At 38.6% G+C, this 59,183-nt stretch overlaps 3 protein-coding genes across 5 annotated transcripts; 1 reads left to right on the forward strand and 2 right to left on the reverse strand.

Moving 5' to 3' along the window:
- Nucleotides 1–4,697: 4,697 nt before the first annotated feature.
- Nucleotides 4,698–40,262, reverse strand: LOC122667765 (exocyst complex component SEC5A-like). The gene is made up of 21 exons (XM_043864177.1): nucleotides 39,697–40,262; nucleotides 37,389–37,540; nucleotides 33,302–33,396; nucleotides 30,799–30,993; nucleotides 30,461–30,588; nucleotides 30,200–30,358; nucleotides 29,746–29,850; nucleotides 29,077–29,151; nucleotides 28,771–28,908; nucleotides 28,465–28,653; nucleotides 27,323–27,466; nucleotides 25,864–25,990; nucleotides 25,571–25,781; nucleotides 19,141–19,259; nucleotides 18,810–19,044; nucleotides 17,707–17,800; nucleotides 11,518–11,595; nucleotides 11,339–11,395; nucleotides 6,217–6,366; nucleotides 5,308–5,523; nucleotides 4,698–5,094 (listed from the first exon to the last, which is right to left on the reverse strand). Exons 1-21 carry the CDS (start codon nucleotides 40,111–40,113, stop codon nucleotides 4,879–4,881), a joined length of 3,300 nt encoding a protein of 1,099 aa, XP_043720112.1. The 5' UTR covers nucleotides 40,114–40,262; the 3' UTR covers nucleotides 4,698–4,878.
- Nucleotides 40,263–43,528: 3,266 nt separating this feature from the next.
- Nucleotides 43,529–53,016, forward strand: LOC122670018 (protein WHAT'S THIS FACTOR 1 homolog, chloroplastic). Of its 2 annotated transcripts, XM_043866955.1 has the most exons (3): nucleotides 43,529–45,156; nucleotides 52,333–52,767; nucleotides 52,939–53,016. In XM_043866955.1, exon 1 carries the CDS (start codon nucleotides 43,566–43,568, stop codon nucleotides 44,826–44,828), a length of 1,263 nt encoding a protein of 420 aa, XP_043722890.1. In that variant the 5' UTR covers nucleotides 43,529–43,565; the 3' UTR covers nucleotides 44,829–45,156; nucleotides 52,333–52,767; nucleotides 52,939–53,016. The 2 variants fall into 2 exon arrangements, with proteins under 2 accessions (XP_043722890.1, XP_043722889.1); XM_043866954.1 differs by lacking the exon at nucleotides 52,939–53,016 and having other exon boundaries at nucleotides 52,333–52,926.
- A 2,248-nt stretch (nucleotides 53,017–55,264) lies between these two features.
- Nucleotides 55,265–58,939, reverse strand: LOC122667991 (fructose-1,6-bisphosphatase, cytosolic-like). 2 transcript variants are annotated; one of them, XM_043864503.1, is made up of 11 exons: nucleotides 58,707–58,938; nucleotides 58,224–58,271; nucleotides 58,042–58,116; nucleotides 57,893–57,954; nucleotides 57,729–57,795; nucleotides 57,490–57,603; nucleotides 57,164–57,250; nucleotides 56,773–56,909; nucleotides 56,025–56,111; nucleotides 55,847–55,922; nucleotides 55,265–55,448 (listed from the first exon to the last, which is right to left on the reverse strand). In XM_043864503.1, exons 1-11 carry the CDS (start codon nucleotides 58,863–58,865, stop codon nucleotides 55,335–55,337), a joined length of 1,026 nt encoding a protein of 341 aa, XP_043720438.1. In that variant the 5' UTR covers nucleotides 58,866–58,938; the 3' UTR covers nucleotides 55,265–55,334. The 2 variants fall into 2 exon arrangements, with proteins under 2 accessions (XP_043720438.1, XP_043720437.1); XM_043864502.1 differs by having other exon boundaries at nucleotides 57,893–58,116; nucleotides 58,707–58,939.
- Between the last annotated feature and the right edge of the window lie 244 nt (nucleotides 58,940–59,183).

The raw sequence follows: 59,183 nt of genomic DNA on the forward strand, positions 1-59,183 counted from the left end.
AGAAGCGAACCAGCGGTTTCAACCCTCGCCGTTCATTCCTCCTCGACTTCCTTTCTGCTCTCGCTTTCTCTGCCGCTCTTCTTCTCTCCATTAACCTCGCCCTTCCTCGTCTGCCCTCAATCCGTCTACTCCTGGCCCGGTCATTCCCTCTGAAGCTCTCCTTTTCCACTGCCTCTCGCCCTCCTCCGCCGGTTCTTTGGTCAATAGGGTCGAAACAGAAATCTGAGAGAAGGGTCGATTCGGATTGTGCGGTTCAGGTATACAGTATAGGAGATGTCTATGAGGGTGAATTTCATAAGGGTAAGTGCTCTGGCAGTGATGTTTATGCAGGAACCAAAACCCTACTACATCCAAGACTCAAGGATGCCTGCAACTCATCTTCCGGAATCGATCTGAGGAAGATGAGTTAGTAGGTTTTTTTTATTCTTGTAATGGCAATTTTGTCAATTCATCCCATATTTTAACGATGTTAGTCATAAACTAACAGAATTTTTGTGAACCTTAAGAGATACGCAGAATTTTCCAAAATTGGGGGTGTGATTATATTTTCATCATACCTCATGGTGGTACGGGAAATTTCCCTTTGTTTCTGTACTTTTTCTTTACAAGTAAGAGTAAGTAAGAGAAAATAGTTTAATGGTTTTCATTAATTTTTAAATATTAGCTTGATTATCTAATTCGACATTACCTAAGTTGCACACATTTATCAAATTCACACCTTAAATAATCATGGTATTATACGCATACCCGAACGTTTAGATGAAAAATACTTTCGTCCCCGCATTTTCCCATATTTTTATAAAAAAACATGTTTTTTAAACGGTCGAGTATTATACTCGTATAATTCGGGTATTATACTTTTTAAGTTTTTAACCCTAAAAAAAAAAAAAAAAACAAAGAAACGATTTGCAATTCACTTTCCCTTTCGCCATAGTCCATTCTGCGATTTGCGTCGAGCCCTAGAAGGCAGCAGCTGCCCCCCCCCCCAATCTCCAATCATCTTCCCCATCTCCATTCAACAGCCACCGGCGATCGTCAAAGCTTCGACGACGACGGCAACGGTGACGACAACGATGATGCTTCTCCTTTGTGGTTAGTATCCCTTTCTTTCTTTTTTCTTCCACTGTTGTTCTTCCTCACCATCTCCGTTCAACATCCATCATCATCTTATTCTTCCTCCCACCCTGGGTAAGTTTGATAGTAGATGTCAAGTAAAACCTACAAACCCATATACTGAAATAGCTGAAATGTTCTTCCTCCCAAACTGGATCGAATCTATTGCAGTTTTTCTTTACCCAATGGCTAATATATACTCTGTTTGTTTGTAATAGCCCTTTACTGCAGTTTTTCTTTACCTAATGGTTAATATATGCTCTGTTTGTTTGTATATATGAGACTGTTGAAATATATTTCACTAAATCAAGTGTGAAGACCTAACCGATTTCTCTTCCTTTTTGTTTCTAAACAAATCTAAGTAGAATTTATGCAATATACAATGATTGACCTCCTTCCTGTAGGAAGAAAAAGAAAAAGGGAATGAGAGGGTTAGCAAATACAAACGTAATAGACTATTTTATTGATATTTTATGGTTTAGAGACTATTTTATTGATATTTTGGTATGTTAAATGATAATCTTAGAGATGTAATATAGGATATTATATTATTGTGTTTATTTTAGTTCATAAAATCATGATATTATTTTGTTTATTAGGTGGTGAATGCATGTTATATAATGAATATATGCCCGTTTTTTTTAAAGTATTATTGCCATCTTTGTCGTATTATATCCGTATTAAACACGTATCGTATTATTATTGTATACGTTTTATGAAGCTGGATTTTTGAAAAGTATTATTATCATCTAGTCCATTTAATTGCCGTACGTATCCGTTTCCGTTCAATTGCCGTTCCCAAACTTACTAACTAAGGGCATGCCGCAGTTGAATTAATTAAGCTTAGCTTGTCTCTGTTAAAATATTAATCATCTTTTTTCTTGTGTGCAGTAACAAGATTTTGAAGAAGCAATGGATCTGTTAAAACAACAATTGTTATCCATATCAAGTAGAGAATACAAATCTTGAACATCATCATGTGGAATATTATAGAGAATTATGTGATTGTCTCAATGGTTGGCATGTAATTTGATCTTTGTTTCTTTTTTATTTTAAACGATATAATTCTCTTTTTACTAGTTATTTTCCTTGTTTATAACTTCCTTTTGGAGAAAGTTTCCTTCACCCACAGTGAAAGAAGAAACACCCACTTCGACCCCTATCCGACCACCCTACCCAAGGTGGTTTCCACCCTTGCTTGTGTCTGGTTATGGTTGGGATGGAGTTAGGCGGTCATGAAGTTGGAGAAGAGCCGGATGCAGCAAACCTGTAGCTGGGGTCCACCCGTTTAGAAAATTCACATGAGAAAAAAAACATGTCAAGTAGATTTTGGTCCTTTTTGACATTGTAGTTCATCAACCTAGCTCACTTCCCTTTCTTTTGGAAATCACCACCCTCTATATAGTTTTTTTGGCTGCCAGCACGGGTAGCAGCAAAAATTTTTCCTCCCTACAGAAGTCAATAGATTAGTTTTCTATAAAGACAACCTCTTCTCCACTCTATTTACTATAGAACTCAAACCTGCACCTTTAGAATGAGGATGAAACAAATTAGTACCCAAGTAAATCGCATCTTAACTTATTTCCTTTATTTCCAATAGATTGGACAGATGTCTTCTGTCTTCTATTGGGACATTATTACTAAAAAATACACCATACTTGTTAAAATTATTTTTGTCCTAACAGTTTTTAAAAATAGATCAAGGATGGATCTTTAGACCGAATATCATTAACAATAGCTAACCAAAAAAAAAAAAAAAATCATCTGCAAATAATAAGTAGAATATCTCAGGAGACCTATAGCTTGAAATTCAGCCCGAATCACATCACTTATGTATGTGGATCTACTCATCTAAAATATTTCATTAATTATATTCAAACTTTGTATTTATATAAAGGGAAAGGGTTCTTTGAGCAAGCAACATAGGAGAGCGCACCAATGAAGTACAATGATTTGATATTATACATAGGAGGGAAACATGACATTTTATGTAAAGAGAGAGATAGACACAGGGTTCTAGTGTACCTTGCCTCCGGGCGGCTCGGAGAATTTTTTCCCTTATGTAAATATCCTAGATTCTGCTTTCCATCATCTGATTTGCTTGGATTAACAAGTCAACTCCCCCAACTGTTGGTAATGCACCAGTTGACCTTTATTTATTTATTTTTTGGTGTGTGGACAAAGTATTCCTATAAGTCTGGTGGAAACTCATTCCAACACCCTTATTATTTTTTCTCCCTCATGAACAAGATGATTTGGAACTCTTAACTGTTGGATAGATGAGGAACTTTTTAGATAATTCATATGTCAATTTGGTGGTCCATCTAAACTAAAAACACACTTTCTTAGATTTTGGCGTCCTCTAATAATGCAATGACCAATCCTTCAAACAAAAACAGTTGCAGGCCAGCACCTACTTCAGAAATGAAAATGATGTGTCCCCTTAGTGGACTAAGCTAGCTTACCTACCTAAAGTCAACTGCTAGAGCAATTGGTTGCAAGCTCTTAGACGGTCTCAGGTTCAAGCCTCTTGTCTTTACCTTCCAACCTATGTCCCGGATGGGAGGCTCGAAACCAAGAGCTTCCTGAAAGCTAGTGCTCTATTGCGCAAGACTCCAACCAACTGCGCTAGCAATTGTCCTCTCTCATTAATATAAATGTTGATTGTAGACAATCTCCTGTGAAATCAACTGTTCAGCTTTCTTTCGAAAATTATATCTTATGCCCATAATACCATAAAATTTCCATCAACTCCTACTGGATTTGAGCATTGCACCTAGATGCAACCATTTGTATTGATTTTATTTTTTTCATGTGTTTGAATTCCGACAACCAGGGTTCATGGAATCAGGATCCGTCGAAACAGTCAATTCAGATTGGATTGGCTGAATCAGTGGATTTGATTTGGAATCACGATTGCAGTTAATCTGGAGCAAAATTTGTTTAGCTTTTCGGCCACTTTTAAGGTTTTCTTTTTCATCTGATTCAGATCAAAATCAAGTGCAACCAGTTTCGCCACTGATCCGGGTTACTCAGCCTTGCCTACAACAGGTTTGTGAAAGCTTTACTCCAGGCTCACAGTGTAAAACCCAGTTTAACGTTTTGTAATGCTGACGCCAAACACCTCACCATGAGGTATCACCTGCCTCGCAGCAGAGGTGAAACAAGCTGACGTACAACAGTTCATTGAATCAGCAGCCAAGTTCAAGGAAGAACTCTGGCTAAGTTATGCTTCAAGTACATAAAAAATCCGTCCTTTTGGCCATAAACGCCCCATAATCTTCAAGAGTATCCAAGAAAAGGTTTCTTGAATCAGTCCCACCAGCAAGTATCTACTGATCCCTCAGACCCTAAAATAGCTACAATATCCCTCCAACAACTGCTTTTGGAACCATCAGAGAACATTGATGCATGAGATCTTTTCTATTATACGCTGATGCATGAGATCTTTAGAGGGCGAGGGACCTTCAGAGGAGAGGTTGATAATATGTACTAGACTACTAGTGTCTCACTAAAGACATACCAGGTTCTTGATCACTGTGCTGCTTAAAACATTAGTCAGAAAATGAGCGAGACCAACCATCAAATAAGAGCTGATATATTGAGAAACAACATCGTCGAATAATGCTCTTCTAAGCATCAGCAATACAGCCCCACTGGGAACAACCAGGGCACCAAAAGAATGGACACAGAAAAATTAAAAATAAATTATTACAACATAAATTACATTGGCATAATGAGGAAAAAGGACTTGAGAATTGACCATCATCTACGTCGATGCCGGGAGTAACCTGGGGATTCAACAGGTTGTGCTTTGAAACTTCTTGGTGAATCCACTGATCCCCTAAAGGAAGCATAAGCAGCTTTAGCTGGTTCTGGAACTGAGTCCAATGGAATTGACTCCGCAAAGCATGCTGTGTTGATGCGAGTCCTCTCAAGCTCTGCTTGAAGCAGCTCAGAGCTATACTGCTGGGCGAGAGCCTGTGGCGAACATGAAACACGTTATTGTACTGCACAACCAGCCCAATTCAATGGTCTATATATGGATAGATTTATAACAACCATAAGAGTAATATCTAGAGAACTCAGAAGGATCAGAGAGTCCGAGATCATCTGCCCCGGGCACTTGCAAATCCACTGTGTATTGATGTCTCCAGAATCCACAAGGGAGTACAAAAGGGTGAAAGTTCTTACTATTAGATCATCTGGTGACACAGTCATTCCTTGCTGTCTTTCATCCACAAGTGCGTCTTCACTCCCACGAGTTGGCCTGCGATGATGCCCTGGATTCTCAGAAGACTCTGTCACACACTCAGAGGCCTTTTCCAACAAAACTCCTTGTAGAGATTTAAGAGACTCACTTGCTTCAGGCGTAAAATATGGATTCAATATGGTTTCAAAATATTCAAGCTGCATACATTAAAAAAGTAATAATTCTCAGCATCTCAATCATTATTTACTGAAAACTAAGGTCAAGAGGGAGTAACTCTCTCAAGTATCCTGTCTTGATTCTTGCTTTCAAGAATTTTTGGCAAGAAAATTAATAGGAGATTTCAAACTTCATGTTTACACAGGGATTATATCAACTATAAACATCAAAACAATGTCAATCTCATTATATTTTACAACACATTTGAACAACTTTCCTTTTTTTTTTTTGGGGGGGGGGGGGGGGACAAAATTGGTTAGGGGATTCTGAATATTCTCAGGTCAACCTGAAAACAGACTTGCTACACATTTATTATTTTCGTAACTAGAAGTAATATTGCAGAAGTCACGAAAATATCAAAATGTTGCAAAAAGAGGGCGTTTTTCAACCTTCAGTGGTTATTTCCTTTCTTTTGTTTTTTGTGGTTGCATTCCGGTGTTTTACTCATGAGCAAGTGCAGAAAATGCTTTAGTGAGTATAAAGGAATATCAAGTATAACATGAAGTATATTAATCTCTAGCAACAGTTAAAAAAATATGGATGCAGTAGAAACAGATCATATTCTGAATGATCAGCAGTTGATTTCTCTCTCGCGCGTTCTCCTTTTTCCTTTTCTTTTCTTTTTAATATTTTGTGTGGAAAATGGACTCATGTTCATGCTGAAATTCATTCACCTCAAGCATGAGCTGACAGAAACCATTCGTATCTAACGACTTGAGATCTTTGGTTTTGTTTTCATGGAAAAGGCTGAGGAAAGTATCAATCAGGCCCTCCACAAGAATACCCAGTGTCTTATCCAACAGGGGCTTAGCACCAGCAAAAACCTGCAATGAAGAGATCATTCCATTGTCAGGACCAAATGTGGAAATAGCTTGACCATGACCATGTGTCTGTGCATATTAACAAAGAGGGAGAGAGTGAGAGACGGCAATTTCATGTTCTATCCCAAATATGCTGAAACATGGGAAAAAGAAAATAAAAAGGTATTACAGCTTATGCAGGACAGTCCTCCAAGGTGCCAGTTGCCAAATAGAGATCTTTGGGACTCTTATCACTCTATCGAGAAAAGGGGGGGCAAAAATACATCACTCCAAGTGTTATATAATTTAGAATCTTTATCTCAATTGTCACTATTAAATATTAATTATAAGAGCTGCAGTGGCTGGGCTTAAGCTATGGGTGTTTGCTTGTAATATAGTTTTATTACTTAGGCCCATTAGTTGGTCCTTAAGTCAAAACTCATAAGCCATTTGAGATTTACTATTAGATTAGTAATCATTACTGGCCATGCTGCTTCGTGCAATTGTAAGAAGCTTGGACTGCCAGTGTGAAAACACAGTTCAAGTCTGAAGACGGCCACATTGAGCAAAACAGAGCCTAAAGTTAGGACCAACTATAGTGGACCCTATGGACACAGGACTTGCACCAGGTATATGGGCCCTCTAATTAGATTAGGAAATTTTTTGTCAAAATGGGTTTTCAAGTGACTCAATTACATAACAAATATGCAATACACAACAAATAGTAGAAAGACAGCAGAATACACACACTCAGCTTAATTTAAAAATTGAAACCCATGCTGTCCTGCTACAGTACTTTGGGGCAATTTTATTGATTTTTTTTCCTGAAATCCTTTCAATCTTCTATAATTACTGTTTTCAAGAGGGCCTACAGTTACGAATTATTAGTTATTAGCTGAAATTTGGTTCGAATCTGAGGCCTACATAATAATCTATGATTTTTTTATTGATTTCTGATCTGTTGAAAAACAGCTCAGAATAAGATTATATATATGATCAGTTGGAAATGGGATTAGGTGCTTTTATCTGTTCGGATAAACAGGTCTTCTCAGACCAGTGGCTGCATCAAACGCACCATGCACCAACCTAAGTTTCACTGTCCATGCAAATATGTAATTCTACAAAAACAAAAAAGATATTTGGCCTTAGTTGTGGCCCATTTCCTTAAAGAAAACTTCCAGACTTAAGAAGCAGCTTAAAGAAACTATAGTCATAATTCTAAATCTCGATGAAATTTCACCAAAATCTCGCTTTTTCTCTAATTTCGAACCTACCGTAACGAAATGGTAGGCGAATCACAGGTCATGCATTGTTTCAGTCGGTGTTTTGTTAGTTTCAGAGAAATTTGGGTATGTTAAGCGTCGTTACTGATCACTAAAATATACCCTTTCGATCTTCTCGAGGGATGAATGGCTAGGGGAACAGGCAATGAATGACCTTCTAGAAAGGCTTTCTCTTCTGCAAAAGAAGAATGATAGGAGGGTTCATCTTGATTGCATTAATGCTCCTAATTCTTTCCATGAATGTGTGTGATGCAGGTTCACATAGAAATTGGCTTATTTCTTTAGAAATAGGCCTAGGGTTGGATTATATACATGTTGGGCCTTTGTTCCCAAGGGTTTTCTATGTATTAGGCCACTTCAATGAGCCTAAACTAGGGGTACATAAGTTGCATACGGGATTAACCCAATAATTAGATTATTTTTATGGTTTTTTAATTGAACCGGTTCAAATTGATTACATCCAATTGGTTCAATTTAAGTGATCATGTGACAACTTAAGTGGTCATGTGATGTAAGTTGGGCTGGATTAGGACTCTATAAGTCCAGCCATGTTTTGAGTCTATTTCTTTTAGTATTTTAGTTTCCTAGTTAGTTAAAGTTACCTAATAGGTTAAAGATTGGGTTAGGCCTTTCTTTTTTAGTGTAGGAGTCTAATTTTGAGTCTTTTATATAAGGTTGTAAAGGGGCCAAGTATTGAATACGAATTTGATTAATAAAAACTCAGCTTTATGCTTTGCTGCCTTTGCTGCTGCTGCCATTGCTCCCTTTGTGTGAGTGTTGCCTTGTGGATCTCAAGGTGCTAGGGTGAGTGGACTCTCACGACTCCTTGCGTCTGTCCAGTACCGGGAGGTTCTTCTTCTTCTTCATTCAAGCTTCTTCAAGCTGCTGCTGCTGCTGCTGCCTCTGAAGGAGATCAAACCAGTAAGTAATTTTAGTTTCTTGCATATATCCTTCCCCTCTTCATCCTCTAACCTAATCCATCCTTTCCCCATCGACCCAATCAGATCACTACAGCCAGCCTTCCATCCCCTCCATTGAACCTGCAACTATTCCTTCGAATTTTAGCTTGATCCCCAAGCTCACCTTCCAACCATCAGATCTGTGCCAAACTTCAAGCAAACATCCCTCCTTCTCCCTCCTACACTCGATCCAAATTTGAGTCCCATACCATCTAAACCCTAGTTTTCAGCCTAGATCCTTAAACCTAAAACCCGAAACCCTAACCCTAATTCTGCAAAATTTTCAAACTTAACCAAATGCAATTATTTTTATCCCATAATAATCCCCTAGACCTGCATATTAAAGCCATATAAGACCCATTCCCAATTTCCCATCCTAAACCCTAGAATTAACCTAAAACCTAGTGCTGTCCATTCGAACCAGCAACCCCTTTTGCTATTGATCCTGTTATCTGGCTCCTAGTAGCTCTCCTACCTATCTAGGACTACATTAGTGTGGAGTATTGCTTTAGAAGCCTAGCGGAAGCCAAGGTTCGGATCAAGGTGATAGATTATGTCGATGATTGTGACAAAGGAGAAGAAGATTTGGAAGAGGTTTTCAGTGATGAAGGTGAAAAAGTAATGGATGAGGATGGTAGTTTTGAAGATGAAGTTGTAGAGGTTGTCAGCGATGAAGAAGAGCTAGAAGAAGAAGCTGCAGATCTAGAAGAAGATACCAGTCGTTCGAATAGTGTTCTAGCGAGCTTGGGGCCTGCTAGTTCAGGTAAGGACGTCAAAGCAGTGGTTGAAGGCGTTGTCAGTGATGTAGCAATGGTTGAAGGAGTTGTTAGTGATGAAGTTGAAGAGGCTAGATCTACGTTGGGAGTGTCTCCCAACGTTGAGGCATTTCCTCCTGTGTCTGTGTGGAATGGAGTCGAAGGAGTTGTTGAAGGTGGCATTAGTGGGGCGCTCCTTGAAGCAGGCTCATTGCTTGGACATGGTGTCTCTAGCTTGGTGCAGGATGTTCCCAGGTCGGGTAGCCCGTGTGAGAGCTCAGGGGGACATTGGGCGTCCCTTTTCTTGTCTCTTTTGTCTTGCCAGGACAGTTTCAAGTTACACTACGTAGCTCCTCCATCTATTAATGGAAAACCGGTGACCGCTGCCCAGAAAATGTGTTGCAAGCGGAGGTGGTTAAGTGGAGTAATACGCTTGTAGGGTACTTTCTGGGTTGTCATCTGCCGTTTCTCTTGGTGCGTGATAGTCAGTTGGAACAGTGGAAGATCTCTGGGGAGCCGTGGATACACCCTTCCTGACAATGGCCACTTCATATTCCATCTTTAAATCGGAAGAGGATGGGTTGCGGATTCTTGAAGGTGGTCTTTGGTTCGTTCAGAGGAAGTCCATTATCCTCCAGCCATGGTCCCCCCCTAGTTTCATTCAAGCATATTTCAGTCAAATCCATCCCTGTTTGGGTTAATTTACCAAAACTCCCCTTCCACGTCTGGACTGAAGATGCTCTGAGTGCTATAGGGAGTACTATTGGAGTTCCATCATTCTCGGACAAATGGAACAGGTCTCAAGAGCGTCTATCTTTTGCTCGTTTATGCATTGAAATCTCGGCTATTACGGAGCTTTTGAACTCCCATCACTGTATTGGCCGAGGGCGGTCAGTCCTTTTCTCAAGAGATCATTTATGACTGGAGACTCCATCGTTGTTCCACTTGTTGTGTCTTTGGCCATACTCATCAGCAGCGTTCGAAGGCTAAAGCTCCGATGGCTTCTCTTTCTATTCCTTCAGGAGTTCTACTCCCTTCTCGGGCTCTCAGTTTGTTCCGGCCAATCTGGCTAAGACCTGTAGAAGAAGAAAGGATAAAAGGTCTCAGTAGAATACTGTGGTTGACCCCTCGATTGTTGTCGTCAATGTCGCCAGAAATAATGTTGCGCCTCCTGCCTCTGACGCTGGTCAGTCAAAGGAGCAGCATGTCTTTGTTGAGGTGGTACCAGAGCCTGGCCATCCATCTCTTCCTACGTCTGCTGCTCCTTCACATTGTGATCACACGACTTTCAGCTCTCCCAAGGAGGCGGGCACTCAGGCCCCTGCTCTCCTTCAATCAATAGGTTTGCCTCATTGGATTTGTCGAAGGAAGCGAGCCTCATGGCCTATCAATCTCTTGTTCAGCCAGGTGCCCTTGAAAAGCAACCTCTTCACCTTGTGACTGACTATTCTCTGTCAAGCAACGAGAAGATTTTGCCTCTAAGCATGGATATCAGAGGTCATGCCCTCTACCAATGGCATTTCAGGCCTTTTTACTCCTGGGTAGTGCACTTCTGTTGTATTTGGATCTGATTGCCATGTTGTGGTTTGGCTTTTCCATATTTTTTAGTTTGTTGTGGTGTCTAGGGCCTTATAATTGGGCTTCAGCTTGTTTGTTCTCCTCCCCCCCCCCCTCTTTTTTTTCTTCTTTCCTTTGGTATTGAATCTTTTACTCATTCCAAAAAAAAAAGTTTGACTAAAGTTCAGAGCCTAATATGGCCATTTGCCCACCGAAACAGCTAACTGAAACAGTCTGACAAAAATAGACTGTTTTGGCAGTATATCACTCATTCCGGTCCGACTGAAATGGCCTACCAAAATGAGTTTTCGAACTATGACTAGTCACAGCTTCATTTTCTAGTATTCATATAGACAGTGAATATACAATGCTTGTATATGAAGGGAATACAAGTGAACTGCTGGATTGGCTTCCAATTTCCAAAAAAATGTGCACAAAATACCTCTGCATGCACAGCTACCAGAGTGTGAAGTAACTCCACAGCTGCATCTCGCACACCCTGCAAATGTAGAGCAACTCGTGAGCATTTTATAGATCGAAATAAATTTGGTATACCAGAACTATCTGAATGAAAGGAAAAGAAAAAGGATCCAACTAATATGACTTCTGCTAACTCTTTACTTTGACAGCAGGTGCCCCTCCCCATTGCACTCCAGCATCCAATAAATAATTTATTGCAGCCGTCCTAATCAAATTTGCCTGGTAACAGAGCACAGCAAAACTGACATAAAAACCACAAAAAAAGCCATTTAACCAATGTAAGATACACAGTTATGAAGTATTTAACTTTGAGTTTCTGATTTGTTAGAACATTGTATAACAATCCAAAGTATATAAAAGATAACTTGAAGCATGAATACTGTCAAAGTGTGTACCGCAGGGTTATAGTTAACTCTGTTTTAGTTGTGTTGGGTGTTGATCACGATAGGGGGAAGTGTCCCTATTGTGGCAGTTTGGATCTCTTCTTTCGTTCTCTCTCTCTCTCTCTCACTTCCTCTTCTCTTCTTCAACCTTGGTGAGGACTTTTTTTTTTTTTTGGTTTCTCTCCTGTTACAAATACTATGTCCAATATGTTCCACAACTTAAGCCATGAATCCAACCAACCTCCCACAAACCCCAGAGGGGGGGGGGGCCTTGAATTAGGAAAGGCAAAATCATTATGCTAATGGATGGAATACAAACAAGCTTTTTGACAAGATCTATAATCAGTGGAGTTATGGTTTTTGAACTGATAGGTTCCTAAATGAGTTTTTAGAACAAAATTCTGTTGCACAGAAACACCTTTAACTTAAAATTTGTGGGACATTTTGGTCCCCTTCAAATGGGAAGTGTCAGAAAACTTTGAAATGTGTGGATTTTAGAAAGAGTATAATCTGAATTTCATAACTTAATGAAACACTAAAAGAGATAAAACTGCACACTCGAGACTAAAATTCTTGCAGAATGCAACCATGCAATAGGTAGGCTGTTTAGCGGACAGCAATAACTTCTTGAAAGGCAAAGTAATGTAATACAAGAGAAACAAACCTACACAACAAAACCAAGGACCACAAAAAACACAACACAAAATGGGGATTGCTTGAACCAACAGATTTATGAGCTGAAACCCATCATTAGAATTAGTATTGCATAGTTGACTATAAGAATATAAGTTGTGTTCAAGTGGCAGCTCTATTCGAGGTCATACTTGATATAAGGCCTAAGCTATACATTTCATTCCTCACCACTTCTCCTAAGGTGAGGAACCCAATCATGTCACCCAAAAAAAAAACTTGGCTATACCATACAGATCTGCAAAAAGAATACACAATGTACCCTCTAGGACATTAATTGTGCAAAATTGTAAACTCCCATCTATTCCTACGGTCAGTATAAGAAATGCTCCCAAAAAGCATTATGCATAAACCCAGAAAAACAAATAAGTTTTCATCAGATGACCACCAACCCCATAAGCTGCTTTGCTGTAGCTTCCTAAGATGTGTTTATCATGCTCTCCCTATATACACCAACATATGACGCCAGATAATAGGCACCAAAGAATTATTCTCTTCAGCCACAAGCCAATGATTTACATCCCAAAATCAACTCCTTCAATTTGCTTGGCCAAATATGGAAAGAGTTAAGGAATTAAGACAGTACCTAACGTGCAGATGTGCTGTGTAAATGTAGCTGATTGCCAACTCAGCATCCCTAGAAGTAAGACGCATACATTTGGAATATGATCAAAAAGTTTTTTTTTTCTTTGACAACTAACAAAATTTACTGAGAAAGTGGAGAAGAAAAACAAAGCTAGAATACAACAGCATCAACCAAAGCTGGTTAGAAACCCTCAAAGAGGGACTGCACAATAGGAAGGGAGGCCTAAATACAGTGTCCTTAGAAACCCCCAGTTCATTAATATAAAGAGCTCAAGCCTTCCTTATCAGATGCATGTATCCCCATGAACCATCAACCACTGAACAAAGCCAACCAATCATCTATTTGGAGTCATCTTAGATGATCATCTCGTCCTCTCTGACAAGCAATCTGGATACCTTGAATGGCTGTTTTAATTCAGAAGTAATTAAATCACAAGGTCCAAATGGACCTGAAAAAGCTATAAGAACTGAACTGTCATGATCTCTAAAACTACTCCAATTCCAGTCGAACCCGGATTACCCATTGAGCTATCATCCGTGTTCAACTTGATTACATTCAGGGGAGGGGGATGCCACATATGTTGAATACAATCCTGCTATGCAGCAGATGAAGCAACTAGCTCCCAGTTTCTTAAGAAGTCATTAACTGAGTCTGAGATAACAAGGATCAACACCTTCTTGATCAGGTGCTCCATTGTTGAGTGTCTATCCAAAATACAATCCCTAAGAACAAAGAGATTTTACTAGGAAGATAACTGTTCCATTTTATTCTGTCCTAATCACTTAATTGATTCGACCTGACTAAACTAAGCCTTATCTCAACTAAATGGGATCGGCCATATGAATCCTGTTTCACAGTTTATAACTATATTCAGAGCCATAAATGTCCAGGATTCATGCTAGAAGGTTTGGTTAAGGTTTTTATATTGCCAGTTGTCAACCTGATGCACCAACTCTTCTCCATTACTGGGGCTTGGGACTAGCAGCACAAACTACAGCGGCAGAGTTTTATCCTAATCATTTCTGTCACTGAAAAAGTAGTAGTACATGAATTTACATAAGAAACCATTCTTACCAGCTGCCACGGCCTCTTATGCCTTCCACCCAGGTCAATAACTACTCTCTTAAGAGTAACCAAGAATTCAACAAACTACTGAATTTCCCAACCTCCAACGGAACATCTCAAGGTTGGAGTCTATGTAGCAGTCCTCAAGATCAATAAATAAATACAGCACTGAAGATCCTCTGGCAAGCACTTATATGCAATAGGATAGGATAACAAGCTCCCATAATATAAAATTTGTTTTTTAATCACTCGCTCACAGACAGATAGGCCGCTGAAAAGAAGCACGCTCCACCCCTTCCATGGCCCTTTCTCATAGGATCAGTTCACCAGATATGCGGTTTCTGATACGTCTTCTCTATAAGCTTTAATCTTCCTCCCCAAACATCCAAAACAGCTAAGTGGAGCTTTACTTGAGTTTTTTTTCCAACTTCTCAAACTACTGCCAGATATGGGTAACCAATCTCATACTCCATTCGAATTTTTTAAATGAAAAATTAACTAGCATGCATGATAAATGATAATGTGTAGTTATTCACATGGCTCTTTGATGCAGAAGCCAAGTTGTTTGGCAAGAAATACTTTAAGAAATCACATGGGAAAAGGACTGGTTCACTTCACCAATTGGTGGACCAACCCCATGGGCCATAGGGTCAACCAACTTTAAATTGGGCCAGCCCAACTGGGCTGGGAGTTGCTGGGTCTCTCAAACCCAGAATCGTGGGGGGTAAACTTGTGAAGTTTTTGATAAAAAAAATTGTAATTCAAGTGAGGATCGATTGTCACTTATAGTGGTCCCCACTTGAGGAGTGAAGTATTTATTTTATTTCTAAGTTAGTCGGCCAGTAATTAGAGTAGTTTAATTTTTTAGAATGAGTTAATAAGTCAAGTTTCTACTTTTGTTTTACTTGAGGAGCAAGTCTTTGCCCTCTACTTATTGTATAGGCTATCCAAGCCTCTCCCACGATTTTCCAGTTGAATGAAATTAGTATTGCTTTGCTGCAACTATGAATTTTCTATCAGGTTTGTGTGAAAACTAGAAGGGCTGAAGGAGCCTGGCTTTGAGAGCCTAATCCACCTATCCCTTCAACCTTCTAATTTCTATTTCCCTATCTTCTCTCTCTCTCTCCATCCATCCCTGCCCCTGCTGTGATTTGTGACTGCTCAACCATTGATGAAGACCACTCAAGTGCCTCTACTGCTGCTCCAGTGCTGCTGCTGCTGTTGCTGATCAATCAAGGATGCTCCACCTCCTGCAGATTCCAGTTCTGCTACAATTTGACTGCAAACTTCAAGGCCCCATAACTCCATATTCCCTCCTCAGTTTCTACAGAGATTGGAGCAACAAAGTCCCCACACCAGGCTGTACACTTGATCCTGGTTTGGTGACCAGACTCCCACTGCTTTGCAAGATCCAGCCAAACCTTCTATATTGGTGACACCCCTGCAACTCCCAATTCTGCCATCAGAATTGTACGAAATTTTCAGCAAAGGATCACCTCCATAGGACCTCTACTCGATCCAAGTATTGGACCAAGTTACTGACTGGTTTGGTTTCTACAGCTAAGTCTCCTACTTTCTAATTTGGTGATTTTTCTGTTTGATTGTTTCTAGCCATCCCAATTGGCACCAATTTTGGGAGTGACCTGTGCTGGTTCAGACTTGAACTCGACCTTGATATTGGCCCATTCTGCTGGCTGAAACCTGAGTTCCAGCACCACCCTATATTTCTGAACCTGTGTGGTTATCATCCTATACTTGGGTCGTTCATTGGTTTTTGTGGGTTTATTTTGGGACTAAATCTAACCTAGCTTTAGTCTTACATTACTCTTCCCTTCCAAACCTTCCAACAATTTGATAACCACTGCTGCATCAAGCTCCTAATTAATCAGGGGCATCCAAGGAGCAATGAAAGTTGATTTTCTACCCTAGTTTCTAAATCTCGGTTTCGAGGCCGGTTTCGACCCTGACCGAAACCGAGATTTCCCACGTTTCAACCAAAACCTGGTATTTTCTGGGCCAAACTTGAAATGTCATGGGCTGGTCCAAACTGATCAAAACTGAGCTGGTCCAAACTGGTCGAAACTTAGTACGAAACAGTTTTGACCGAGATTAAGAACCAGCTTGAAGCTTGAGTTGTATCTAGAATAGAAAGGGGGATTAAAGATTAGCCCACCTTTTAACTCCCAGAGCTTTTGAACTCTATTTATCGGAATGTATAACTCACTCGATCCATAACCACAGAACAAAATCCATTAGGAGTGAGCAAAGTAACCCGGTTATAAGGTTTTCGCATCATCACACCCCAACCATCGGATCCAACTCTCAACTGTAGGTGACCCCAGACTGTTTTATTCCAACATTACCCAAGTGTCAAACCTATTGGGTTTTTCAATTTCACCTCTTCTAGTTTTCCTTCTTCAAGTAGGAAAAGGTATGTACATAAAGACCATATTAATCACCCCATGACTTTTCATATTATCAAAATCCCCATTTAAATATCTTCCTTTTTCATGCTGTTTAAACAATTTACAGACCATGATAATCATCCCACTGCTGTAGTGTAGGTCAAATCATCAAAATAGCAGATCAAATATCTTGTTTGCCTAGACGTTTCTGCACTTCTTGTATCTGCTATACTACTGACTTTCCCTCAGCACGCCATAACTCCAATTCCTATCAAATATAAAACTAAAACCTCCAATTTGTACACCACTTTATAGAATCTAGTGACATGTTCAATCTCCTGTCACCTTCATGTGATAACTGCCTGTACAGTTCATCTACGGTAACTGATGGAAGTAGTACAATTCCCCTCTCCACTAATGGAGTTGGGAGTCTAACTCCCACATGTGATAACTGCCTGTACAGTTCATCTACGGTAACTGATGGAAGTAGTACAATTACCCTCTCCACTAATGGAGTTGGGAGTCTAACTCGCACTGCTAATAACCAAGTGAACAATGCTTTCCAATTCCAACTCAACAGTAAACCCAAACCCTTTATTCAAGTAATTTAGTGCAACAATTAACCATGGGATTATGGGATTCTGCTAATCCACAGCATTTCACCAACATGTCGTGCATCTTAGTTATGAGGCACTCATCATGCAAGGTAGAACTACTAAGATTCACTCCCTGATGAGTGATAAGGTCCTTGTGGTCCAAAACATAATTATGTCAAAAATGAGGTCGAACTAATACGTATACAAACCTACACAGAATAAACAGAGGGCTCAAAAATCTAAGACATAATAAAGCAAAGATCATGTCGGGCAAACGTGGGTAGATTGGGCCTGGAATTAGTCGTACACCTACATAAGAATCCCCATTTTAGTTTTAAGTCAGCCAAACACGGATACTAAGAGAAATTGCTGCTGCTTTAGCAACTACAACACTTACACTAAAGTAGATGAGACTAACAAGTTGCCTGAATACTGGACTTGATTTGCATCCATTAATAAGGTAAAGCTACTCTATGCCTCTGTTGAAATTTCAAATCCTTTATAGTTCACCAATAAACATTAAGGACCTACTTCTTAAATGATTCCCACATTGGTAAGTTAAAAAAAGTCAATGAACATTCTAAAGGCATTTTAAGGATTTATACCTTTGCAAAAGTATACTGTGCCAAGACTTTCTCTTCAAGTGCAGAGAAAGACATTACCAAATCACGTACATCACTGTCCCCCTCATCTTTATCCCTGCAGCATTGGATCCCAAGTATAACATAATCAGCATAATCTGCCAACAGGAAAGTCATTAAACTTACAATTTCTTTTTTTTTTTTTTTGGGTGAATAAATATTCATTACAAACAGGGGGGAAAGGGACTAGAGTGGGAAGCATCCAACCAGTAAGATAAGAGTATGAATTAAAAGTGAAAACTGTTACTGGGACCGAAACTATTTTTAGTTGTTGAGGCCCTAGAAATTCTGAAAGCCTTCATTCTGCCAGATATAAAATTTTATTTTCTGCTCCACCAATGCTTCACTATTTTTTTGTTTCTGCTGTACAACAAATGACCCTAAGGGACAAGTGAGATCTGGTGCAGGACTGCAGGTTGAAGTCTAAACGAGGGCAAAACAGGAAACTGCATGGATTGAGTTATGAAAACAAAAAAGAAACAAAGATGCACATTTGAACAATGATATGATCTTGGAGAGAGAAAAAAAAAAGATGGAACATGAAACAAGAACCATGAATCCAAACTAGCCTTAGAGGTTTCTCATAAAGACTGAGAGTAGTGTTTGAAGAAAGCAGGCCCAGAAAATAACAAAGTGAAAAACTATTATATGGTTCTTAGAAAGTTGTTGGCCAATTCATCCTTTCAGATGCAAATATTTGATCAACTAGGCTAATGATAGTCTTGCTTTGTTTTCTTTGCCTTTGGCTGGTACTTTTAGAAGGGGCCAGGAGGAAGGATGGAGCTGGATGAGGGTTCACTAGTTTTTGGTGGTGGTTGTTTTGGGAATGGTTCTAAGGTTCTCTAGCTCTTGTTGGGGTGGAAGAGGGAGTTGTTTCCTTTGAGGCCTCCCTCGTGGTGTTGTGTTGTGTTCTTCATTATTCTCTTTTCCATTGTTATTCTTTATTTTCCCTCTTTATAAAACTTCAGTTCTTCTATCCAGGAAAAGAGGGGGGGGGGAACAAGGGTAATAATTGACATTCAGCATCTTTTTACTTAAACGGGAAAAAGGACGAAAGAGTCAATTACCTAGGCTGCAGCCAGATATATTTGTACTTCTTGTACAACTCATGTGAAAGCTCATCTTTACAATATCCAATATTACTTAACACTATCAACAGCTTTTGATGAGGATCACAAACAACATTGCCAGGGTGAAGACCACGAGCTTTTGCTTGAGGTTGTAAATATCCATTTTCTACATTTGAAGTTTCTTGATTCAATTTATTCTGAGAAACTTCAACTCCAATATTTTCCAGATGAGCTGACAGATGTGAATATGACAATATTCATGTTTTAGTACTGGATAATTCAGGTCAAAATAAAAAATCAATTTATCATAGTGACTGATCCATTATACCTGCAAAATCTACAAAACAGTTCAGAAATGCAAGCCTCACAGATTCTTGAATTTCTTGAAGTAGGAGAAAAATGTTATCTGATTTCTTCGTAGCCTCGCTCCATAGACTCTGAATCATCCTGGAATGCACGAAGAAGAACACTAATGAAATGGTGGGGAAATGTAACTTAAAGAATAGCAGAATAGTCCTTCAACTGCATAAAAATCCAGAATGATCCAAAATTTGCAGACTCCAGAAAGCCATGCTTCTTTGATTTTCATCAAAGATGGAAACAAATTCAGCAGGCAAAACAAAAAACCTTAACCCAAGAGGGATACTGATAAATCAAGTGCATGTAGACATTATGATTAAATCATGATGAATACAGACTGGATGGCATAACGATGTAGTCACCAATGAAAGAACTAAAAACCAAAACAATCAAGTGAATCAAATCATAAAGCCAATAAGAAACTACACTATTAAATGCAGTCTTTTACTGAATCAGCACTCAGTACTTACACCATTAACCTCAAACCCCCCCCCCCCAAAAAAAAAAGATATCACTAACGTGTCTGGCTTAAATAGTTGGACGGTTTGATACGTGCCTAGTCAACCAGCTCATTTTGGTTATTAGGTTAAAAAAAATTGTCCTAGAAGAATTTATGAAGCCGTGCATGGAACAAGTCAACAAGGGCAGGGTCAATCGGTCCTTCATAGTTGACAAAGGAGCTGGACTTGACCAGTGGTTAAAATGCCAATTTCAAAAGCCAACACATGGCCAACCACCTGAAAGAGACAGAAAAGTTCCATTAATTGTTTAGTTGAATTGGCTCGATTTGTTTCTTATATTTTGAATCACATTACTGTATATTTCCAAGTACCCTGAAAGAAAATAAGAAAGAACAAAACATATTTCTTCCACAACTTCAAATGATGTTAATGAGAATTTAGGCTACAACAAAAGGGGCACACTCCGTCACAAGACAAAAGTAATGGCATGTTCCTAAGGATGCATAGTATAGAATACTAGACCCTTTTCCTGGATAAAAGAAAGGAAAGGATTATTAGTACCACAATACTAGACCCAGTATAACTTTAGCAGAATGTACTCTGAGTAATCCTTGTAAAAGTCATTATGTGATTTTACAATTATATCTCAAGAAAACGATATAACATGGATTACAAACAAATATTACTATATCAAAAAGAATTGAAGGGCTATCTGTTATACTTGTACATGGTATACTGAATCAGTGTAGACTCGGTGATGTAAACCCTAAGTCCCTAACCCTGATAAATAGTAGGCAAATTGATTGCTAGGAATTGTGCTGTGTCATGGACCAAATCTGAAGCAGTGATTTGAGGACAGTTTGTAGATTTTTCCTCCTCCTAATAATATTGTTAATTCATTAACACAAGAAAAAAATGAAAGAATGGGTAGATAGGGTGACTGTTTTGAAAAAGACCCCAGAAGGGGAGGGAGCCACCTCACTATACTCTGAAGTTAATTCGAGAGAGAATTTCCATGTCACAAATACGTGGAATGAGAAACCAAAGACTCTCAGTTTCCAACCTAAGTATCCAAAGCTATTAACCAAAAAACATCAGGTCCCATTCATTCACTCTCTCAATCTCACCAAATCCCACTCGATTTAACAGAGCTCATTCCATTTCTTTCACTCACTCCTAGAGAGGTTGAGAGAGATATAGAAGAGGAGGGGCCGGGGGAGAGTAAATCTGTAGGCTACTTAAGTTTTTTTTGCAATTATATCACAAATACTAAAAGAGATGTTTTATATAGAAATATATGAGAGCATGATTTAATAGGAGTAACTGTACCAAGGAAATCAAACTTCCATTCCAAGCATGAAATTACCATGTCTACAAGTGAAAACGAATAAAGGACGTAAAAAAATTTTCTTAATTGACCAGTTGAGGGAAATGCCTTGGGACTGATGAGGTCAAAGAATACATATCATGATATTGTCCACTCTGGGCTGCCCATCGAAGCTAGCTTAATGCCGCCCTCATGGTTTTAAAAGGCCTCATGAGGGAGTGAGGACTCCAATCCTTATAAGGACAACGGTCTTCCCTTCACTCACCAAAGTGGGACTATCTTTAGTCGCCCCTGAGGCTAGTTTTTTCCCACAACAAAGTTCCCTTAGTGAAGGGGAAGAGCGAGTTGCTAGTTTTAACAGCTCGAGCACAGGGGTTCCCACAGACAGCACTAATGATGAGGTCAGGGAATACGTCTCTTGATATTGTCCGCTCTAGGCTGCCCGCTGAAGCTAGCTAAATGTTGCCCCCACGGTTTTAAAAGGCCTCATGAGAAAGTGAGAACTCCAATCCTTATAAGGACCACGGTCTTCCCTTCACTCACCGATGTGGGACTATCTTTAATCGTCCCTGAAGCTAGTTTTTACCCACAACAGGGACCAAAGGTCAGCCATCTAGAGGACCATCACATTCGTTTGGACTCCATGGAATCAAAAGATCCTGAAAAGAAGGCAATGAAATAGGGGCTACCATGTGGTGCAAGGGCATTTTGGGATCCTGAAAAAAAGGCAATGAAATAAGAGCTACCATGTGGTGAAAGTGCTATTTCTTTGGGGGTGGTTGGGGGAGAGGGGGGGGGGGGGAAAGGGTCCTCTGGATGGCTGATCAGAGGGTCCTCCTAGCATTGCTAAACTCAACTCAACTAACCATTTCCCAACTAAATGGGGTCAGCTACATGAATTCTTTTCCAACATTCCAATCTACCTAAGGTCAATTTAATTGTCAAGACTAATCTATTCATATATTTTCTGAGACTACTTTTGAAGTCACCTTCAGTCTACCCCTGGGTCTTTTAATCCATCTAAGATGTATCATCTCAGTCCTTACTTCTACACTCAAAGCCCCGATAGAGATAAGTTGAGGGATGATCATTTGCTCATCAATTAAATGCATTCAAAATATTAAAGTATTAAACACAAAGAAGAGAGCAAGGAAAAGGCAACACCTAAACAAAGGTCTCCTACAATCCCAGGACAATACAATAATACATTTACCCTGCCGCCACCCCCACCCCCCTTTTCTCAAAATTTCAAAAACTACCAAGATACAAAAACACCACCACCACCTAAACTTAGACTTGGCCGCCTCCATGTTATTTTTTATTTCCCCTCTTTTGTAACATTATTTAGTATGCTACAATATATATATATATTTTTTTTGGTGCAGAAACCCCTCAAGAGGGGGATGAAGATTCCATACGAGCTGGTAAAAGAAGCTTTACAATATCCAAAAGGATATTGTAAATCAACAATATGTACCTTATATCATCAGAACTCAACATTAAGCCACATGAAGTCATAAAAAATCAATATTAAGCAACATTAAGTCATATGAATTAATCAAAAATCAATATTAAGCCACATAAAGTCATCAAAATCAACATAGAACTAGAAGACAATAGAACTAAAGAAGCAAGCTATTGAAGGTTTGAAACAATCAAAACATACATTTGGTTTATAGTGTTCTTAGAAAATATGATCTTATCAATAAGTAATTAAGCCGCTCTCGATTTAGAGAAATGTTCTTGTTCTCTAAGAAGTTTGACTGATCAAATGATTTTATTTTTACATGAGACTTTTGGTATTAGGTAGAACACAAAACCAGCTTTCAAACAAATCCAAGATTGCTTAAATCTGATTTATATTGAAGGAGTTATGTTCCGGACAAACCTTATTTGGTGTGCGTGAATGTTGACAAAATAGCTCTGAATGAAAATCTTTTTTAAATATCAAAACAAACGAATATTTTACCGCACTTTGAGTTTTTAGCAATGTTTTACCATATTAAGATTTATGGAATTTTTAGATTTAAGAAAAAAATCCAGCATTAGAAAGTTGAAAATTCCACCTACCACTAAAATCTAGTTTTTGTTCTTGAACTAGGGGTTGACTTTTTATCTTTTTGGAATTTGATTTTTTAACTACTTTTATTGGATTCAAATAGGGGGTATTTGCTTACTTATGAATAATATCCTACGTAAATAAAATACAAATATGTATTTCATTTACTTAAATGATATTTGGCATATATACGTGCCAGAACCTGGTCCGATACCAATTAAACCTTATTTTGTGTGCGCGAATGCTGTCAAAATCGCTCTGAATGAAAATATTATTTTAAGGGTAAATTACACGTCACCCCCTGGTTTTCAAACGAAACTCAGATCACCCCCTGGTTTTTGAAAAAACTCAAATCTCCCCCTCTACAGTAACAGTGTTAGTCTGATGTTAGTTATTAGTGTGAAAGGACTATTTTACCCTTGTACTAAAACATTAGAATTAAATTTACAATACTACCCTTCCTTCATCTTCAACATTGGTCAAGGATAGTTTAAGGATTTAAATTTATTTAGCTAGTTGACATCATCACTTAACAGCATAAAACTAACGGTAGGGACTAATTTGTCATATTGGGGTCTAAACCAGGGGTGATTTGAGTTTTTTCAAAAACCAAGGGGTGATCTATGTTTCATTTGAAAACCAGGGGGTGACGTGTAATTTACCCTTATTTTAAATATCAAAGCAAACGAATATTTTACTGCACTTGGGTTTTTAGCAATGTTTAACCATATTAAGATTTACGGAATTTTTAGATTTGAGAAAGAAAAAAAAAAACCCAACATTAGAAAGTTGAAAATTCCACCTACCATCAAAAAACCAGTTTTTGTTCTTGAACTGGGGGGGGGGGGGGTTTGAATTTTTAACTCTTTAATTGGATTCTTTTTTCTTTTTTTTTGGTAAGCTATTTAATTGGATTCAAATAGGCGGTATTTGCTTATTTGAATAATATCTTAAGTAAATGAAATACAAATATGTATTTCATTTACTTAAATGATATTTGGCATAAATAGGTGCCAGAATCTGGTCCGATACCAATTAAACCAGTGCAAGGCACCCTGCACAGTCGCCTAGGCCCCTAGAGATCCGCCTAGACACCTAGGCGAGCGACGCCTTGGCAGCGACTTGACAACTATGAGACCTCTAATAGGAAACTCATGCTCCTAAACAAGTCCAAAAGACCAACTCACAATAATTGGGGTCACTACATCTCTTCCCACTCGACACAAGAAAATTTATTCTGAATGCAAAACCTCCAATTTTTATTGAATAGAGCAGCCAACCATTCAATAAACACGAATTTCTTTGCCTCCAAAAGGCTTAGCTCAATGAACATCAACGAAGACGAATAGATGCAGTGCTGATTACACTTCATGACAACTCATCAACCTCACATCAGTCTACCCACTCGCAACTTCACATTGAGCCTCCTGAAACCAGTTCATATCCGGATCCTGAATAACAGGCTCCCTCATCTGGCCACTAACAAGTGCAATGGAGCCACACATATCCCAGATTTCTGAGCATATCAAATCTGACCCCAGTAAATACCATTAACCACTGCCCTATTATAAAAACCATTAGATTTGTTCACTTGTATGACTGATCTCCCATAATCTTTCTCTGCATTTAAATCCTCTCCTATCCAAGGAATTATCCTGAAGTTCAAAATTTGATCTTAAAACAAACTGGCAGAAGGTTGGCCCATCCACTGATACTTCAGACCAATCTCCACTTATCAAGCCAATCTTACACCAGGATTGTTGGCTAGAGGATTTAACCGGATGCCACTCACTATCAGAATTCAGAAGCATACAACTGGAGCTTCCTTGTGACTGCAACCACTAATGGGACCCTAATCAGACAGACTTTGGTCTCCGTTCATCTCATCCACATGACGACAGACCAGAACTAATGGTATTCTTGCACGATGGCCACATCTTTGCCTTCAATGGGAATTCTTACAGAAAAAACCTCCAACCAGCCAGCACAGGTGTTTAAGAATCACCAGATACAAAACTCCAAACCAGGAGAGGAACTTGTTCAGCCCTCCAAGCAAGAAATTTGCATGAACAATTATAAAATCCCCAACAACATTGTCTTATGACTTTCAGCATTATTTTGCACCAGTATGGAGCTGCACCCCCAACCACCAACATACGCTTACACCTTTAGGTCTTCAAATGACTCCTGCAAGAGGGTCCAGTTCCAATCAACCTTTTTTTTATATACGAGAGTCAGTTCCAATTCCCCACTACTTAGAACGAGCTCAGGCTAGGATGGAACAAACTTTTGAATGACTTAATGGAGAAATGCCTCCCGTTATGGAACACCTTACCAATGCATATCAATCGGAAGGTTGTAAGCCTAGAGGACATGCACAATATGATTCCTGAGTAGACCTAAGAAGGAAGTATCAATGCCTGAAGCTTTTCACAGTAAAATCCAACACAGGAAGCTGTAATTGCTAACAGAAAATCCCCATCCCAATAATTCCAATCGCCAATGATTCAATAAAAAAAATTCCATAGAATAATATGCATAGAAGACTCACGAACTGATCTGATCCATTGCTGAACCCATCATTGTGCGGAAAGCTAGGGGCAGGAAAGATATTGTGTATGGGGATTTGTTTCTTTCAAGGATGGACACAGGGATCCATGAATCATCTTTTGCTATTTCTTCAGTTGTTGCCCGCATCCACGAGCATAGCCTGAGAATGTAGATCTTCATGATTTCCGCATGAAGCATTTGCAAACTTGCAACTGCCATTATCAAAGAATAATGCATTTAGAATTGAAAAGCTGAGAAGACATCAGACAACAAATATGAAGTGTTACTAAGTACCAACACTAGGAGGAGCTGACTCTTTTCCTTCAATAGCTTGGCATGCTTTAGATATTTCCTTTATGGCATCACTCATGTAAGGGCATAGAATATTCGATTCTTCAAGGTCATGAAAAGTGCCATGGACCTGCAACAGCAGCATCAGCACAGTGTAGTTATTTCAGTTCATCACCACAGTTTATTCATTTAATTCACTAAATAAAAAAATAAATTCACTTTAAATAAAACCCATCTATACAACCTAGTAACTGAATAAAAGATACAGTGACAGTATAATTAAAACAGATGCATAAAATAATGTTGGAGTACACAGCCAACACAGAACACAAGCTTCGGCAGTAGATTGAAGGGAGAGAATTAAATACCAAAGAGGGTTGGCAATCAGTCAGTTCAGGCCTGATAGAAAAACGTGCAACATGAACGTTGGCCCAGATTCTAAACAGTTGGCAAACAGCCAAACCAAAACCTTGGGAAGTGAGCAAGCTGTGACTGAATTGATAAATGTCCATCCAAGGCCTAAACTAGAATGGGATTCGCCAACCCAAAAAGCAATTTACAAGTAATTTTTTTTTTAAGAAAAAATATTCTGCTACCCCTAGTTGTACAGCATCAAGACTCTCAAATGAGCAGAAAACCATCAACATTTCTGTACCAGAAGATACGCTAGTATCATATGCACGGGGTTAAGATCATTAAACTATTTCCACATTTCTCAAACTATTACAAGACTAGGAAACTGATATGGCCAAGATTATCCATCCAAGAAGACAACACCATGTTTTACTGTAATATTGTCTATGTCAGCAGTTTGATGTTACCGAGTTAATGAAACTTCTAATACTAACAAAGTTTAACACAGATGATCTCTTTCTTTTTAGCCTATTCATAATCAGTCACTCTGTTCCAGGTTTCTTCTACCTTTGCCTTGAAAAATGATAAACCACTAAGTGATGCACCTAACTATGGCTACAACAAATTACACTATAAGATGGGAGTTAAAATCAAACCAAGAAGAATCCATATTAAGACTTGTTATGGACTTATGGGAACTTTAAAGAAATGCTCGAGGAACACCCCCCCTCTCTTAATTTCTTGTTCTTCCAATGAAAGTATTCTAAGAAGTAATCAAAGAAACAGTGGAACAGAATGAAAACCAAGTTAGACTGAGAAACATTATAATCACATAAAACTAGAAGGAAAGCAAAATTAGGAGCAGCATAGGCGGCTGAAGGCAATTCAGAATTTTAAAAAGCATTGGAGAAGTCACATCTCTTTGTAGAGGCTAAACAAAACACCTTTGATATAGTTGGCTATCAAGCCAACAAGTCAACAACAATCAAGTAACTCAAGGATAACCACGTTGAAGGTATTGAAGTTAGTACCAAAGGGAATCACAGACTCATTAAATGGTCAAGCCATCACTCCCAGGCATATAATCAACAGAAGAGTGCATAAGTACCTTGACTTCAAAGGCTGATATTGTACCCTGTATCATTCCAGCAACTTCATCCAGAGAATGACTTGAGTACTTCACATCACCAACTTTATCATCAGCCTTATTGATGGAAGCTTTGACATTCAATTCAGCAGAAGCTTGGGATGACTGTATCAAAGGATCACATGGATTTCAGAATAGAATTCATCAACACAAATAAAAGGGCAAGATTTCAAAACACCTAACGTAGTTCAACAAAAGAGAGATTTTAGAATGAAGCTCATTTCCTTCTTAATAAATGACAAAGAAAGATTTTAACTAGTCCCAACCAAACAAGAAACAAAAGAAGAAACAACCAAATCTTAGTTCTGTGAGGGGGGGGGAAAGAAAATGAAAATACAAAATAGAGCAATAAAATATAATGATATTATGTCTGCCATATCTATTGATAGCCATACAGCGCAACAAACAGGGGCGACAAGTATATTCAGCTAACCAAATCTTTGAGAGTTTGAGACCAAAGGGTATTCTTTATATTTGTGTTAGAAAAACCATAAGCCCACATGAACAAACCAGGCCTGATGGTAAATATCATCCAGGGCAAGAAAAACAGGGGCCTTGTTTTACAACCACAAGTGTTGCTTAGTTCAATAATTGTACACAAACAATGTAGAAGGCCAGTTCACAGATTCTCAACGAGTTCCTTGACCCTACATAACATCTGTTAACATAAAGGAGCTCAATAATCATCCTCTGTTGAGTCAAATGACCCATTTGCAGGTAAAGAAACAGATAAGACATATGGAACTATAGTACCACTTCTGTCATTTAGGAAAGAAAGTGCACAATCCCATATATCTACTAACTGTCAGATTACTCGGACTGTTTATGGTAAGTCCTAGAAAGGTATGAGCCAAGTCTACAATAACAATAGTGTTCCAATGTTTTGGTATTAACAGTTGCGTCTCCAAGCTGCAATATGAGAACAAGTCACAAAGTGTTCATAAAAACTATGCACATGCAATCCATGTATCCATACACTCAATTGAACATCCTGTAAGCAACTCCATGACCCTATAAAAGTTGTCAGTACCGAAAACAGCAGCACAGATACAGTAATTTCAAGGATGTTGAGAGGCTCCGATGAAAAAAGACAGTCAAGATACCTTCGCAAACTTCCCACTGAACACAGAAAGTGCTACTTTCCAAAAGGCAGGTATATGATGGATAAGCACAGCAGTTAACCTGCGGATATATCTTCCCCTTAGGGCATCCACTTCTTCACTATTAAGGTCGACCACTTCTGAATCTACTGGCACATGAGCCTCTCCAAGGAGGGAGAGGTCAACATCCGACTGATGACAATAGAAGATAAAAGGAATTATATGCACTTTCTAATAATTTTCACGCAAGTTTCGAAAATCCTTTAATTTTGTTTTATAAAATAAGATCCATCTTGATGAAATGCATACAGAGTTGTTTGAATCTTGCTGGATTTGCCTCCACCTTGCATCAGAGAGTTGTCTCTCACGGATCTCATTATGCAAAGCTTCCATCCTGGCTTCATGATCCAAGGTGCATCTTTCAAGCAACCCTCGAATCCTGCGATTCTGCCAAAGAACAAACCAAACTAAATAAGAATTTGATGGCAGTGATAATAATGATGATTAAGGCAACACGAATAAGATGCAATATGAAAATGGATGATTTTTTTAAAAAACATTTCACTAGGATGATATTGTTACAAATCTTGCTACACTGTAAAGAGCATATCTAACCTGAATATTTAAATAATGCCATACAGGGTCTGACTCAGGTTCCAGTTCCAACAACAGTCTCACAGTGTTTTCAAGCTGGGAGAAGCACAGAATGTAAGTTAGTTGTGTGGGAAGACAAAGCATGATTAGCGGCAGCCTCTAGTATATCCAGAAGATTTCCACAGCAATAAGCATGCAATGTTAGAAATCAAGTATAAAATTAGTGGATAAACTACAAAGAGATAAGAAAAGACTAAATCATGCAGAACTCATGCTTTCCCATAAAGATGGCCTGTTGGAGGAAAGATTTACAACCCAATGCATACTTATAATATTATATGGCTCAATGTACACTAAACATGCAATATTCCCAGCCCTTTTCCTGTTCCCATTTTATTTTTCATCAACAAAATATACCCGTGAGAGCCAGCAAGCTCAAATACCCATGATAAAAATGGTGTCCATAAATACAACACATCAACGGAAAGCTATCTCCTAGTGTTTTTTTTTTTTTTTTTGGTGGGGGGGGAGGGGGGGTTGGGTTGGGGTGGGGGTGGTAGATTACACCCTAGTCTTTAGGATGAAGATCAAACTTAGTTATTCATGGTCCATGTGAAATGGTTATTCAACTCAAGTCCATAACCACTAGAGACTCGTGATAAATATGGACTCAGTGAAGAGTGAACATACATCTGCTAGGTCAATTTGTGGATCTTCCATGGATTTGTAAAGCATGCCTTTGAACTCATGCATCACTTTTTCCACCTCCTCAAGAACACGTTTTAGTATACCCACCTGAAAGTAAATAATAATTACTGTGAATAGATCGAACAGTGAGATGGACGGATACAAGCAACAGCATAAATAATAATTAAGAAAGGCATAGAATAGAAATCCACAACAAAATAACTGAGTCTTTTACATTAAGTTTTTAGATTTAAAAAATATCTTTGCTCCTACAACAAGTGTTTTTCCAACGGCTTTCAACTGCAAATATATGTTTATGTAAAATTTCAGCTGTGTTTTCATTCGAAAATTGTGTTGTTCTCAGATTTAAATTTTGAAAAAGAAAATTGGGGGGGGGGGGGGGGGATCAGACATCCAAGACCAAAAAGGTAAAATAAGAACAAAGCAATTCATGTACATGGGAAGGCAGAACAATAGACTTTGCTTTCCGATATTCTCTGACTGCCAAGTCATATTCACCCTTACTGATGCTCCCACGAATAGCACTTGGCAAATTGAATAGAGTTCGGAACCTCTGCAGCATTCCTTGGACAGACCTGATCTTCTCAGCTTGAACCTACATTTATTTCAGTAAGAAGAAAATGAAGTGAGGCTTATCTACCCAAATGGTGCCAAACAGGTTCATACTTGCAAACTAAGACAATAGGATTTCTCCCACCTGTCTCTCAAATAGAGGCTCAAAAGCACGATTTGCTACTGAACTAACTCCTTGTATACAATTAAATAAATGAGCAGTTCCTGCTCCTTCAGGGTCTTCTTCTATTCGCTTCAATTTTGATTCAATATCTGCCCAAGAATTAAGACTTTCACAACAAAGGGAAACTAAAGGCACTGAATTGACTAAAACAAAATGCAGAACAAGGAGGCAGAACTAGCAACACTCAAATGGAAAAAAGAACAAAAGCAATTGGATGACAACAAGAGGACACTCAACCAGTTTGGTATAAAAAAGAGATTGACATCGAGAAATCCAAGTACGAAGCAGTAGTAGCATACCATCAATTGTGGTCTTGCAAGAGACGAAACAGTCAAAATTTTCTTTAACTAATTGTTTTCGCTGTTGAGTACGTCCTATAAGATCACTTTTTAGCGCCAGAAAACCAGCCTCCAAGTCTGTTCCATTTGTATCTTGATGCACCCGGGATAGAAAAAGTTTTGCATCAAACTTCTCAGAGAAATACATCAATTTTTCTGCCAAATATGGATTGACGGCAAAACCATTACAGCCTTGAAAATGGTACTCAGAAATAAACATAACCAAGGTTCCTCCAAACATAATTAATAGAATATTGTAGGATAACCAGTGACGATACAGTGACAGCCTATGCAGTATACACATGTCAAAATATTATGAACCAATGTGCCACATTTCTAGAAGAAATATTCTTGAGAAAGGAATTTGAGAACAGAAGAAGTAATCCAGAAACAAAAACCGGAGACTAACAATACCTGTGATAAGAAGAGAGTGCGGATCAACTAAGAAATAAAGTATTCATTAGAAAATGATAGAGATATAATTTATTAGCCATCAAGTATTTTACTTGACCTATTCACTGTCGTAAAATTACACATCCATTCTCTCCCAATAAATCCATAACAGTGAGCACTGACAAAAATTTCCCAAGGATCAATGACCTAATTTAACCTCAAAGCAAGGTATGATAAATTTACAACCAAACTAAAAGCATTTCCAAATGATTCTAAACGATAATAAATCTCATAAAAATAGGAACCCACCACCAACAACTCTATGGGAATTTGCACGGAGATACTCCTATCACTTTATACCACCAAATTTTGAGTCAAAAGGTGAACAAAATGTAGTGCCTAATTGCATAAGCAGTAGACCATTCAGAACAATTACATCATAACTTTAACAACTCTCAACATTAATTCCACACAATATATTAGTCATTTTCAAACTAACTTTGGAACACATCCTTGAATTCCTTTCTCTCCATCGCTCATTTCATTTTTTTTAAAGGATTCACTATATCACCATATAATAGAGAGGCTCCTCCTACCTTCACAAATTCTTTACTTTCTTCCCTTTCATACTATTCCATATTTCTGTAACTTTTTCCTTGTCACTAATTATGGGTTTTTTTCCCTTTTCTTTTTTTTTTTTTTTTTTTTTGGGGGGGGGGTTGGAAGAGGGGCAGTGAGGCCATGATGGAAAAATTCATTCACGTATAATGGCCTTGACAACGGCAAGTTGAATTGTCCAATGAAATAAGGCCAAATATCTTTCACCACTGAACAGTATACAAATAGGTATCTGGCTTTTTCCACATCTTTTGCATACATATTTTTCCAAAAGGGAAACCCCTACTCTATAGATTATAGCTACAAACACATTTTGCCATCTCATAGGGGCTTCTGCAGAAAGACATAGATCTACTATTGGATGTAACTGCAGATATATTGGTAAGTTAAGCATGTTGCATACTTTCTGATTATTGGACTTGCAATTTTAAGGAGTGTGAAGATTTTGGCCGAGTGAAATTATTTAATCATTGGTGGTACTCTTAGATTCTCCGTGTATATAGTTTTTTTAAGCAACAAAAGAAAGTGTATTAGAAGCATCAACAAAAAGAGAGAGGCCAGAAGAGAGACCCAAAGAACCTTAAAAAGAGAAGCCCAAACGCTACAAATGAAGCTCCTAACCCCTTAAACCTCCAGGAAAATATTCAACCTAGCTATAGTCAGGAACATCACACCATTAAATAAGTCAGAAAGTGTATTAGAAGCATCAACAAAAAGAGAGAGGCCAAAAGAAAGACCCAAAGAACCTTACAAAGAGAAGCCCAAATGCTACAAATGAAGCTCCTAACCCCTTAAACCTCCAGGAAAATATTCAACCTAGCTATAGTCAGGAACAGCACACCATTAAATAAGTCAGAAAGTGTACTAGAAGCATCAACAAAAAGAGAAAGGCCAAAAGAAAGACCCAAAGAACCTTAAAAAGAGAAGCCCAAACGCTACAAATGAAGCTCCTAACCCCTAAAACCTCCAGGAAAATATTCAACCTACCTATAGTCAGGAACAACACACCATTAAATAAGTCCCTTAAACTTCTCTCTCTCTAATGTATACAATAACACTCCCCAGCACGTGCAGGCCAAGATCCCATGGTCCTTGCACGTGGAGCTCACGCAGCATCAAGGGAGAATAAATATCAGGAAACTCTTCCAATGCACTTGTCAGGAGTCAAACACTTGACTTCCCTATTCTGGTACCATGTTCGCTACCGTTTCACCTAAAAGCTTGAACTGTTAGGGAACGGCAGCGTCAATGTATACAATAACAATTATATCCCATAAGCATTAGTAATCATGTGAATAAAAAAATGATCAAAGTGACAGAGGATGTTCCTATTAAAAATAAAAAAACAGAACAATTATACAAAAAAAAAGTCCCAAAAAGAGAACAATAAATAAATATACCAAAAAAAAAAAACAAGTTGCTTTTATACATCAAATCCAATTGAAAACAGTACCACGAGTGCTAGCATCGAAATGATCCTTGTCAAGTTTTGCTGGGGAATTTTCTGAAGTCTCAGTGATTAACCTCAATGACTTGTTATCTATTACCCTGCCAATAACAAAGAAAATCAATTGAACATTAAAGGAAACAAATGTTAAGATGAAAGCTAAGCCACTTAAGCCATTATTTGCAACCACACAAGCACTTCCAAATTTCCAGTAGCTTAGTTTATAGGTTTTCTGAAATGAGATATTTATCCCTCATATTGCATAAAAGAAGGAAACCCAAAAAATAAGTCAACTTACATAACAAGGAGTTGTATCCAGCTAACCAAGATGGTTTGATGTTGCAGAATAACTATTCTAATGAACTGAATGAGAAAAGATTAATTAAAACAACTAAGTAGCCAAAGAAGTATGACGAACGTAAAACTGCAATTTATTTTCCTTTACCCGAAATGGAGGACATAGACTCATCGACAACAAGTACCTTATCTCGGCCAGAGCAAGAAGAATAGGTACGGAAGACCTCTGAGTTACTAGTCATGTGGTCGGTAGCACCAGAGTCAATTAACCATAAAGGACTGGTAAAAGAGGCATGAAAATTACCTGACTGGGCAAGGTTGAAGACAGAAGAAGATGAAGAGCTAGTGGTAAGTTGTGTCACCAATTTTTGGATGGCAGCCATCTGATCCGGAGATAAGGGTGCTGCAGTAGAAGTAGCAGGGCTAGTATCGGTTGCGTCAGAGAGATGAGCCTGGGAACGAGTGCCACCCTGTTAGGGAGTGCACCCACCTTTGGGACGCCCATGGAGCTTCCAACAAGTTTCCCATGTGTGACGATGGCAACCAAAGTAATCACACTTCACGGGTGGGTTCCCGTGCAAAAGTAGGAGCCATGAAGAGATCTGCAGAAACTGATGCAGGTGGTGTAGTGAGCGAGGTAGACCGGACGGGAATAGCAAAAGGCATCATAACAATCCGTCGATGTTCTTCAGATTGAACCAGATTATATGCCTGAAGGATTGTAGGGAATGTATCACGCCCCAGTATTTGGATCCTAACTTGGTCATACTCTAGGTTCAGGCCTTTCAGAAAATCATACACATGTTCCATCTCCCTCTCCTTTTTAAAGGTACCAGCATCATCAGGATGAACCATAGGAACGGGATGATAGAAGTCTAATTGCTGCCAAAGAGTGGTCAGGACAGAGTAGTAGGCTGTGAGAGACAGCTCCTTTTGAGTAGTGTTACAAACTTGACGTCATATCTCATAAATTTGGGCATAATTCCCTGCCTGTGAGTAGGTCTGACAAACTGCATCCCATAGTTCCTTGGTAGAATTAAAGAAAACAAAGTTGGGGCTAATAGAGGGCTCCATCGAATTAAAGAGGAAGAACATAACCAGCGCATCATTAAACAGCCATGTAGAAGCGGCAATACGATCGGCTGGCTTGGGAATGTCTCCTGTAATCAAGCCAGAGTAGTTGTGACCCCGAAGTGTGAGATGGCATGCCCGGGACCAGGTGAGGTAGTTTTGACCATTAAGTTTGATGGGATCAGGTTGGAGAGCGTGATGCCCAATGCTACTTGATCGACCAAGTGGGTGCCCCTCAGTTGTGCTAGAGGAGGGCGCACCAATGGAGGTAGTACTCGTATTGTCGTCGCCCATGATAACCAAAGAGAAGGAGGATCAAGGTCAACAAACAGTGCGAGTATTCTTCAACACTCAAAAATAAAGGGAGCGTCACCACCGGCTGCAAAGTGGCCAGCGGGGAGGCGCGGCAACCATATGGGTTGCGGCAAAGAAGCAACACCGGCGGTAGGAGAAGCAAGCAGGAGATGGCGCAGCGACCCAGCGAGTCGCGGCGGCACCGACAAGAGAGGCTGGCAAAAGAGGCACGGCGACCTAGAGGTCGTGGCAATGGCGCGCAATGGTAATTCCGATGACGAGAGAAGCCGGCAGAGGAGGCACGGTGACCTAGAGGTCACGGCAGTGGCTAAAGGGCATGCGGCAACCTTGGGTCGCATTAACAAGGTAGCGGCAACAATAGAGCCAACGGGAAAAGGCTGGCGGACACGTCGGCAGTGGCAACGGTGATAGGAAGGCGTAGTGAGGAGGCGCAAGATAGAGAAAACTCAAGTTTGCATGGTGCAATGGTAGTCTACCATGCTAGACGAGGAGGCTACGGCCTCCAACGGGCGGCGGCGGTGATGGAGGACAATGTGAAAACCAAAAAAGATTTCCTAGGGTTTTGGGCTCTGATACCAAGTTCAGAATCAGAGTTGGGAGAATGATGTGACTTGTCATTAACGACAGAGTTCCTCTTTATTACAATAGAGTTACAACCCAAAGGGGTAAAAAGGTAAATAAAATGAAACCCTAATTAAACCTAATGTAAGATGCTAAAATACTAATCCCACGGTTCTCAACATACGCTTATAACTCAAGCTATATCCAAGATCTGAGAAGATTTTGCAGAAATAGATAATCAAACTGTCAAACTGATCAATAATAATACTCTAACAGAATATAGATTAGTTGGCCAGATTTAAAGATTTAACTTCAGAATCAGTGATCAACTAGTCAGTTTATCGAATTGATATAACCACAATTAGAAAAAAAAAACTATGAGAAAAACAGTAGATACTAAGAGAGAAAAAGGGAGAGAAAAATAGGGAAAATGGAATTATGGGGAAGGGAGAGAGGAGAGAAAGAAGAGGGAGATGCCACTCAATTTTTAAACTGAAAATCCAGATTCCATTCCATCACAAATCATGGAGGGAATGGGTTGGTTTCATTGCTATTTATAAAAATAGAAATAAAATCTCGTAATTTGATTCCACTAATGACTCTTAATCTTCCCATACTAACTTAAACACTTAAAAGGACTCTACTCAATTAAATTAACTTGACTACTTAATATTACATCATTACATGGGACTAACACAATCTTATTCATATACTTAATCTTATGTGCCCCCCTTAAATCCCAACTTCTAGTCTTATAAAAAAGGCCCATTACATTTTAAAGAAAAAAGCTCAACATGACAAGCCCAAGGTCCATAGAACCCAACCATGGGCCAAAATAAAGCATTCAAAGGCCCAATTGGACACCCTTAACTGCATCAATTCCACCCTTTGACCTCCTCCACTTTCCTTTAAACCCTTTTCTGTCCAGAGCATAATCGAGAAAATCCCAAAGAACATATTTATAGACTTTCTTCATAATTCATATTGCAATTAAAGATGGTAACTCTGTTTACTCTATTGGGCTCATCCCGCATTTGTATATGTTAATTGCTGAGTGGCCAAAACCCGGAACAAGAGTTTCATTCGAGCTTCAAGAAGGATTGTGGAAGGAATAACAATAAGCTATTCAGGAAGGCATGGGAGACCTAAATTATAGTTTAAATTAGTGATTACAAAACAAAAATATTCCTACGTCAGTTCATATTGAAAGGTAACAGAAATCTGAATTTCAAAATATAAGCACAAGATTCCAACAAGTGACAAGTACCAAATTGTACACTGGTTTCTTAAGAAACATTCAACATTTATAAGGTAGATCCCTCAATCGAAATGAGAACTTCATAGGTTAAAAATTCAAACTTTGTCAAAATTATTAACAACAATTCAGTTTTTTCTTTTAAAATTACCCAACAAATATAATTAATTTTAAACAATATAGCAAAAAGGAGAATAACTGTCGAGTTGTATTATTGTCAACAAACACCATTTAGGGCACATGTTGGTAACATATAGCAAACCTTGTCACTCATATGAAGTGCAAGACCTAAGTATCCAGGGATTTGAGCCTCAAAGGCTGCAATTCGAGACCTCCCACAGATCTCACACGCCATTGACAAAACTTATTCAAAATGTCATGAGGAAACTAACTGCTCTTCAAATACTAATCAATAAGTTTGTAACAAAAAGTCAGAAACTGAATGTTTTAAGGCTTTCACTAAGTTCAAGCTAGTCAGAAGGGGTATCAGTCAAAAGTTTGATCTAGTTAAATTGTTCAGTTGGTTTTGCTACAAATCAGATATCATATTAAGGAGCATACAACATAAGACTGAAATTAGCAAGAGAAGTTTACCCCAGCCCTAGTGGATCTACACATTCCATCCCTCGGGGGAAGGAATGTAAATTGTTAAGCCCCTTTCGACCCAATACTGAAACCTTCCGATCCAAATTTTGAGCTACAGGTACTGTCCTTGTTTCCCGCATTTCACGAACTCTACGAACAAGCTGTCAAAAAAGACAAAGTGAATCAACAATCAATTTTTAAGAAAATGGAAATGGAGAGTTATGTGCGAGTCTCTCTCTCTCTGCACATCTTCTATTATGTATCCCCGATTCATGCAGCCTCAATGATTGTCAATTCTAGTATTGAGCAAAAGGTTATACCTATACATTCTAAATCAAATTATTTGAATTCTTGTAAATATTCACATATTCTTCCTACATTAACTGGGTTCATGAAGTAAGATCAAGGAATGGTAAGAGCTGCAAGCCTGCAAGGCACACCAATGTCTCATGATTACCTTTTCCAGGGATAACCATTTACCTCTATAACTCTTTTATTTTCTTTTCAAAATTAGAAATAAAAATAATCTTAAAAAAAAAAAGAGAGAGAGAATACTCCAAGGCCTAACAACAGCACCGATACAGCAACCCACCAAGGAAACACAATCTCAACTACATCACAACCGAAAGACAACCAACAACATTCCCCTTTACAACTATTGACCTCTACAATGCAGGACCCAGAAAGATTACATGTTCACACTATACCAACTTAACTTCATATTAGAATCATCGCACACACCCCCCCCCCCCCCACACACACACAATTGATATACAGAACCAATGTCAATCAAGAGAGAGTGAAACATGCAGATCACTGCCAAGGTCTGATCAGATTGATTACCCAATGAATGCAAAATGGTGAAGGGGTCAAGAAGATACTTCATAAATAAAGAACAACAAAATTATCGCTATGGCTATATGCAAACATCCTTTTTCCTCCACCTTTCCCTCCCTTTATTTCATCATTAGTGCAGTTATTGCACCTAACATTAGCCATTTTATAATTATAAACAGCAGCAGAAAACCGTTTGATAGAAGACCATCCAAAGGTGTACATTTTAAACGGAAACGTTTCAGTATGCTCAACATCTTAATGATGATTCCCTTTGCAACTAGTAAGATTAAGAGATGAATAGCAGAAGTCGACGAAGAAATTACTCTTTTGGGTTCTGGTAGTAACTCAAGACCAATATAGTCACATTCAGGTGCTTTCTTTTTTCTTTTTTAATGTCATTGTGCCTACTTTTTTCTCTTTAACAAATAGCCTCTACCATTTCTGGTTGGCCATTTGCCTCCCCCCCCCCCCCCTCCTCCTTTTTCATCTAAGACTCTCTCTCCCCTTTGGGTTTGGCTGGAGCCAAATCTTCTAATATGACTAGCATCTGTTTTGAACACTAGTGCCTCAGGATGTGTTAGCACTTATAATACAAACCTGTTAATAGAGGTTGCCTGTAAAACTAATTAAAATGGAGCCAATCGGGTTACCCATATCCAAAAGAGCATCCTAGTGCACAAGGTTCCCGCTACTACAAGGTCTGAGAGGGGCAAATGTACACAACCTTAACCCCGCTTCACAGAGAGGCTGTTTCCATGATTCGAACCAGCAACCTGATGGTTGCAATAGCACAACTTGATCGGGTTAGTATAATAAGAATTTATTTTGGTAGTTCAGTCTCTCCTCAGTCTGTCTCTCCACCTCAAATGCTTTGTTACTCGGGGTTGTTTCTCTTCTGTTGCTGGTGGGGTTTTTTTTTTTTTTTTTTTTTTTTTCTAACCCTATTTTTCCCTTTTCTTCCTTCTTCTGACAAGTGGTGCCCGTGCGATGACATTGTAAGTATCTGTCTCAACTAGGGTTTTAGTTACAAAATTCTCACCATCATTCGTATACCTTATTTCTGATGATGTGTTGCGTATCCTTAATGTGTCCTTTAAGACACAACCCTATGATACTGCCTTCTAGTATGAGGACATGGAGAAATCAACCATTTTTCATTGGTAATCACAATTGCCACAAGCTCCCAGATAGGCATTCAATTCAAACAGTATTATGATTATGGTGTCAAAATAATGATAAAGCTACCAAGATTCTCTTTTGTTTATCGGACCACCTAAATTATAAAATGAACTCTCTAGTCCGAGAAATTTTGACATTGAGAACGACAAAGGTCAAAGTGAGGCAATATAATTTAACCTGCAATGCATGTGCAGCAATTCGTCTGCCTCGGTGCAAGCAACAACCAATAAAGTTTCTTCCTTTTATAAAGTCTTCAGACCCTTTCGACTGAAAAAAATCTGAGATGAACATCAACACATACCTCGGCCTCGTCGACTTGCTTCCAGGAATATGGTTCGTCACCATCCCAGGCCTGATCACCCGCAACATCTCTCCCTCTTCCAGCAGCACGACTCTTGGCAGCGGAACCACGATCCTTGGAATAATCCTCGTCGCCGGACGAGATACTGAGCATCTCGACCTCCGAATCATCGTCATAGTCGACACCTCGACGAGATTTCTGCGCCTTACCAGGATTGGAGCTAGGGTTTTTGGGCGCAGCGCCCCTGCTCTGATCCTTGGCATAATGAGGAGGCGGAACTGGCTGAACGAGATTAACAACTGGCTTTGAAACCTTGGAAGCTTGGGGTTTCTGGTAATTGGTGTCTCTCGCCGCTTGCTCTTGCAAGGCGATCTGTAGGAGCTCGTCTTCATCAATATCGTCGCCGTCGCTTGACATTTTGATTCGATTTCTCTCTAATTACTCCCTGCTCTAGATCTGATGAACATAAAGCATATAATTCGTCTCTCAATCTATGCTTTTTCCAGAGAGATGGAGAGAAAAGAGGTCATCTGCGGTGGTAATGGACGTAAGGTGGCAGTGAAGTAATGATGCGAACAGTACGGAATAGTATGCGCTTTCTTTCGGTAGGGACTACGGACTATGGAGGGAACGTGAACGTGATTCTTGATTCTTCCCGAAGGAGGAAATATGTAATGTGAATATATCCACATCATACTATCTTTATTACCGTTCGATTAGAATCCATTGTTGTTGATATTTAGCAGTTATTCCAATCCAACTGTTTTCAGTGTCGATTTAATGCTTATCACCGTTTATACCTTTCGGCCCCGGCCTTGCCTTGTCATGTTTGTGTCGGGTATAAGCGGGTGATTACGCGTCTAGGCTTTTCCTATTATTCCTAATACCGTCATTCCTAGTACCGTCAGTTATAAAATGGAAAAAAATTTAAAAAAATATATATTATTGTAATCAAAATAGTAACTTAAAGAAGTTATAATCTATTTTATGGAAAGCAGTTTTCCGTCAGAGAGTGCTGGGTCTCATGTGTGTATTTCTCTCTTCCTTAAATAAGGGGCAGAGATGTCTTTTCACATGAGAAAAAAATAGATGGACTCATGGGAATGCTAGCATAGGCCACACTCCCGAACTGAAATCTTTTTCCCCTTTTTTATTTATCTTTTTATGATAAGATATTATTTTCGAACACAGTTCACTTATCTATTTATTTAAAGGAAATCAGGTATTGTATCTTCCTTAATGAGAGTGAATTTTTTTATTTCAGATAAATATTGTATTAAATAATTCTCAATTTTTTAAAAATCCTTATTTATCCTTCTATTTAATATTACATTAAATAAAAATTTAGAATGGCAATTAAAAGACCGTATCACTTATTAATCACCGCATTGATGGTAACAAGTTGCACCCTTCAAGAATTTTAGATTGTTTTTTGTTTTTGGTGAAAGAATTTTAGATTGTTTTGCCATTTGATCATTGTCATCCTTTCTTCTCGTATTTTAGAGAAAGTGGCGTGGATACATTTGGGATATGGATCTCCTGGTGTACATTTTCATACCCTACAAAATGGATGTTTCATTTCTAATGTATATGATGTCAATATGAAAATGTGATGAGGCTAAAATATAGATCCATCTCCCATCCCCAACCCAACCCCATTTTTTTTTTTTAATTATAACATGATGCAATTTTGTAGGGGGAAGAAGTAAATCCCTACGCTTTCAAAGGTCAACTATGTCATGGTTGTGCCCATTTATGGTTGCACCATAGGGGTAGTGCCCGTCAGCGGCTACACTGCCATCCAAAGAAGCATGGCTCTTCCCATTCACTAGCTTAAGGGGAGCAATAAAACTTGTTTTCATCTTCACATCAAGTGCTTAGATCTTCGACAATGGGAGTTTAGTGTTCCAAATCCGCCCCCGCCCCCCCTTTTTGTTAGGGGTAATCTGATCTCAATCACACAGTTCGATCTCAGATTGTACTTCCCTCTCTATTTTCTACCTCTGTCTATATTCTTTTGTTTCCCAAATCCCTCAACCCTTAATTCTTCATGTTCATTTGCTTTGAAGTTATTTGTAGTTAATGTGATCAATGATCGAATGTTTTTATTATTGCCACCAAGCTTGGCTATGAGTTGCTTAGGATTGCCACCTTCATTTTCTTTGCCAATAACATTGTGCCTAAGCATAATGAGAAAAACTCAAAATTTTGTTTGTAAAGGAAGGCTCAAAATGATCGTTGCATCATTATCAAGCACTTCAAAAAAATTGCTTGGCTGATGCTCACCTAAGTTAGGAGAGAGAGGAGCATGGAGAGATAGTATTTAGATAGAGAGAGGATCATAGAGAGGTTTGGGAATAGTAGAGAGGGGGAGGAGATAGGGGGCGCAACAAAGATGATGTGAGGGAGAGAGCAACCAACTCATACCTCAAATTAGATCGTTGGAGATGGCCACAAACTTTCCCTTGTATTTTCCAAAACAATATAGGATGGGAGAAAACAAGACACCAACATCAACCAAGAGTTGTCTTCTCTTAAATCAAGAAATCCAAGCCCATTGGTATTAAAGTGTAGTGTTTTCATCATGCATGGGCTGATGTACAATCATTGTATGGTGAATGAGATTGACTAACAGACTTTGTTGGGTGGAACTCAATACAGAAGGTGATCTCCCTAGTGGGTAGCAACTTCAATTAATCCGCTCTAAAATGTAAAATATTATTTTTTTGTGTGGGCCTATTAACAACTGTGTCTATTATGGGAGATACATTAGTTGCTCTGTTTGGTAGGGTTAGTCCTAACCTGTCTATATAATGTTAGTAATACTCATTAGTTGCCAACCCTAGCAATTGTATGGAGAAAGGAGCAAATAAGATCAATAGTACAAGGAAAGCGACTGTGGATAATTCTTCGTCAAAACTATGGATGCTGTGCAATGCTATGGATCCTAGTTTGATTCATATTTGATTCTCTTATTATAATTGTTTGTATCTTTGGTCTGTCATATTGATCCTTTAAATTAAATTTAATTGAAACAACTCAAATTTGTAAAACCTCAAGCAAGTTTTGCAAATTTCTTTCACTATTCAATCACACTTCATTAACTTTCCTAAACAAATGAGGCTAAAAAATGATTACATTAGTATGAACCATAAGAGGAAGAAATCTTCTTTAATACCTCTTTCTTTTTATGTGAAATTGATTTTGTAAGTTACATATGGAAACAAGGTGTTGAAAGCATATTGTCTCTTTACAAAGCACTTCTGAACATTTTTTTAGTCATACGAACAAGCATCTGAAAATTTTATACAAAATTCACTATTAAAAATAGTTTTTACTTATATATTATTGGGAAAAAAAAAGTTGCTTGGCCACGTGGTTCCTGTGCCCAAATACAGATGTGAAAAATTACCAATCATCCCCCAGTGAAATCAGAAGTCCTGTTTAGACAGATGCCATTGCATGTGCTCTCAATGCCCCCAATGTTGGTATAAGGGCTACACAACTAAACAATGAACTCTTGCCATATATTTTTTGTTTTTGTGGACTGCCCGCTGGGCCCTGGCCCAATTGGGTATTCTACTGCCGCTGCCCGTCCTTCCTCATACAGGCAGGGGCGCACTGACTGCCCTATCGGTTGCCCGAGCGCCCTGGCTGGGTGGGGTAGGACTGTCATTTCGTCCCTGCCTGTGTGAAGAAGCACGCCCGCAGCACGGGCAGCAGCAGTAGACGACCGGATCCACGCTGGCCCCGCGGATCCCGCCATATCCAAGGATTTAAGTTACCAAACGGCCAGCAAGCGTTACCTCTTTCCTCAGAATCTCACTCTCTCCCTCTCCAGGAAAGGCAAAAGCTTCATAAGAGCGAAAATGGTGGCTGGTGGAACTCGCCTTACCATGAAATTTCGAAACCCTAAAACTTCAAGTCTACCATCACTTTTTTGTCTACCCCGTAACTTTTCTCTATGGTCAATGAAGAAGGACCCAGCACTTGAGTCGGCCCTTTCTCGGAACCGTCGTTGGATCGTGAACAACCAGATTAAGAACATCATTCTTCGATGCCCAAACCAGGTCGCTCCAATTCAGTTCATCCAGAAGAAGTTCAAGACACTCGATCTACAAGGTAAAGCTCTCAATTGGCTCATGAAATACCCTTGTTGCTTCGAAGTCTATCGCGAGAATGATGACCTGTATTGCCAATTAACGAAACGGATGATATCTCTGGTGGATGAGGAAGAATCTGTGAAAGACCAGCAGGAGACGGTGATCGTAGAGAGATTAGCGAAGTTGTTGATGATGAGCTCCCTTCGGAAGCTCAATGTAGTGAAGTTGAATGAATTGCAGAGGAATTTTGGGTTTCCGGATGATTATTTGGTCAGGATTGTACCCAAGTACTCAGAGATGTTCCGGATTGTTAATTACAGTGGACGACGAAACTCGATGGAGATTGAACTTGTTTCTTGGAATCGTACTTTGGCGATTTCAGCGATAGAAAGCCGAGCTCGGGAGCAGCAGACTGAGCCAAGCTTTTCTTGTTCGCTGCCCTCAAGCTGGGTTAAATCGTGGGAGAGATTTAATGAATTTAACGGTACGCCGTATATATCGCCTTACATGGACGTTAGGGGTTTTCTGGAGGGATCTAAAGAGATTGAGAAGAGAGCAGTGGGTTTGGTGCATGAATTGCTCTCCTTGACTTTATGGAAGAAAGCTTCAATTGTGAAGCTTGAACATTTTAGCAGAGAGTTTGGCTTACCAGAAAGGTTGAACGTTCTGCTGCTTAAGCATCCAGGAATATTCTATGTTTCAAATAAGTATCAGATTTATACCGTTCTTCTCAGGGAAGGATATTATGGTTCAGAGCTCATCAACAAGGACCCCCTAGTTGTTGTGAAGGAGAAATTCGGAGAATTGATGCAGGAAGGGCTTCATGAATATAATCAAAGACGGCATGTGCTAAACATAGAGAAGAAAAGAAAGAAAGGTGAGGTTTTGGTAAGACCACCGAAAAGAGAGAACAGGAGCATCCGTGAAACACCCGAAAAAGATGATCATCCAGGGCAGGGAAGTGCTTTATACGATCCAGAAGAAAGAAGGCGGTTTTATAAAGTTCTCTTTGATGATGACACCTCATAGTAGATCCAGGTACATGTTGCACGCATGCCATATCAATTTATATTTGCATTCATTCACTCTTGAGGATTTTCAGGTGAACATGATTTTCCTTCTGTTTCGATGAGGATGACCATTCTTTTTCTCAGAAATTATTCTTGGTTGCCTCATGACTTCTGCTGTACGTTGCTGATGGGTTAACTTGTTTCTTTTGCCTCAATTGCTTGAAAAGTACCATGAAGTGGAGTTTGAAGACTCTGGAAATCAGAAATGATTGAACAGGGAAGGAGACTGCAGAAAGATGTTTCTTGTTCTAAGTTTCAAACTTAGAGATTTTATAAGCTGTTAAAAGGTGAGTTATACGTTCAATCACTTAATGGATTTATTGTTATATTTAGATTTAATAGATGCAGTATCTCAAGTAAAGTACTAGAGTATGGAAAGCTATTTTGCATTTGTGGGTTCTATTATTTAAAATCAGAACTCAAAACTGATCCACCCTTATGAAATATGAATATTTTTGTTTATTTATCTGGTGGTGATAATAAGGAGACATTTATTCTGTCTTATCTTATTGGACTTCTAGCATCATATCTGTTTTATTTTGCATTGCTCTTCATGCACGCATTGTTTTATATGTAATTTTCTCTTTATAAGGGTGGTGAGAGGTACTTACATTTGAATTATTTGTCTTTGTATTTTTCCATCTTTTTTGTTTTCAACCCAATCTATGAACATGAAAAAAACCCATTTTTTATGTTGATTGCAAAGTCACATACAAGGTGAATATTGCAATTGTAAGCGCTTGAGAAGAAACTAGAGTGATCTTTGGATGGCTGTTTTTGTTCCTGATTTTGAGGTATTAGAGATAATCCCATCCTCACCTCTCTCTCTCTCTCTCACACACACACACACACACACACATGCACACCTCCTCCATCTGTTTTATTATTATTGTTTTCATTAACAGTTGAACCGGCCTGTCAGACCGCTGTCGTAACATTTGGATCATCAGCTGCTAAGCTAGGATGGTCTGTATCACTCATTATAAAAGGTTCTCTTGGGAGTTGGGACATTTGACTGGTCAACTGACTGGCTGGTTAGAATCATCATATTTTTCAGATCATTTAAACCGGTCCCATCTATGTATTGATGTAAGAGCCATAAAGCTCCCCATCGATTTTATGTTTAATGAAGTGTGGCTATTGCAACCTGTTGGTTGCAGGTTCAAAACTTGGAAACAGACTCTCCTGCGAAGCAGGAGGTAAGGCTTCGCACATTTGCCCCTTCCCAGACCCTGCAGTAGTGGGAGCCTCATGCACTGGGATGCTCTTTTTTGTAAATGTAATACAACCTGTATATGGACCCTGGACACCCAGATATAAGAAACTCCATCTTATCCACCGTCGATCCCTTGGCCTATCTCTCTTCTCCCCCAATAAGGGGTAGAGATGTCATTTCATAGGGGAGGGGCTGGCGTAGGCCAAGCTCACGGACAGAAAACATTTTCTTTCCCATATATATATATATTGTTATTCCATCGGATTCATTATTTATCTTCAATCTATGTGTTTGTTAAGTTAACAGCAGAACATTGGACTGGACGGTCAGCTGGCAGACTACTGAACTCCAGGCCAGAACAGTCCAACCTCCAATCCAATTTTAAGACATAGATTAAAAGGACATAAGATGTATTCTGGATTGTGGAAGTTTATTTTGCTTTCATTTTTCAAATTTACAACAGTTAGTTGTTGGAAAAGTGGTGAGAGTAGAAACACTTTTAAAAAAAAAAATAATTTAACAACAGTGGTTCCTCTAATTCTTCACACAGAGTATATATTGCTTCTTTGTTATCTTTGAGATTTCTTGTAAATGAAACAACAGTGGTGTCATTGTGAGCTTGTCCCGAGGGAGGCAATTATTATGAATTAATCTGTGTGAAGAATTAGAGGAACCTGATCCACGGTAGACATAAACTTGACACTGTCCTCTTGAGCTAGCTTTTCTAAGAAAAAATCTATCTCGCTTGGTTGTGAAGTTTGTGCTGTTGAGCAGTGCATACGGGATTGGTATCCCAAACCTGATTTCTTCTCTTCTTCTCTCATCTTCCTCCCAAGCAGATCATTCTCATCTCTCTTCCTTCCCCTTACATCAATCTGATTTTCCCCTTAATAACGCAGTTGCTTCCTTTATCTCAGATCTGATCACAGATTTGATTATTGGGCATACTTGCATCTGAGATCTCTAATCTAGATTTTCAGATTGCATCAGAATGACAGCTAATAAATAGAGAAAACCTGATAAAGATCCTACGTTAAGGGTGAACAATGCATTGGTTATTTGGAAAACGAGGATGCAGTAATCTTGGAGATCACCATCCCTTGGTATTTGTGGGAGGATATTCCCAACTCTTGATCCTCAAAATGATGGTTTGAATTGGCAGACTGCAGGGATTTGAATTGGTTTTGGAAGAAGAGGAGGTTTATGAAGAACACTGGAGTAATTGAGGGACAAAAGACTGGAGAAAGGAGAAAGATACAAATCAGAGGAAAAAAGGCTCGAACATCATTTAGTTCAATGTATACAATGAGATACATGCACTTTGATTACCCTTGTTGGTGATTTGCAGCTTACCTTGTCAAACCTCAGTGATATATCTTGGAAACACTCTTTAAGAGCAGAGAATGTAGTTGGGGCAATGGATGGATTTGTATAACTTAGTACATGTACCTGTGATCTGAGATGAGCCCAAAACATATATGATCATATCTGCAGGCGAAAAGGAAAACCTCTGCATGACATGGTGGATGGTGGGGTCAATAATTGCCACACCAAGGTTGAAAATGGGGTAAGAGACTGAAGGCTTTTAACTAGATGGAGAGAGCTTTTGATATGATAGTTGCATTTGCCTTCTGGCTTTTATTTCAGACTTGTTGATGGGCCTTTGTGTTGATTGAAAAAATGAACCAAAGCTTATGACCAAGGAAACCTGTTTTACTAGTTCTTTAAAGATCCAATAGGGCACCTAATGCATTTGTTTTCAAACACCCTTAAGCAGTGATTCTTCAGCTGCCTTGCATAAAAATGCATTCCATATCACTGATGTAGTTCGATCTTTTTAGTCATATTCTTCTTTCACCTCAAAAAGAGCACTGCTGCTTGGTTTTTTTTGGTCTGACTTGCAACTTTCTTCAGGGTTTTGGTTATGCTCTATCTTCCTGCTATTTGTTTTGTTTTGTTTTTTTCCAACAGAAATTGGTTTTGAGCAGGGAAACGCCATCATATAGCTGGAACCAAATACCCCCCCTCCCCCCGGGAAGAAAGATAGAAATCTTGATTCGTTCTTGTTTTTATTTTGTACACCAGTTTCTGTTTTCTTTTCCTTGCTGATTGTATGGCTGGTAATGAGTATCCAGTTATCCAAATACCCAACAGAGCTGACATACTAAGGCTGCGTTTGGTAACGGTCTGAACAAAGAACGCCCGTTCTTGACTAGAAACGTTCTTTTGCGTTCTTGGTCTAGAACGGCGTTCTGAGACCGAAAATGATCATTTGGTAACGTTCTCAAGAACGCTGTTCAGAACGAAAATGGTGTTTGGTAAAATCTGTTCTTTTCTATTTGATATTAATTATAATAATGTCATTTCTTTGTCAATTATACCAAAAAAAGACTTGTAAAATCCTTTTCTCTTACCAACCTTAGCATAAAATTAAAATATCTCATTAACATAACCAAAGTAAGTATAAAAAGATGCCAAATTTCAAAGATGCCATTAAAATTAGGTTCTTGAGTGGATTAGTGGCATAACTAACTATGCTATGAACAGTTGAATAAAGAGGGCCTTGGTGGACTCGAACCATCATCCTCTTGGAACATGCTCATGTTCCAAGTGCTCTACCAATTTGAGCTAAAGGCCCATCAAGTTGTCAATGAATTAACACAACAGATTAAACCAAATTATATTCTCCATTCTTTTGGATTCTAGAAAGCTAGGAGATTCCATAGACTGAATGATCTTAACTAACTGAAGCACTTGGCTATTTTGGACATGAGAAGTAAAGAAATTTTTTGTTTTTCAAAGAAAAGGCAATTAGTACAAACAGAAAAATGGTGGTGCCAATGCCAGAACCTTTTGAAATTGGTCCTAAGCGATAACATAGATGGGCCCTGCTCTTACCTGCCATTCATTGCTTCCCTTCTCAGTAATTTCTTTGTCTTCCCCAATCCCCTTTCTCCTATGTGAGTGGAAAAAGTAAAGGAATAAAAGGTATGGATATGAAAGTTGAATCAACTTATAATTTAAAGGGCAATCATATGATAGTCCCCCCTAGGGTACCCAGATTAGAAATCAAAAGTTCAAGTTTGAACCATTCTCCCCTGTCATACCCAGTAACCAAACGAAGCCCATCCCACCTACAAATTTCCTTTTATTGTTTCCTGCAACTAGAATTGATTTCTGCAGCCCCCTGTAGTGCACTGTTCTTCTCATTGATTCTATAGGTCAGAATATTATTTCCTACATTCAGGTTCAAATCCGTTGGCCTGCTTTAGCTCCTGCATATAGACAGCAAAACTGTCCATACGACTGTTTGTTTCCAATAGTTCTTGCTTGAATTTCAATCTTGTTTATCTATGCTGAGTTGTACAATCACTGAGAAGAGAAGATGGGAAGAGAGTTGGATGATAGATGGTGTGTATATCATACCAGCCTTCATGTTTTTATATTTAGAAAGCCAAATAAGAGTTACAAAGGAAATAGGACTCTAACACCTCTTACCTAGCTAAGCCTAGAACCTAATTACAATAGGAAACTGAAATATAACTATAATAGGAAAGAGAAACAATATAACAATTAAATCCCAAATTACTTAGCTAAGACTACCCTCCCATGTATGTATCTTTAACAGGCTCCATTGAATGTCCAGCCCTTTTTGGGCCCATAAATGGACTCATGGATGACCCACAATTTTCAGTTCTAACAAGAATCCCCCCTCTTTTGTCTTTTATCTTCTGCTCTAGATTATGGAAGCTTTAATAACATAGCAAACTGTGCTTCATTGGCTCATTATTTGTTTTTCCTTTTACCATATATAGTTCTGATATCTAATCCTGATTCATTCTTCCCTCTCTCTCTCTCTCTTTTTCCCCCTTCCTTTTTTTTTTTTTTAATACCAATTACATCATAAACTACTCACAGAATAATGTAAATACAACCAACATCTCCATCTATCAGAAACTCTATAGATCCTAAGCTAATGAACTACTAAAGTTGTCATTTTCTGCCTTACAGCTCTGATACAGAGTACCTTGAAGCATTCTGATCTCTATCATTTAGTGAATAAAAGTGGTATAAAAAACACTTCAAACGATTAGAAAGTAGTTCCTAGTTGCCTAACACCATCTTCAGAATATTCACTTCAATACCCAAAGCAAGTTAACCAAAAGAAGGGAGAAAAAAATATCAAATTAACCAAATCAAACAATACATGGAAACAAAAAAAATGGTGAGGAAAATTAGAGAAAATAAAAAATATGGAGGTAAAGCAATATTTACTTGGCAGTTATCACATTTAGGGAGCTTGTTGGAGAGGCACTGAAGAAGAAGCCTCTGATGTTCGCTTGCAAGCTTGTTTGCTTCATGAACTTCAATGTCAAAGTTGTCGGTGCCTTCTCACACACATCACATTGAGGTTCCCGAGAAACTCTGCAGAAAGGGGAAAAAAGAGACTTCGAGTAAAGCAGAACAGACAGAGAAGTGGGTTTTGACAACTCTTTGAGCTATGAAACTGGTTGAGTCTCAAAAGATTCATATAAGGCTGAGAAAACCCAAAAGAATGGAAAGAGGGAACAAAAAAAAAAACTCCGAAGATGTGAAGAAATAAAGAAGCAGAGAAAGACTGAGAAGAGAGAAAAGAAGGAAGGAAGGAAGATGGGAATACGTGTAAGAAGAAAGACGTGTGGACAGTAAAGTGGTTGGTTAAGAATCACTGTAACTGTGCAATAGGAGATAATGTTTGATTCTCATAATAATCAACGAAACTTCGGTGCGATCTCCTCCTAAATTCACATGGCAGACAAGCGCACGGCTTCAAAATTCATATTCCATAATCTCAAATCATACCAAAAAAATCCCTAAAATTACAGATCATACAAAATTCCCAAATCACACCAAAAAAATTCCTAAAATCCTATACCTTTTCGGCTGAATCCTTCCAAGTATAGGGTTGGTGATCCAATTCCTGAGACACAATGACACACAAAACCCCCCCATCAACCGCTGATTTTCGCACAACAGGGACGACCTAGACACAGAGAGAGAGAGAGAGAGAGAGAGCGAGCGAGACAGAGAGAGTGAGAGGGAGAAAGCGAGACAGAGAGAGCCAGACAGAGAGATTGAGAGAGGGAGAGAGAGAGACAGAGAGAGGAAGCGAGAGAGAGAGCGAGGGATAGAGAGCGAGAGAGAGATGAGATCATGGTTACCTTGGCCGTAGTTGCAGGTACCTTCTCTTCCTCTGTTCCTTCTATTCCCTTCTCTTCCCCCAAGGAGGCTGTTGGCTTCTTTTCTCGAAAACACGGGATTTCACGTTATCGCGATGTAATTGTCGTTCTTTGTTCTTTTGGTGATGAAAACCTCCGGTTCGTTCTACAAGAACGAAAAAATGAACCGTAAAGCCAAACACTTTTTCATGTTTTTTTGTTCTTTTTGAACAAAAGAACTGTTCAGAACGCTGTTCTGAACGTTACCAAACGCACTCTAAGGTTTGGATCCATTTTTAAGTAACAAAAAGAAAGGAAAAAAGGGACCCAATTCGGGTAAACCCTTGGGGGTTCCCATTGCTAATAGATAAATTAAGGTCTGAGTCTATTATTGTTATTCTGTAATAAGTTCAGTAGTTGACTTGCTGTGGCTCTGAAATCTATAACCTAATAGTCTTTTAGCCATTTACCTTACAATCCATCAGCGAGGACTTGTAGTCTTATACTCTTCTTCTAATAGGCCAAAACCTCACCTATACCAATCAACCACCTACAGCTAGAAGCAATATCTCACCCAAATCCCGAACAACCCGCTGCCCGCCCACCACCCACCCAAAGAGAGAGGGAGAGAATTCATTTTTTCTGGCAACGCTGCATCATCTATATAGATCTTGTTGGAACTCACTCTATAAAACTAAAATTGTAATATATAGTCATGTATCAGCCCATATGAGGTATTTACCAGGTCTGGAACCAAGGATGGTACCTCTGGACCCGATCCAGCCACTTGACACTCTTAGCAGTTATTATTGAATCTTTTGTTGCAAAGATCCGTCAAGCATTCTTGTTATTCTTCTTCTTATACTATCCATTTTTGCAAATGTTTCACTTTGCTCTTCCTATTCATGGTTATTTCATCTTGTTGGTGGTTCTTAGATCTTCACTAAATATCTCATGGCATGAAATAGTTCACTGGGTTTCATTTTCCCCATGAGGATCCTGTCATTGTGGTCTATGAGGAATTTAAATCTATCACATTTATGTTGCAGCCTCAGCTGAAATAATGGTGAAGATGTTTGATATTTTCTTTTGCAGCATGTGCCCAAATGATTATGCCATAGAGATGACAAGTTGCTTGTGAGGGATCCTTCTCCTTGTGAGTTGTCAGCACTGTTCATAAAACTCCTGCGGAAAGGGAAGGCCTGCCAGGCTGTATATACCCATTGGTGCAGGATCTTTCAAAAAAGCTCGGGCTGACTCGGAGACCTGGGTCCTTGGCTTAGCATCGAATGATCGTCTGCCTTTTGGAGAGAAACTCACAACTTGAGTCATCTAACACAAGATTAGTCTACTGAATGCTAACCTAACACTAGCATTTTCTGATGAGAATCAAATTTACCATTGAAAACAGTATTTTTACCTCCACAATGACCGCATGAAGACTGCTTGTGGCATCTTAGCTGGCATTGAAGATATTAACGAAGGTATTGGCGTTTGCCCTGAGGTTATTAGAAAGCTTGAAATTGTTTAAAGTATCCTTTGTTCATGTATAACAATGTGAGGAAACTCCACAAAGATAAATTGAAATACTGCATAGCCGAATGGAGTTTTGAACATTGGAGTAAGTTATAGTTCTCCTGGAATTATTTTTGCAGGGGGGAGATTTACTTGACTACATACCATTTGCTGTTTTGCTTTTCCCTGATATGAAATATAGTCAGTGTTATTTATCCTGCTGCTAGAGTGGAGCTTCTTAACATCATGGGTGATCTTAAATCCAGGAAGGAGACCCTGTTGAGTAGCATTTTGATCAGAAAAGTAGATTTAGATGATAACAATGGTTGTTAAAGGGACCTTTACTTGGATCATCAGGCTCTTTGGATTTAGTATTCTCTTTTTTAAGTTCTGAAGACATTAAAAGGTATCAATGAACTTCCATTCTTTGAATATGTTGTATTTTGGATTAGTTTCTTTCAGGGTCCAATTTCCCCATTTGAGAGAGATGATGACATTTGTCTTTGGATAAGCTTTTCAAAGCAAGTTTGGCTTTCAAAAATCGAATAAAGTCATCGCTTTTATGCTTATGATAGCCAAGATGTTTCCTAGAATACTTTCAAATAATGCCTTATAGCCTTAGTTTTGACCATTTAAAGGGATTCACGCTTGATCTGTGTCATGATCTTTGTAGTTTGTATTATGATGTTTCTTTGGGTTTTACCCAGAAAGTAAATGAAAAATATGCTCTGAAAAACTTCTATTGTCCTTTCCTCCCAGTGTTATGATGCTAAAAACTCACATCTCAACTCAGCCTTATCCCAAATAAATGGGGTTGCATGATGCTGAAAACTCATGGTTTCTATAAATGGGTCGTTGCCGTAAGTAGTAAAACAATATATTCTTTTGTTTTTCTGCATAAGCAATACTTATTCTTATCTGTTTGGATGTAAAATGGAGGAAGTCCAAAGGAGAAAAGAAGGGGGGGGGGGGGGAAAGCCGATCAAATGTAGATTTTCTTTAATTGAAGGCAAAGGGATATATAGATCTACAGTGGGAGGCTACTGTTTAATGTTCTAAGACTATATATGAGGGGGAAGGTTTTCGGTTGGAGGTCTAAGGAAGAGAATATGTGGTTTGGCACCTAGTTCGCCATATAGCAGGTCAGATTAAATTGCACTTTTGCGGACTAGTAGACCCTAAGTTTCCTTTTACATTTCAAGTTTCAGTCCAAACAAAGTAACCATATGACAAAACAAAGCATTGAAAAATCAAAGGCAGCGAAGCAGTGCCCAGGTATAAATGGGATGGTATATGAATGAATCTGATTCTAAATCTGACATGTGGTCAATCAAGATCATTTTGTAGAAATCCAATTGTTGGTATTGACATATTGCTCTTTCACATGGCATAAATAGATGTGCCAACCATAGGTTCTTTTGCCATAAATTAGAGGAAGTAAAGTATTTCCCCTATCTAATTTTACTTCTAGGCATTAAACAAATAGAATCATAGGTGACACTCATTCAGCTATGAGATCTAATCTTCCAATCTTTCATATATCAGCCAGATGTCACACATTGGCACCAAGCCACAAAGGGTTGGCCATCTTATACTTCACTTAAGTATTTTTCAACTTTATTTAGTTGAAATAAGTCATAGTTGAGTTGTGGTTTTATGCTTTGGGATTGCTCCCACTTTATCTTTTATGGTCTTTTTATTTTTCCATTCTGGGAATTATATAGCAAACATAGCCAAATGTGCACCTTTATTTTGAGCCATGTGGAAGATTCACATTGCCCATCTAAACTGTTGGAGAACAAACATTTCTTTACTTGGCCATTTTTTTTTTGGACGGCCGTATGTTAAATTTTGTGGTGTTATTTAGCCATATGGCATGTCTTGTATTGGATTTTTCCTTGTGTATTTTCAACTAGCAAACTGCTTGCTTCATCTTTGACTTGTAACAAACTTGTTCCTCCTTTTTGCCACATGAACACTATCATGTCTGAAATTTAAAAGATGGATAAGGGATGGTGAGGCCTACCTGCATTTCAAATTTGAGTGCCAGGTGAGCTGCCATGTGGCAATCATAGTTTACCTGTTTAGCTATCGCCTCCCCCTTTTCTTTTAAATGATTTGAACCAGTTTTACACCATTTTTCTCCAAGATTTGAAATTTAGTGTTTATGAATTGAGAGGGGTTGTCCATGGATGTACATGTGTCGCACACCCATTTCCATGCATGTTTAGTTCTTAGTTAGCAGGCCATCAAGTTATTTTTTACTAGCATAAAACAGAATCTAAATCTCAGTCTTTTCTTCAAAGTAATGTTTAAGTGCTAACATCTTCATGCATGTTTACCACAAGCCATCTAAGTTTTTTCAACTATATCAGAAACTGAAACCTGAACACTTCTTGAAAAAATTGGGTAATGTGTTCACAACAAGAAAACCTAACCAATGGTGATGTGTTCACAAGAAACAATGAAAATTTATTTCAATAGTAGCACAACCGCTCCAAAAAAATCAGTACTAAGAGGGAATGGAATTTGCACATTATTCTTTCTGCTCTTCTTCAAAGTAGAGTGCTTTGATTTCCTCAACATCATCGTAGCTCCCAAGGAATATAGGAGACCTGCCATGGATCTGCGTTGGGACCAAGTCAAGTGCCTGCCAATATGATCATTGTAGTAAGTTAACAATCTATAGTAGACACAGAGTGGAAAATTTTTGGCAAGAAATTGTCCTGATGATGCACATTACAATAGGCTTTATTTATTTACATATTGTTGGCAGATGTCATAATGGTTCTTGAAGGACTTGCAGTGGTTTCAGTTATTATGAGGTAGAGCTGGTCTGGTTATGCTGGTCAAAGTTTTGGGGAGCATAATTTTTAGAAGGAATTATAGTTGTTTCAGGAGGAACAAATTTAATCTGATAGTTCAGATATTGTCAATATATTGAATATTAGAATGTAAGAGAAGAAGTAGCTATTAACCATTGAAATGATAAGGTTTGGGAAATGTAGAAATTCTGTATCAATAATCCATCAAGGAATTAGTCTATACCCGTTGCTTGCCAGTAAAAGATTGACCACCTGCTTGTTCCATCAAGAATGACATCGGAAAAACTTCATAGAGAACACTGTCCATTCAAGTTACATCAATATCAATCACAAATTAGCACGCAGGACTGGTATTTGGAAGTATAGCCTATTATAAACTTTTGAGTACTCTCTGAACATACCGTAGTTTTCCAGTAGGGTTCTTCGTATCAGCAGGGTATAAGAAGATACCTCCATAAAGCAATGTGCGGTGGATATCAGCTACCATGCTGTTAACCATTTATTGTCATTAGAAACCATGACATTGTTCAGAAGAAGATCAGGTGCAATGTGATATGTATGAAAGTAGGGAAATGAGAAAAGACTAAATTATCTGATGATCTTTGTGTAGGAAGGTAGTCAAATTTAACATAATATATATGCACAATTAGCAAAAGAGTAAGAACAAACTATGTTGTATCATTCTTTTGTCTATATTTTCATCTTGATTCTGCACTTATTTCTGATAATCAATATTAGAAATTCTTGGATTTGGTCCAATTTTAGCATAATGAACTTTTGATCAGGATTCCTTAGCAGTACAAGAATTAGGGCAGTTCATAACTAAACGTGACTGTGTCATATACAATTATGGTAGGATACAGGATGCAACTTGGCAGTTGTGTGTGTGTGAGTGCGCACGTGCATGTATGTCTGTGAGTCTGGGAATATCTAATGTCACATTCATACTGTACATTTCTGTCATAGATTTTTTGTTTTGATACTCGATAAAATTTTCATTATGCTCATCTTCCTTCTCTTTTCCATGAAAAGCAGAAAAAAGAGGAGGGATTGTAAGTTATTTTATCAGCTAAGTAATTAAAATTGGTGATCCAACAACATAAATACATGACAACAACTAGACGAAGAGATAATTTAGCTTCTAGGTACCTTCCAACATATCTTAGGGACTTTGGTGATGAACCATCTTTAGGGAACTTGCATTTTTCCACGTACTTTGCAGTTGGGGCATCCCAGTCCTTGGCATTTCCTTCATTTACTGAATAGATCTTTCCTTTCTTTGGGACCTGCAAGGGAGTCTCAACAAATGATAATATACAATGTAAACCAGAGACCAAACCTAGGAAGAGGAGGCATTAACCTAATTGCAGAAATGGGATTTTAAAGTAAGAAGCACTACAAGAATAAAAGCAGCCAAGTTGATAAGAGGCTGCTTGACTGCAGCATCTGAATGCCTATTAAAGAAGGTACAGGAAGGGCATATATTAAGAGGAATTAAAATATGGATAATAACATGTTTCAATTGGTGTATAATGCATACCTTGATCTCTGGATGGGTTAGTATAAACTCTCCAAGAGATGGATCAAGTGTGAACCCGTTGATGCCAAATCCAGTGCTCAACACAAACTGTAGCAATATTAAGGTAGAAGATGAAGCCAAATTGTCAGTGAAGGCTGAAGGATATTGCTACTGCAATACAGGCTGCACATTTGATGAAACATTGGTCCCTTTAACAGATAGCCAAATTTAGGGATGGGACTCAAAGTCTAAAATAGCACCACAGAAAACTCTAAATTGAACTGAGAGGTGAGACACTTGAAGAAGAAATGGATATATAAAACTCAGTGAAGGTTGAATATATGTACCATGCAAGAGCTTCCATACATGCAGTAACCGGCTGCTAACATACTAGTCCCACATTGCAACACATCATCCAAAGTTGGTTCATGTTTATCCTTCATCATATAAATCCCAAATATCTAGTTGAAAAGAAAGAAAGTAAATTCAAATCAATCACCATCAATATGAGGAAGATCTTGAAAAATGGCAACTTCAAACAAATTTTAAAGGAATAGCAAGCTTTAGGATAAGAGGTCATACGTACAGTTCCAATGGAAACACCGCAGTCAATGTTAGAGGATCCATCTAGCGGATCAAAAACAACGATATATCTGCACCATTAGCAAGAATTTTAAGCTACTTTAGTAAAAGTCCATAATTCAAGTATTTAACACATCAACTTAAGAAATAGACTGCTTTTGCAGATACCTTCCACGTTTTGAGGGTTCAACAAATATTGCCTCCTCAATCTCTTCAGAAACAAGTATGCACTGCCATAGAAGGTTCAAAGCTTTAGGGAAAAAAATCATCAAGCTTTTTCTGAGCCACATGTGGTGACCAAATGGAGTACAACTTACCGATCGGCCACTGCTTTTTAAAGCATTGATGAATACTTCATTTGAGAGCACATCCAATTTCTTTTGCTCTTCACCCTGGAATCAAGATACAGTTGTTAAAAGGACAGCATAAAGGAAAACATGAAAATAAATGCATATAATAGAGAAGTCGATGGTTTTAAATCCACCAAAAAAAAACTTGCCTGAACGTTGGTTTCTCCGGCAAGTCCGGTAAGTTTTGCAAGACCGGCCTGCACAAGTAATCAGTTAAATGTAATAAGAGACTCATTTATTTTCCCCTGTTCTGTGTCTTTAGAAGTCAACCCTGCAGATACGATTTCCTTACAAATCTCGAACTGTTTATTTTATGGAAAAAAAGATTGCTATAATGTCCAGTTACTCCTATGATTCGATTTCTCAGGGAAGAAGAAACAATTTGGAGCAGAATTCTCTGTTCTTCTATAGTATCATCCATCTTTCACTCGCCTCACTTAAGACTAACTGGACAATGATTTCAAATTCTTCTCGTAACATTAATGATCGACCGCTAATCAGAATCTCAAATTGGCAAAATTCAAATCCCTCGTTCAAACGAGAAATCAAAATATCAAAATCAGAACCAAGAGTTGTAGGAGTCAGCTCTATCAATCAAAAAATTATGATTTTCTTTTTTCAAATGAAACTACCTTATTGACGGCGGAGCAGACGTACTTGCAACCAAGAACAATGTGGCTGAGAAGGATGGTTAAATCACCACGTGATTCTGGGTACCTGGACTGCTCGTTAAGAACAAAACGAGTGATGGTCATCAAATCCGTATGACAAGCTTCTGCTGCGTGATCCATGTCGAACTTGTATCAATCAATGTTATCTGAAATTCTTAAAATTCTGAATTCAGTTTCAAAATTCAATTAAGAAATGGAGGAGAATGGAAAGATAAAGAGGATAAGGGTTGTAGATCTTCTAAAGCTAATGAAAAGGAATGAGCTATGAGAAGGTCCTCACTTCAAGAACCTGGTACTGCTAATGTTGTTATAAGTGCTTTAACTGTATGAGTGGTTTTATATATAACGGTTATGAGGATCTCAGACGTGGCGGCTTTCTTCATTTTTTTTCCCTACCATTACCTACTCCTTAGACGTCAAACCATCCCATTCCCTATT

The sequence above is a fragment of the Telopea speciosissima genome, chromosome 7 (assembly GCF_018873765.1).
Source record: "Telopea speciosissima isolate NSW1024214 ecotype Mountain lineage chromosome 7, Tspe_v1, whole genome shotgun sequence".
NCBI lineage: Eukaryota > Viridiplantae > Streptophyta > Magnoliopsida > Proteales > Proteaceae > Telopea > Telopea speciosissima.

Bases quoted from the DNA above. Each gene is read 5' to 3' on its own strand.
- LOC122667765 (XM_043864177.1), bottom strand. From the start codon at position 40,113: ATGTCAAGCGACGGCGACGATATTGATGAAGACGAGCTCCTACAGATC. The intron at 29,152-29,745 runs GTATGTTCACTC...TGCTTCTCCCAG, and splicing joins CACAAATTGACCTAGCAGAT to CTTGAAAACACTGTGAGACT. The intron at 19,260-25,570 runs GTGAGTCTTCTA...CGTGCATTCCAG, and splicing joins GCAATGGATCAGATCAGTTC to GATGATTCAGAGTCTATGGA.
- LOC122670018 (XM_043866955.1), top strand. From the start codon at position 43,566: ATGGTGGCTGGTGGAACTCGCCTTACCATGAAATTTCGAAACCCTAAA.
- LOC122667991 (XM_043864502.1), bottom strand. From the start codon at position 58,865: ATGGATCACGCAGCAGAAGCTTGTCATACGGATTTGATGACCATCACT. The intron at 57,796-57,892 runs GTATCTGCAAAA...CTAATGGTGCAG, and splicing joins GAACCCTCAAAACGTGGAAG to ATATATCGTTGTTTTTGATC. The intron at 57,251-57,489 runs GTACATATATTC...ATATTGCTACAG, and splicing joins TGTATGGAAGCTCTTGCATG to TTTGTGTTGAGCACTGGATT.